Source organism: Miscanthus floridulus, chromosome 8 (genome assembly GCF_019320115.1).
Source record: "Miscanthus floridulus cultivar M001 chromosome 8, ASM1932011v1, whole genome shotgun sequence".
Taxonomy (NCBI): domain Eukaryota; kingdom Viridiplantae; phylum Streptophyta; class Magnoliopsida; order Poales; family Poaceae; genus Miscanthus; species Miscanthus floridulus.
In genome coordinates, this window is record NC_089587.1 from 207,421,324 (window position 1) to 207,492,458 (window position 71,135).

Consider the following 71,135-nt stretch of genomic DNA (forward strand, 5'->3'; position numbering starts at 1 on the left):
TTTTTTACTTTCAATTAACACATCCTACGATACATGTACATCTCTGGATATATCTCTACATATGTCTGCGTGAATACTGCTGGCAGGAATCCGGCTACATCTTTTGACGTTGTCATCTCGCACCGTCGACAAGCATCACCGGCTCATCGCCATCCATGGCAGCCTTCGTCGTCAACTCCTCCACAATCCGCAGTTGACTTCTGCGGTTCAGCATGGAGGCCCCATCCACGGACTTCGAATGGACATGACGCGGTCATGCACCAAGTAGCCCAGATCCACTTGGTTCAATCATATGCAAGGCAAACCGGAAAGGCGTCATCATCACGTGTTGCCTTACGGCTTACCGTGAAGCTCACGGTGAATTATTGGAACTACAGGATCATGCAAGCTAATTAAATATTGAGGCATGTATACATGTATACATGCACGGTGCATCTATCAAGCATGCTAGCTAATCTTCAATGATCAAGAAAACGATTGCATGTATTCATGCACATACATCTACAGAGCCATGACGCACACACGTACAACATACGTGTGCATCATGCCCAGTCTCCGCATCCGAGCCAAATACTACAGCAAGTATTGGAGCCGCGTATGTGACGACAAAGCTCTCCGACGTCGACATGATCGCCGCGATGATCTTCTGAGGCACGGATGTGGCGTCGGTCCTCCATCGAACGAACTACTAAGCGTGCCATCCGATCCATCAAGCAAACCATCCGAGCTGTCTGGCAAGTCTCGATGAGCCTTCAAGTGAGCTAACCGAGCCGTCTAGCGAGCCACGTCGACCACAGACCACGTCGACCACATCCTGAGCTCTGACCACCAGACCACGTCGACCACGTCCCGAGCTCCGACCACCAGACCACGTCGACCATGTCCTGAGCGGCTCCGCCAAGCTCCGACCACCTCGACCATGTCCCGAGCGGCTCCACCGAGCTCCGACCACCAGACCACGTCCCGAGTGGCTCCGCCGAGCTCCGACCACCAGACCACCAGACCACGTCCCGAGCGGCTCCACCGAGCTCTAACCACCAGACCACGTCACAATGATGATCGCCACGAAGAACGGCGCTATGACAACCGCGACCACCGTCACAACAGGCCGAAAAGCTCGAGGACTAGACAACTTCATCACCACCGACCAGATTTCTATCCAAAGATAAGTACACTTATAATATTTATATTCAATATAATTTTCATTACGACGTTTCTCCACAACGTCCTTGTCATAATTATTCTTCAAATAATGTTTGTCCATGTATACAATCTTAAATATAACATACAGCTATACTTAATGCAAATCCTCGACCAGTCATGTTGACGCTTGATGTTTCCAGAAAAGGCCCTGTCTCCGGCTCCTCCCTACACATGCACGAGCGTCTACCCTCTGTGTTATGGGTGGTCAGTAGCGGCTCCTTAGCGACGCTTTGTTCTTCCTACACATGCACGGGCTCCATGCCCCGCGTTATGGTTAATAGGCTAGCTAGGGCTGGAGGCTCAGCTACATACTAACTGGTCGGACGATTTATATTAAGTACAAACACAAACTTCACATTAACACTGATGTTTACAAAGCACCAACTGCTTTATCACATCATGCTCATTTGCAAATGACTGCTGAGCGTCATACGCTATTTCTTCACCGCTGATTTTTCTCCATAATTTATTATTTTATACATCATGTACTACCATTCTACATATTTATATTGCAGGAATTTCGAGCTATGCTCGGGGACTTCGTCGCTCGTTTCTCGACCTACGCTCGAGGGCTGCCTCGATCACTCTCCGACCATGGCTCGAGGACTTCGTCGCTCGCTCCTCGACCTACGCTCGGGGACTGCCTCGATCACTCTCCGACTATGGCTCGGGGACTTCGTCGCTCGCTCCTCAACCTACGCTCAGGGACTGCCTCGATCACTCTCCGACCACGGCTCAGGGACTCCGTCGCTCGCTCCTCGACCTATGCTCGGGGACTGCCTCGACCACTCTTCGACCACAGCTTGGGGACTCCGTCGCTCGCTCCTCGACCTATGCTCGGGGACTGCCTCGACCACTCTCCGACCATGGCTCGGGGACTTTGCGTCTCAACTACATGCGACTGGCGACTCGCATACAGTTGGGATATTTTTTCTCACTTAGACCTTGCTACAAGGCTCATACCTCGCCTTCCAGCAAGCTCGGGGACTACATTGGTACGATGCACCTGCCGGTGCATCTCGTATCGCCTGTACGACGATTGGATTCTCAACTTAACTGGGAATTCTTTTTAGACCCTGGCACCACGTGCCTACGTCACCTACTACCAGGCTCAGGGACTAAGTGGGCACACTTCACCTTACGGTGAATGTGCTTGTTTTTCAACCACTACGCCTCTGATGATCAAAGACGCTACGCTTCAAGACACACTTACATTTCTTTTCAGAAATACAAGTGGGCACACTTCCTAGGACGGAAATCTTTTTCTTTCTTCTTAAGAGCACCATACATTCTTCGGACAACCTACTTCTCTGGCGACAACGGTGGTCGGAGATGTCAAGAACTCAAGCCTCACTATTCAGAGAAGGTTAAAATGGCGTGTCGTAGCAGAATACATGGCGCTCAGGGACTAGCTGTGGGGGTATGGCCCCCGGTATCCTCAAGACAAGACATGGGCCACACCATCAGAGGTGGCCCGACCCATAAGATCGAGGCGTGCACAGCAAGAACACAAGTTGTACTAGATATTGTAATAGTACCAAATATGATATTTTACTTGTAACCTTGTCCCTCTAGAGTATATAAGGAGGGGCAAGGGTCCCCTAGTAGATAGATCAGACAGATCTCATCTCAATATAATACACCAAAGACACAGGACGTAGGGTATTACGTCGATCAGACGGCCTGAACCTGTCTAAATCATTGTCTTTGCGCCTTGTGTCACCATCTGGTTCCTGATTACACGCACCATCTACCGATAATCTACCACCACGGGCACCCCCCTCGGTGGACTGCCGACCATATTTCGTCGACAGTCGTGCTGGTGATTGGCATTCTGCTTCCAAGTTTTAGCTAGCCCCCAAGACGATATTGCCATTGCCGTTGTTGCCATGTGCTGAGAAGCCAGCCGCTAAACCAGGCATTGCCGCTTTTGCTCCGGCTACTACTTCTTCCTCCAACACCGATCCCAAGCTCTAGGTGGTCAAAGCTTATCATCACACACTGGGCCTTTGTTACAAGTGTGGCGCCAAGTGGAGTAAGGATCACACATGCCCGCCTGAGGTGCTGCTGGCAGTGGAGGCCTTGTGGGATTCCTTTGATGCTTCAGAAGATTGTCACTCTGAACATGCTGAAGAGCCTCCTGTAGAATAGTTGTGTTGTGTTGCAATATCAAAGGCAGCTGTTCTAGATTCAAGTGCATCTTGTACTATCAGGTTTTCTAGGATAGTGGCTGGCATCCCTGTTTTGATACTTGTTGATTCGGGCAGCTCAACTTCTTTTGTCAGTGAGTCTTTGGCTTCCAAGCTATCAATAGCTCAGCTAATTCCATAGTAGACTAAGGTTCAAATTGCTGGTGGTGGATTGCTTCAGAGTTCAGGGGTTCTAAGTCAAGTGCCATGGACAATTGATCAGTGCAATTTTTCATCTGATTTCAGGATTCTTCCACTGTCGGCTTTTGATGTTATTTTGGGAATGGATTGGTTATCTACCTTTAGTCCCATGCAAGTCCACTAGCTCCAAAAGTGGTTGCTTATTCCTTATCATGGTAACTCCGTGTTACTACAAGGAATCGATGAAGAGCCTTCATCCTCGCTACTGCTACAACTCTACCAACTGTCAAATTTGTCTAGTGAGGCATCTTCTCAGCAGTTGTTTCTAGAAGAAATACAAGCCCTAATTGATGCATTCTCTGATTTGTTTACCCCACTAGTGGAGTTGCCACCATCTCGTGCCTCCAATCATTCTATCCCTCTGCTGCCCGGGGCTAGTCCGGTATTCATTCAGCCATACCGTTATCTACATGGACTAAAGGACAAGATCGAGAGCCAAGTCAATGACATGATGTCCCAAGGGCTTATCCAGCCAAGCACTAGTGCATTTTCATCCTTGGTGCTCCTCATCAAGAAGAAAGATGGATCATACCGGTTTTGTGTTGATTTTTGCCATCTTAATGCTCTCACGGCTAAATCCAAATTCCCTATTCTAGTCTTCGATGAGCTTATGGACGAGCTAGCCTAGGCCAGTTGGTTTACAAATTTGGACCTTCGGGCCGGGTTTCATCAGATCTTGCTCAAAGCCAGTGAAGAGCACAAGACTGCTTTTCAAACCCATTGAAAGTGCATCTAGCCCTTTAGTGTGTTTTGGATGGTTGAATGACAACGTGATTAAAGGTCTAACCTATTTGCTAAGTGTGGACATGTAATAGGTTATCTCACAGGTACTTAATGAAAGCCAAAATGATGCGTTGTTATATAAAATAATCTAGTTCAAGCACAAGACAACAATGCAAATGGAATTCATGCAAAGTCTTATTTATTGTGGGATTTCCATGTTCTATATGAAATCAAGCTCGTAAGAATTAATTAATGAGACATGAGGGATTGCATATGGAATGGTCTCATATTTGAAGCTTGCTAAATTGAAATGAAAAAGATAACAATACAAATGAATGGTTGATTCAACACAAGATGTGACATGATGGCTTGAGATGGTGAAGATAGCAAGGAAAGGCTTCGAGGTACTAAGCAAGGGTGAAGGACAAGCGATGGCTTGGTGGCCGAAGAACCTATCTAGGGTGAAGAAGGAAGTACTTGCATTTAGTTGAGGTACTAATCAAGCTACGATGGTCATATTGATGTGGAGGATAAAATCTATATTGGACAAAGTGTTTGAAGTGACTTGATGCATTTGAAGTTGTTCATATTTGATGAATGGAATTAAGTCATGTGCTCAAGATGGCTATGCTCAAGTGATAAGATCAATATCAACATGTTGGCACCTTTACTTGATGAAGATTGAAAGAGACGGCATTAATTCAAAAGAGGTCAACTCAAGCGGTATAAATTCGTTTTTCCTTTAATATTGAATTTAATAGGTATGCCGTACTATTAAGAGGGATACATCATGTTGATAGATAATGTTTCATAAGTGCTCAAGCCAACCCATGTGAGTTTTGAGTATTTGAGAGACAAAAGAGCTAACTAATTTCTTGTTGGTCTGACAATACCGGACATGTTCGGTATTTGCCCAGCAATGGTAAAATTATTGTTCTCGGGTTGGTTCATCGGGAGTTTCGACATAAGTCGAGAGTTCCGATGGTCGGGAGTTTCAGCAATGGTTAGGAGTTCTAGCAATGGTCGGGAGTTCCGATGTCTCGTGCTTTAACTGACTTGGAGAGTTCACTGTGGTGGTCATACCAGACATGTCTGGTATGGATGACCTGAGGCCAATGGCTAGTTTTCAAATGCCTTAAGAGTCGGGAGTTCCAACACCTCACATACTTTAACTCAGTTACATGGTTTTCAAATATACTGAGGGTCGGGAGTTCCGACGTGTGTCGGGAGTTCCGACGGTCGGGAGTTCCGGCATTCATCGGGAGTTCCGATGCCTCACATTGTCACTGTAACTTAGTTACCGTTGGGACAGTATAAGTCATACCGGACGTGTCTGGTATGGCAATGGCTATAAAACGGCTAGTTTTTCCAAGGGGGCTATAAATGCCCCAAGCCTCCACCTTTGGAGGCTGCGGATTCTGCTGATCCTCTAGCACGTTTTTGAGCTTTGTCAACTCTCTCAACCCTCTCTTAGTGAGTGTTTGATCAAATTTGTCAAATCAAATTATGGGTTGAGTGAAATTCAAAAGAGAGCAATCCAACCACTTGAGCACTTGTGCATATTGTCAATCTCATGATTCGTATTTGTTACTCTTGGACTCTTTGGTCCTAGATGGTTAGGCATCGCTGGAGAGCACCCGAGAGATTGTGGTGTGCCTCGAAAAGTTTGCGATGGTCGATTCCATCGCCTCGGAATCAACTAATGGAAGGAGGAAAAGGAGTTGGAAAAGACTCCGTCTAGTGGTACCCTCTAGGGCTAACCTTCACTGGGTTGCCCGCAGCCCTCTCAACGGAGGGTAGGACTCAAATGAGTCTGAACTTCGGTAAAACAAATATCGTGTCTCAATTCGCATTTCATTTGATATTTGTGTTGCTCCAGTTTTTGTGCAGGTTCTCTGTGTATATTGTCATCTCTAGTAGGTGCCTGTAGTTTGGTTTAAAGATAGAAATTGAAAGAGCAAGTTCAGGGCTGATCTATAGAAATCGTGTATACCGGACACATCCGGTATTAGAGCTCTGTGCTGAATACTATTTGATCTCTATCCTATCTTTGTGTTGTAGGGTTGTAGCTTCTAGATATATTATTTATACCTTGTTTACTCTATGGCTAACTTGTGAGGGGTGGTATTACTATTAATTTAGAGTTTCTATTTTGGAAACTCTATTTTCTAATTGTTTCCGCATTTAAAAGTATTAATTTTCAAAAACACCTATTCACCCCCCCTCTAGGCGGCATTCTAGGTCCTTTCACCCATCTGTGTTAGTACGAATTTAGGGTGATGGCGTTTGGCTTGACCGTTGCTCCAGGCACATTTTAGGGTGCCATGAATGCAACTTTGGCTCCAGGGCTCTGCCGCTTTGTGATTGTCTTTTTCGACGATATCTTGATATACAATCGCACTTATGAAGAGCATGTGCAACATGTCGCTGCGGTATTCCAATGGCTTGCAGCCGACCAATGGAAAATCAAACTCTCCAAGTGTAAGTTTGCTCAACGTTTAGTTTCATACTTGGGCCATGTGATTAGCAGTGCTGGTTTGGCGACAAACCTAGCCAAAGTCCAGGCGGTTTAGGACTGGCCAACACCAACCATAGTACGTGCTCTTCATGGATTTCTAGGGCTTGTCGGGTACTACTAGAAATTTGTGTGCCATTTCGGTGTCATTGCTAAGCCCCTCAATGAATTGCTGAAGAATGATACTATGTTTGTCTAGACTTCTCTTCATGATTCAGCCTTCAACTCGCTAAAGGCCGCTCTATCGTCAGCTCTAGTTCCGGCTCTCCCAAATTTCTCCATTCCATTTGAGGTTGAGACTGATGCCTTCGGCTATGGAATTGGTGATGTGTTGCAACAACATGGACACCCCTTAGCCTATATCAGTAAAGCTTTGGGGCCTCACATTCAGGGACTCTCCGTCTACGAGGAGTACTTAGCAATTCTTATGGAGGTGGATAGTTGGCGCCATTATCTGATGCAATCGGAGTTTGTGATCCACATGGACAAGAAAAGCCTTATGCATCTCAATGAGCAGTGGCTCCACACTCCTTGGCAGCAAAAAGTATTCACACATTTGCTGGGCCTCCGCTATCGCATCATCTACCACTGCAGTGAAGACAATACTATCGCTGATGCTTTGTCCTGCCGACCACCAATTGAAACTCTGTTAGCGGTGTCATCTCTCGTACATGATTGAAAATCTTCCTTGCCAGACTGGTACCAGCAAGATACTGAGGCCTCTGGTCTGTTAACCCAACTCTCTTTGGATCCCATAGCTAAGCCTCCATTCAGCTTGCGCCAGGGGATTATCATGTACAAGGACATGGTATGGTTGGGTTCGTACACTGATCTTCAGACCTGAGTGCTTTTAGCTCTTCATGACAGTGCAGTCGGAGGGCATTCTAGTGCTCCTGCCACACTGGCCAAAATCCATCAACTATTCTTTTGGCCAGGTATGCGTGCTGCAGTTCTAAAATATGTGCAGTCTTGCTCTATTTGTGCTCAGGCCAAACTAGATCACAGCAGTTATCCCGGTCTCCTCCAACCATGATCAGTGCCAAAATCTTCTTGGGAAGTAATCTCCATGGATTTCATCGAAGGGTTGCCTCTCTCGGGATCTGCCAATATTATAATGGTGGTTGTGGACAAATTTACTAGGTTTGCACACTTTGTGGCTTTGTGCCACCCGATTTCTACTGCCTCTGTTGCTCGTGCATTTCTGGATCATATTTACAAGCTGCATGGTTTGTCGTTGGCTATCATTTCTGATCAAGATTGGCTTTTCACTAGCAAGTTCTGGCAGTTGCTTTTCAAGTTGGCAGGGATTGACCTCCGCATGAGCTCTGCCTACCATCCACAGATGGACGGGCAGACAGAGCGTGTTAATCAATGTGTGGAGACGTATCTTCGATGCTTCGTTCATGCCTGCCCTTGCCAAAAAGCAAATTCCACTACTGCAGACTCGGCAAGGGACGGAGGGTAGGCTACTATTGACTTTAACTAAAGGAATAGCTCTGGTACTTAGGAGCGATTAGGTTGTCCCTTCACTCAGAAGATAGGGTTGTTTCTTGCTTTGGTTGAATCAACCCTTCACTCGGGGGAGCAGACATGGGGTTCTTAGAAAAGCACTAGCCCTGACTGATGATGTCATGTAGCAGCAACTAATTCTAAAATAGGAATTGGCTTGGCTGGTGGTATGATACAAAGTACGAGCTGGTTGAATAGCAATAACCGTTGGACTAAGAAGCACTGGTTTGAGGAAATGGGAAGAAGAGATAGAAGGGATCCATAGTTTGATGGGGTTTGACCTAAACTTGGATTCTTAAAAGAACTATAGAGAGAGCAACCTTGGTTGAATAGTATTATCCTTTTGCACTCACATAGGGAAGACTACTTTATTGATCTAGTGTGATCGACTTGCTTAGGGAAGGTTGAGAACTTTTCTTTTCCTTTCAAAAAGGAATCAATGGCGAACGTACACTATCCAATGGAAGTCCCGAGCGATATGACTATTCCTATTCCTTTCCTTTCATCCTTAACCAAATGCTGGAACAAAAGTAAGGTCTTCCCACGAAGTGAAACGAAAGCAAAGGTGCCTTAAAAGAGGAGTGGGGGTTGTATTATTTTTTATTTCCACAGGATCCTTCTGGCAAGGGTATGAAATTGATTGTTTAGATGCATGCTTCCCAATTTGGTAGATTAGGTCAAGCTTATGAAGGGAGGTCTAAGAGGAGGATCTTTCCCCATTGCTAATTCGATAGGTCTTTCTTTCCCTACTTGCTAGCCAACCAGGGGTTGTTACCTAACATGTGGTAAGCACTATACTCCATTACTTTCTCAAATGCTCCACTCAGCACTACCTCCTTCCGTACTGCTCCCTCTTGCACATGAATAGCTGCTTCTCCGAGACCTCGCCACCATGGAGCACCATACTCTTCCTGTTGCGAAGTTACTATTGATCCATTCCTTTCCTATACCATCCCTTATGATCGATACCTAGAAAGTGGTTTCCTTGGGTAAGAACAGAGATGAAGTACATCCCTTACCATAGTCTATATCCACTAATGTTGTTGTTGTTTTATAGAGGAAGACTCTCAGGGAAGACAGGCTTTCTATACCATTCCCAAGTAGGAAACACCTTCTCAAGTAGTCAAGTAGGTTGTAGGATTTCAATCTTTGGTATCCTTATATGCTTCAATGGGCGTGGCCATTTCTATTTACTGGCTAGCCTCATTCAAGGAGCCAGTCCTTTAGTTAAACTCAATTGACATCCGGAACAGAGAGGAAAAGAGGAAGCAAACATAGCTAGCTCACGAAAGAAAGCCTTGCAACTACGCGCTATATATTTGATTTGCAACTGCCATAATAAGGGCACATCCGCTTTCTCTATATGTGGATTAAAAAAGTACATACCATATTTTTCCCTTGCTTTGCTATTTGAATGCTTAGCTCAGTGCAAGAGAAGGGAAGAGGTTTGATTGCTAATAAAATGAGTGGAAGAGCTGCTCGAGAAGAAGTTGTAGCTGTGGTTGAGCTAGTGCTTCATACCTTACTGGTCAAGGAAGGAAAGGCAAGGAGGATCAGTACGTGAGAGAAAGTGATTTAAGAATGTGAATTTGATTTTATAAGTAATCAATGCAATTGCTTAGTGAAAAACTAAACAAAACAGATTCAAGTTAGCCCAACCCAAGGGGTAATCCAGCTACAAATGAAAGAGTAAAGTGCATTATCTTCATTCCACTTCCAATTAGATGTGTTATGCATAGTGACATTTTTGTTTCCTGTTAGGAAGAAATGGAAACAAAAATGGACAATTATTTCAATTTCTCAAGTCTTCCATGAGCTCTCTCTCTCTCTCTCTTTCGTAAACCGCCTCTTAAGGTTGAAGATATCAAAAATCATACTAAATATAGTAGACAGAACCAACCATTAGCCCTGTCTCTTGTTGTGATTCCATTCCCGGCACCAAGCCAAGTTAGCTTGAAAGCAAGTAAAGAATTAGCTCAAGTAAATAGAAACAGAAAGAATCAAAAGAAAAAGAGCAACGCAGCTGGAATGAACCTAGTCTAATAGTATACCTTCTTCAATCTCACGACCTAGGTAGTGAATGAGTCTCCATCTCTGCCTACATGTGAGAGTGGGAGTGGGAGGTCTAGGTTTAGCTCAGAGGAAAGGAGTGAAAGTGTTGTCCCAAGGGGACAAGATAACATCGTTTCTGAGCAGCTTCTACCTTTTTATTTTGAATGAATCGTTGCTAAGCATAAACAAACCAAGCAACAACCCTAGGAATCATAATCCTAGGGAACAAGCAAGCAAGAAAGAAAGTAAGTTCAGTGTCTTCTTTAGGAGTTCGCACCGCGTAGTAGGCTTGGCTTCTATCTATCTCGGGGAAGGAGCCAACCCTATTCATGGCAAGGAGTGAACCCGCCAGCCCCATAGCAAAAGCAGGGGGTATCTGACCCAAAAAGTTCTATTTCAGGGGGGCAATGCCCACAACTAAGTAGATAAGACCTGGATGTAAATTGGCAATTTTTTTACCTATATCAGTCAAAGCGCTATTTGAGCCTACTATATGAATCTATCTTGTACACCTTTTGTAGCTTTTTCTATCTAATGGAATATGATGTGAAAAAAGCTGCCACATCCTCACTTAGTCAAGCATGTAGATTGGAAGACAGTCTAGAATCGATTTGGATTTATGGTTTACGCACAAATATCAGATAGGCTAAACATTTTTCAGGGCTTACCGGGAAGCCGGTCAGGCATAGTACTTTTTAAGTACATGTCATTCCAAGTGTAAGGAAAATGGACCCTAGGCCCATTTATTTTGGATTTTGGTGTTTAATGACCAACACAACCAAATTGGACTAATGAATTTGTAAGTGATTGTTTTGTAGTTCAATAGGATGCAAGATGTGACTTAGACAAATGCGACGTGATGATCTGATGATCAACACCTCAAGCAAGACCTTAGGAGCACAAGAGAAGACCTAAGATATCAAGCAAAGTCTAAGCATGAAGAAAGGAACCAAGCCGCACGTAAGATCATGAAGAAACGAGCTCACAGAAGCGACCAGACGCTGGATCGGACATTGGAAGAAAGTGACCGGATGCTCCGATTAGTGGCTCAGCAACAACAGGCGTCAGCAGCAGCGATCGGACGCTAAACAAGTGAATCGACCGGACGCACCAATGGCATTGTTCATCAGTCCGACAACACACTCAGCAAGTGATCGGACGCTGGCGACAAACCGACCGGACATAGGACAACAACGTTCGATCGAGTATAGAGAGGTTCTAGAGCAGCGAACTTGCGATCAGACATGTCCGGTGGCAAGTGACCGGACACTGGTAGCATCCGATCAGTTGTTCACGGCTCCAACAGTTGGGACGACCAGACGCGTCCGATCAGGACGACTCCAGCATCCGGTCAGTAGCAGAAAAGTGAGTTTTCATCCCCAATGGCTACTTTCTCAGTGGGGCTAATAAATACAACCCCAACCATCCATTTGATATAAGTGGTACTAAGGAAACATACCAAGAGTGTTGATACACCATTTTAGTGATCTTCACTTGCATAGTGCTTAGTGTTTTATTAGGTGATTAGCGTAGGTGCTTGGTGAAGTGCTTAGGTTGATTAGATCACCGCTTATGCGTTTGCTCTAGGTTTAGGCCTAGTGTTTAGTGAGGTTTGCATACCTCTTACTACTTGGTGCTTATGCGCACTATTGTTGTATATCGGAGGGGCTTGTAGTCTTGCGAGATCACACCAACCGTGTTTGTGGTGTGGCCGCCACCGTGTACCGGAGGGAACAAGGCCCGTGGCGTTTTGGCCGAAAGCTTGATAGTGAAGACGGCGGGGAGCATCCGGGAGAGGCTTGCTAAAAGGCACGTCGGAGACCCACTTGCACATGGGGAAGGCCCAAGGCTATCCACGGAGTTACCCGATCGAAAGCTTGGCCGCACCAAGATGGGTGGCGCGGCAGGCCCTGCCACGTCAACCTTCAACCATTCCGGTCGTCGCCACGTCAGCCCCCTGCCACGCCACCATGCATGGTGCGGCACAGGCTTTTGGTCACGCCATGGCAATAGGCACGGCCAAAAGTGTTAGTTTTGAAAAAAAAACATACAGTATTAGATTTAAAATTAGTTTTCAAAAAGTGTTAAAATTAAAAAAAATCTAGGGTGATAGAGTTCACAGATCTATGTGGCATCACTGGTTGTGGCACTTGACCCTTTAGTACCACGGCTATTGTGTGCCATCAAGGCATTTGTTGCCAGCTGCAGTCCTACAAATATTGGCACTCCATTTGTAGGTAAATTCTTAAATAATTTCTACTCACCTATGACTGGTGGATAATTGGCATGATTCTTTTTTACTCCCTCCGTTCCAAATTATAAGTCGCTTTTGTTTTTTTGGTACATCTATTTTGCTATGCATCTAAATAAATAATATGTCTAGATACATAGCAAAATGGATAAACCAAAAAAGTGAAAGCGACTTATAATTTGGAACGGATGGAGTACTTCTGATATATGCCCACTGATTTATTGGTTTTGATCTTGTTGCTAAAAAATACATGGAAGTTCAATGATGCTTGATTTGGCTATTGCCATGACGATTAATTTTATCGATTTCAGAGTATATGTACGGTATATTTCACTTAGTGAGTCACCTTTTTATAGCATTGATTTCTCATTGATGTCAGCCTGAAATTCCTATGGTCATAGCATATATTTACATGTTTACTGGAAAATGTCCCCTTCTTTTGCATACAATGATGAATGAAAAGTCACAAAATAACTAAATAAGAGTAATCATGATACATGAACTGCAGACATTATGCTGATAATTGTTTCAACTTTTATACACTCAAAAGCTTTCCTGTTCGGTAGTGATTAATTGCAGCCAGTCTGGCTGCAGCTACAAGCCAATTGTACTACCATCTACATGTTTTGCTTGTGGAAATGTAGGGGGGGTGTTAAGTAATGGGTTATTTGGATCAGCACCATTACAATTCTCAGAACTTTGAGATGTACCATTAAAATTCACCTATTCTGAAACTTGCTATTACAATTCTTCTTCTACCTGATACTTGCCATTTTCTATGTCTTTCGGGTGTCTGGGCCCACTATCAGGCCGTATACGTGTACACATCTTCCATATGGACCAAAACACCCCCGACTGCTTCTCTCCCTCCACTCACTGACGTGTGGGCCCCACACGTCAGACTCTCCTTCACACACCGGCCACTCCTCCCTCAGCTTGACCGACGCCTCTCTCACTCCTCTCTCTCACACACACCAGCCACTCCTCCCTCTCCCTCTAGCCACATCAGCGCTCCTCCTTGTTCCCACACCATGGCGGTGCCCTTCCTCCCTCAAACCATGGTGGCACCCCTCCTCCCTTTCACTCCCACCAAGGTGGTGCGGCTTGACCATGGTAGTGAGCGTGGCTCGTCTCACCCAGCGGCGCATGTGGGGGCATGGATCCAGCCGCCACCTCCTCCCTAGAGGCGGATCTGGCCCCCTCCTCCTCCCCGGCGGTGGAACCGGCTGCCACCTCCTCGGTGGTGGATCTGGCCCCCTCCTCCTCCCCGATAGTGGAACCGGCTGCCACCTCCTCCATGGTGGTGGATCCGGCCCGCTCCACCTCCTCGACGGTGGAACCGGCCCTAACCTCCTCCCCAGCGATGGATCCGGCCCACTCCTCCTCCCCAGTGGTGGATCCAGCCCCCACCTCATCCCCGACGATGGATCTGGCCCCCACCTCATCCCCAGTGGTGGATCTAGCCCCCACCTCATCCACGGCGGTGGATCCGGATGCCACCTCCTCCACGGTGGTGGATCTGGCCCGCTCCACCTCCCCGATGGTGGAATCGGCCCCAACCTCCTCCCTAGCGGTGGATCTGGCCTGCTCCTCCTCCCTGGTGGTGGATCCGGCCCCCACCTCGTCCTCGGCGGTGGATTCGGTCCCCACCTCATCCCTGGTGGTGGATCCGACCCCCACCTCATCCACAGCGGTGGATCCAGACGCCACCTCCTCCATGGTGGTGGATCCAGCCCGCTCCACCTCCTCGACGGTGGAACCGGCCCCAACCTCCTCCCTAGCGGTGGATCCGGCCCCCACCTCGTCCCCAGCGGTGGATCTGGCCCCCACCTCGTCCACGACGGCGGATCCGGCCCCCACCTCTTTCCCGGCAGTGGATCCGGCGCCCTCCTCCCCGACAGCGAGCGGATCTAGTTGAGGAGGCGAGCGGCATGGATCCTGCGGCGGCAGATCTCAGCGGACAAGATCCGACGGCGTGGATGGGCTTGCTGTTGGTTGAAGGAGAATCTGACGTGTGGGGCCCACACGTCAGTGAGTGGGGGGAGAGAAGCAGCCGGGGTGTTTTGGTCCATACGAAAGATATATACATGTATACGGCCTGACAGTGGGCCCAGACACCCAGAAGACATAGAAAATGGCAAGTATCAGGTACAAGAAGAATTGTAATGACAAGTTTTAGAATAGGTAAATTTTAATCGTACATCTCAAAGTTCCGAGAATTGTAATGGTACCAATCCAAATAACCCTTAAGTTATTGGAGCCTGTTGTTTCTTTTGCATTTAGCATATAGCTAAATAATAAAAGCCACTTGTTTTGCACTTGCATTTAGTGCTTCTACTTGGACGAGAGGCGTGGGCTGATTTTCGTGCTGGTGATGGTGGTTATGCTGCTTGTTACATACTGTTGTAGCAAAGGTATGGTTTAATGAAATTTCCACTTCTGATTTTTTCGATTTGGCCATATTGCTCAATGGAAAGAACTCTTCTATTGTTCCTGAAACTGCTCACCAGTCAGTAAAATAAAAAAATCAGGCAGCAGATTGCATAGGAACTTCTGGATATCCATACCCATATGGTCTCTAGCAGGGCTCCTGTCGCTGCATCAACACAGGAAGGAATTCAGTGCCACTCACAAGAAATTTTGCAAGCTTAGGGCCATATGTTTCGCCTCAAGGTAGGCAGGAGGTCGACGCCGCTAACTGATTTTAGATGCCTTAATTATTTTTTTGAGCAAGAATGAGGGAGTGTTGTATAAGGAATCTGAGCGTCCTTATGCACTATATAGTGTTTTGTATCCATACTATGCAAACATTCTATGAAAACAAAATGTATTATATATGAATCACTAAGATCTGAATATTCTGTTTGTCCTGATATTTGCATTTAAATAAATAAATTTTATTCAAGTTTCTTGCTTTGAAAGAATATATTTTTGCATATGTTTATATTTTTTATTATGGTATATGCGCCATCCATTGTAGGCGGATGAGCATTATAGGGACCATGTGAACTTGTGTTGTGAAGAAATCATTTCTCTCGTTCCAATAATAATGATGTTAACCAGTCGGAAACAAATATAGCATTAACATTTTTAATTCATTGTAAGTCCATAGAAGATATAAAATATATGGCCTGTAACTATAGCATATTGTTTTTTTTCTTTTCTCACACAACTATCATGAGTACTTTCAGTGTAGCATGGCTGACAAGATAGATATTGTTGAAGGGAAGTCTCAAGCCGACGGTATAACACCCGCTGTAACAACTTACGGGTACGATCCTAGCTAGGATAATGTTAGGATAATGCTTTTAGATTAATTTGGTCTAGCTATGACACTTTGTTTTCTTGGATTAAATAACACTTTAACGTTGGTATTTAATTTTTACAGTATTATCTTATCTTGTGATCCGTGTGTTTTTAGTACAAATTATTAGCTATCCCGTAGCAATGCACGGATACGCTACCTAGTGAATAAAAACTAGCAGGTTGCAATATTTGGGCTCTGTGCCTATACTGACTCAACGACTTCCGTCTGCTGCAATTGTGTTCATGTCGCGAAGTTGATTTCGAACTACCCCTCCTGATATATCTATCTATGTTTATATCTATATCTATATACACCAAAAAATACATAGAGGTATCGTCGTACTGCCCCGCTCTGCTAAGCTCGTTCCTAGATTTTTTTTACTCACTCCTCCAAATCAGAAGCGGATATCAAATCAAATCAAATTAAATCGTTCTAAATCTGAATTGGAAAAAAATACAAGTCCTCCAAATCAGAATTGAATATCAAATCAAATAAATCATTCTAAATCCGAATCAGAAAAAATAAAATATCAAACCAAATCAAATGAAATCAGGAAAGAAATACAAGTCAAATGCGTAGGGTATCGTCGTACCGTCCCGCCCTGCTTAGCTCGCCTCCGGATTTTTTTGCCTCGCTTGTCAAAATCAGACTCGGATATCAAATCAAATTAAATCGTTCCAAATCCAAATCAGAAAAAAGAAAATATCAAACCAAATAAAATGAAATCGAAAAAAATACAAGTCAACGTTGGTGTTTGGCACGCGGTGCTGAGGAGGTTGAGGTCTCTGCTCGATGTGAACAACGGCCTGTTGCTGCAGCTGAACTCGAACTCGACCTCGCGTCGCCTGCGTGAGGGCTCGTGGGGCAAAAAAAAATACACCCCTGTAAGACTAAGGGAACTTGTGCAGTACCGGATGCGGATCTGAGTTAGGCAGCAACGAAGAGAGGGGCGTGAGCGGACGTCGCTGTTGACGGTCATTAACACCTGTTTTGACCATCAATATTCCATCCAAAAGCATGATAAAGTGAGGTAAAACATTATCACATGTGTTGCATTTTGTTTAAAAATTCATCTAGTTTCACTTGTGCTTGTAGAATTATTTGTATGCTGAAAATTATAGCAAAAATGACCTAAAATGTGACAAATATGAACATAGGGAGCAAGTGGACGTGGAAGGGGGCCTTGGGCCCACTTGGCCACGCCGGTCGGCCCCACAAGGGTGTCGCCCGAGGTGCCAAGTGGCCTGACCACGTCACCGATTCGTGGGAGAGGTCCTCCAAGCCTTCTCCAACATCGATCTCAAGTCGTGGGAGAGGTCCTCCAAGCCTTCTCCAGCGTCGATCTCAAGTCGGTTTGCATCAAGGGTCAGGATTGAGTGGTCTTGGATCCATGGGTCCACTGTCATGGACTTGGAGCCCTCCAACCAACCTTGGAATCACCTTACCTACCAAATCTTCGCACGTGCCATTAAGACAACCGCATTTGGGAGCCAACCAAGGCCCTACGATCGAAAGGCGGCGCAATCCTACGCCGGCCGGCGCCCCTACCCCACCGCCCGGCGCCCAAGTTTGCTCCACCGACCTTCTACACCCTCTATAAGTACCCCCACTGCCTCTCCACACTATAAAAGGGGCAGTGGTACTCGGTGGAGAAGGGCACCATCTCATTCTATCACTCCAAGTGAGAGTAGTAGTTAGACGAAGCTCTGTAGCTTTACTACTTAGAAGTAAAAGATAGGGAGATAGTGAGGAGAAGCTTGGGGAGGAGCCAGAGCTGTCGGCATCCTCTCCACTTGTGCTTCGGCGGATGAAGCTCTTCTTCGAGTGAAATCTGGTATCTTCTCTGTGGTAACTCTGCTCTTTTGTATTACTTAAGTATTATTTATATTATTATGTTTACTGGTTTCACCGCTTGGTTAGGGTGCTCTGATCTGTTAGCTAGGATTAGAGTAGTGAGTTTATGATTAAGCGTGGTGCTTAGGCTATAACTTTCCTACATTTGTGGCTAGGCCTCAAGATAGATTGTGGTAGGTGGCAGGTGGTGACAGCCATGTCCATCCTCTGTATTCCACTACGATAGGTTTAGTTATTAAATCGTAGGGCTCATGATAGACCTTGTCTAGTTATCTCTCCTAGGTTGCTAGACGGGCTGTGCCCCGAAGTAAACAACCGTGATATAGTCTTCTTAAGTCTTGCCTTAATTCATAGAAACCACAGATATCCTTTCTACCTATTATTTTTACCCTTGGATACTCTTAGTTCTTAACTAGTCCACTTCGCGTTTCCCGTGAAAATTTGATACCTTGGAATACTCCTAGGTGAAAGCTACATTGACATTCGTGTGCTTACGGATTTATCTGTTTGCCATATCTAGTGTCAACAGTCGCTGCCTCGTGCGGCTCGCAAGGAGAGAGTGCAGCGCGGGGAGGGGTGGAATCGGTGGATTGAGAAGAAAGTTAGGGTTAGGGGCAGTGGCGAAGCTAGAGGGAAATGGAGGGGGGTGCAAGAATAAAAAAGCCGCTGCTGGTTTGGGAAGTTGGGCCATGGGGGTGTAGCTTGTTGGCCCAAGGGGGGTGCATAAAGGGCCAAGATGTGGGGGTAAGCACTGATTTATTTTTTTTGGGGGGGGTCATCTGCACCCACTGGGCCTTACTAGGCTTCGCCCCTGGTTAGGGGCCAGCCACCGGGCCTTAGCAGGCCAGGGTGGTCGGGAGAGAGCAGCTCTTAGCAGGCCCGGGAGAGAGTGCAGGCTCTTTTTTGTTTTTTTAGGGGAAGAGAGTGCGGCACTTAGCAGGCCAAGGTGGTCACCGGGCCTCTCACCAAATTGCGGGCCATGCCAGGGCAGCCGCGTGCCTGGGGCGCGTCCCAGGCATGGTCCTGTATACCGGGCCATGCCAGCCTGGGCCCGCTCGCTACCGGGCCGGGCCGTGCTCGTGTTGGGCCAAAAAATACGGGCTTCGTGTCGGGCCGTCGTGCCAATGGCTGCATGCCCATATATAGCAGTACTTAGCTGACAATTGCGCCTTGTCGCTATCAATGTGAAGCGTAACTATTTTGTATGGTTGGAGGAATGTGGAGACAGCTTTGCATTTTCTATATAACAAGATTTATAGATTTCTTAATATGTTTATCTGCGCCATAACTCACGTTTGTCGATGTAGTTGTACATAAAAAAAACCATGATCCTCGTGTAACGCACGACATATATCTAGTGAAACATATTTTTGTTTTTTTAAGGGATAGTGAAATATATACGTGCCTTGTCGCGGTCGCGAAAAGGCTAAAGTCCAATTTACACCCTCCAACTTTCGTCAAAGTCCGAATTTCAACCTCGAACTTCAAAATCGGATAACTTTGGCCCTCCAACTCTTGAAAAAGTTCAACTTTCAACCTTCTGGGCGGTTTTGGCGATGAACAGTAACTTTTGATATTTTTAGAGGCGCCGAAATTTTATATTATTTTTTAAGCATCTTAACGTCCTCAAATGAAAAAACTCAAAACTATAAAGTTGTAGATCTTATTGAGAGCTACAACTTTGGTATAAAAAGTATTTTCATTTAACTCCATACAAATAATATATTAGTGCTCTAATGCGGCAAGCGCTATTATGGTACTGAAATTTTATATTATTTTTTCGAGCATCTAACTGTCCTCAAATGAAAAAAATTAAAACTATAAAGTTGTAGATCTCATCGAGATCTACAATTTACATATAAAAATTATCTTCATCCGATATCGTATTGAGACTCAAATTTTAAAAAATAGAAAACCCTTCAATACGATATCGGATGAAGATAATTTTTATATGTAAATTGTAGATCTCGATGAGATCTACAACTTTATAGTTTTAATTTTTTTTTCATTTGAGGACAGTTAGATGCTCGAAAAAATAATATAAAATTTCAGCATCATAATAGCGCTTGCCGTATTAGAGCACTAATATATTATTTGTATGGAGTTAAATGAAAATACTTTTTATACCAAAGTTGTAGCTCTCAATGAGATCTACAACTTTATAGTTTTGAGTTTTTTCATTTGAGGACGTTAAGATGCTTAAAAAATAATATAAAATTTCAACGCCTCAAAAAATATCAAAAGTTACTGTTCATCGCCGAAACCGCCGAGAAGGTTGAAAGTTGAGCTTTTTCAAGAGTTGGAGGGCCAAAGTTATCCGGTTTTGAAGTTCGAGGTTGAAATTCGGACTTTGGCGAAAGTTGGAGGGTGTAAATTGGACTTTACCCTCGCGAAAAAGAAGTTGATTTCAAACTGAAAAAGTTTTCGGCCCATTAAAAATGCGGCCCAAGAGCTAAAAAAAAACTTTCGGCTCAGGCCCAGAAAACCCAGTGCTTAGCGTCTACTAGCTACACGTAAACGTCACATGAAAACGTAGATTCTATATAACGCTTTCGTTCTTTCGTGGGCGGGGGGAAAAGCCCAGCCGCGAAACTCTGGTCGCGAACTCTCTGGCATCTTCGTCCCGGCCTCGAGCCACCCACGTTCCCTACACGTTCCACGGTCTCGAAGCCCAGCACCACGTGACCACGAGCAGCCCTTCTCCGGCGGCGTCGCGGTGAGCCCAACATGGCCATGCTCCTCCTCCGCCTCCTCCGGCTGCTGCACACTGAATCGGCGGCTTCGACCTCCTCGTCCTCCACACCTCCCCCGCCTCTCCAGAAGCCTCACGCCACCGCCGTGGGGCCAGGATCACGCCGCCTGCGGTTCCCCAATGCCACGCCCGTCGAGTCGGTGCGGGGGGCTTCGAAATCGTCCTCCGCTGCCGCCTATCTCGCTATCGGCGCGGCCGCCGCGCTCGCTTCGCTGCCGGTGGCCTACGCAGACAGCAATGAGCAGGTTTTGTTCATTGGCTTCTCTATTGCTCTTTTTTTTTGGTGCAATTCTGGGAGTGAGATTTGCATGATTTGAGCTTGCTTTGTGTTTGCAGGGCGCGTTCGACACAGCAGGGAGTGTTGTTCCCGCGGATGGGGAGGATTTGGCCCGAAAGGAGAGGAAGAGGATATTGGAGCTTGTCCATAGCCGAGGGATGCAGCGCGGGTCATAGCCGCAGTTTGATGTTGCAGTGAAGGGCCAAAAGGTTGTTCTTTCCCCCCAAAATTTCTGGCAATATATATGTTTATTAGCATTTGAAAAATCGTCCCAATTTTTTGCTCCTATTTTCGTGAAATTAAGTATACTGTACACATTTTATGGTAGAAAGAAGAATTGTAGGAGGATTGGGCATGATTATGTGGCAAATGTAGAAACATGTGTGCTTATTTGAGTTAAGTGTGAGTATCAGTACTTGAGTAAGTACACTGCACATTTTATGGTAGAAAGAAGAATTGTAGGAGGATTGGGCATGATTATGTGGCAAATTTAGAAGCATGTGCACTTATTTGAGTTAAGTGTGAGTATCAGTACATGAATACTGTGAGGTAGGAAGCTTTCGAAATTATGCATGGTTACTATTAGAGCACAGCAGGGCTGGGCTGTTCTCTAGAAATGACATGCAATCTGACTATCAGTACCATAGCAAGTTAGAAGCATAGCTTATCTTTTCTGCTATCATTATCATTTATCAGTAGCAGCCATGTTTAATCATCACTCGATGATAACGACTATATTTCTCTGATTTGGTTTGTTTTTTGACCAGGTGGTTGTTAAATTCAACATGCCATCTACTTGCAATGTGTCACACCTTATCGTTGATCTTGTAACGCATATCGGACTTGAGGCAGAACAACTTGGTGGTGGCTCGGAGGTTCTAGTGCGTGCTTGGGACAGGTTAGGAAAGAAAGTATATTTCATGAGAAATGTATTATGCAATTACCTTTTGCCATTCATGGCAAGCACAAATCACAAACAGAATAATTTCAGCTTTAATCTCCATGCATCGTCCTGTGGATTTATATGCTCTATGTATACTGGTTTTCAGCTTCTGATAAACCACATATCTAGGCCTTCTGTTTATTCTTACATTAAAGAATGAATCAAATCTCCCCAAGTAGGATTCGAACCTACGACCAGTCAGTTAACAGCCGACCACTCTACCACTGAGCTACTGAGGAACAAGGGGAGATTCGACCTCCTAGAGTTCAATTCCCGCTCTCAACCCGTGAATAATATGAGTCCGAAGCTTCTTTCATAACTCCCGGAATTTCTTTGTAGTGGCTCCATTCCATGCCTCATTTCATAGGGAAGCCCAAAGTGGCTCTATTTCATTCTATTTCACTTCCTAGCACTTCCTATCATTTAATATCCATCCCTTTGGAGAACCCCATTAGCTGATTTTCCTGCGATCTCATGAAGCCACGTCACCATATAGGGCCCGCTTCTTCCCACCTTGGTCGATGCATCAATGACTACTTTGCCTCTTCTCCTTCCCAGTGCGGTAAACGCGGGCACCTATTCTTCTCTAGCATATGAACGGACGAACTGCTCCAACTCACGATTAAATAAACAACCACTCACAGCCTCCTCAGTTGGTGTGGAAATGATTGCTTCATAAAACCGCCATGAGAAACTGAGTGGTCAGTTAGATTTATATAAGCTAGCAAGGTTCCTACGGCTCCATTCACCCTTTCGTTCATCTGGCTCGTGGACCAGGTGCTGGCCTTCTCGATTGTGAGAGCCATGCCAGCCATCTCCCTTGGCGCCAGCTTTGTCGTGGTGGAGGGGCGGGGACCATCAGCACGTCGCAGCGGCGTGCCACCAGTAGCAGCAGTGGGAAGAGGTGAGGGCAAGGAGAAGCCTTGCTCGCGTTCAAGAGACGGCAGTGGCAGGGCAAGCGACGGGGGAAGAGTGGGGGTCAGAGGCCCGCATGGCACGAGCCAGCCTTGCGCTCCGCCCACATCCAGCGTCGCGCCCCTTCCGCGCACCGCGCGCTCCGCCGACATCTACGCCACGCTTCACACTGCTGTCCTGCATCGCTTGGTGGCGCTCACAGTTCTTCGGCCGGCACCAACGCAATAGATGATAATTCTTTTTTAAACTGCGAGATGGCGATTATTTCACATGAGGAAGGATAGACAGCGAGCAGTCTAAGGCATGGACGCATGGTAGTTCAATACTTCAATCATTTCTTCTATTTTCTTTTTTTTCATTCTTTTTAATTTTCAACTTTAATAGTATGTCAAAGTTGCGCCATGATCCAATAAAACACTACAAAGTTCCCGCAGCAACACGCGGGGTATCATCTAGTTGACATAAGAGATGTCATTTATAGTGCACATTGTTAATTGGGTGACTGAAGAGGGTTCTATTAAATGATGTGATTCATTTTTGTTGATGAATTCTCCCGTCCATACAAATCCCTAATCCCTGCATTTTTCTCTTTCCTACCCCCTTGATAATGTTTGCTCATGATAGTAGAATAGAAAATCATTGCAGTTCTGAAAAGTGCATTATAAGCTTCTTTAATAGAATATTTTACCCGCAAATGGCCTTTTTCGATTTCAGTCCGTTGCATAGATAAGGGTTTCCCAAGTCTTATAGATGTATATGGTATACCAATATATTTTATTTACTCAAGTGCTTCTTTTCCAGTCCAGCTGCACGTCAAATCACACTGAACCCTCCCAAGAAGACTAGCACCGGGGATCACAATGAAGATGGTCTCTGTGTTCTGATATTTGAGCCACTTATCGGATCAGATTATTCTGTTAGTTATTTTCGACCCTTCATTGACGACTTCTGAAAGAAGTTTGTTCTGTTATTTCTCTTTATATCATGATTCTTTTTTCAGGAAATTGAATTCATCAAGCGTGGGAGTTTTAGTTTGAAAGAACTTGAGGCTTTGATCAGTGCTTTAAAAATTGCCGGTGAAAAAAATGTTAAGGGGTCATCAGGGAAAAACACACCAAGAAAAGGAAATGGTCAGAGATCTAAGCATGTACCCTCTTTGGAGAAAATTGTATCTGATTTAGAGGTTATGGGTGTTAGAGTCTATGGATTTGATGAAACATCAAGTGTTCCAATGGATGGCACTGTAATCTGGGAGAACCTTGCAGGATATGAACCTCAGAAAAGGCATGTGCCACCAGTTTGCTATTCCTTTCCTCTTTTTTACCAGCTTCTTAATGTACCATGAATTAGGATAACTGACAAATTTCCAGTGACCAAAAGCAGCTGTGGTTTGCAGGAAAAAAAATCTAAAACATATTTTTTGAGAACAGTAAAGTTCAAATATTATCCAATTAAATATGTATATACATCTGTGTCTAATCAAAAGGAGCATTTTATTGAGAGATATTTGTTTTTTGCTGACTTTTAGAGATGAAGCCCCAAATTCATTGTTGTTTATTTTGGCTTCCTGTCAGGGATTCCTATTAGTCTTATTACTTACTAGACAAATGATTTTTGTGTACTCCATTCTGAAATTGTTGTCTTTAAGCTTGAAAAGTGTTTCTTCTCCTAATATAGGGAAATAGAGGATACCATACTCTTAGCTTTACAGAGTCCTGAAGTGTATGATGACATTGCTCATGGTACGCGCTGCAAATTTGAGACAAATAGACCTCGAGCTGTTCTTTTTTAGGGCCCACCTGGTGAGTTGCCTGAATCTCACCTTGATTAATGCCTAAAAGTAGGTTCTTGCGGTTATCTTGTATACTGTGCTGAGAGCTGCAGTAGAAGATAGCTTCATTGAGTTTATTTCACAATAAAGAAAGCTTACAAGGTTTGTTAATAACCCACTGAATATTTATACGAAGAAACCACGAGAGCACCTTGCAAGCAAGACCTGAGAGTGGAAAACCCACATGTTCCTTTTTATACACCACTAATATTTATATGAAGAAACCACAAGAGCACCTTGCAAGCAAGACCTGATGCTGGAAAACCCACATGTTCCTTTTTATGCACCACTAGCCTGATTGCTTGCACTCTCAGGTTGCTGTGTTCACACACTTACCATCTATCACTCATTATTTTAGGGACAGGCAAGACATCTTCAGCTCGAGTTATTGCCAAACAAGCAGTGAGTATTATATTTTTTGTATTGTCCCAAAGTAATGTTTGGATGAGCATTTCTTGAATATGATGAATATTTTATTCAGTTAGCCTTTGATTTCTTCTCTGCAAATTTATAGCTGATGCCAATTATCTTTTTAGTAGAATTAATTTGTTATTTGCTCATTTCTTATATTAGGGAGTTCCACTACTATATGTGCCACTTGAGGTTGTTATGTCAAAATATTATGGTGAAAGCGAGCGTCTATTGGGATCTGTTTTTTCACTTGCAAATGATCTTCCTGAAGGAGGTATTATATTCCTAGATGAGGTATATTTCGTAATCTTTGTAGCATACACGCTCAAGCCATTGCAAAATGTATTGAACATCGTGTGTGTATGTGTGCGTGCGCGTGCTGTTATAGGTGGATTCTTTTGCTATTGCTCGAGACAGCGAAATGCATGAAGCTACACAAAGAATCTTGTCAGTAATTCTGCGACAGGTAGGGTCCTTGTTTATTTTCCTTGTAGGGGAAAATAACCTTTGCTTATTACTACCTCCTGATTTGCACATTTTGTGTAGTCATTGGTCAAGAAGAAATCAAAAATAAAATTAGTTCTCTTGGTGAAGAATAATCCAATAAAGTCACAGCACTTGTTAGTTGCCTTCCCTCCGCAAGTCATTTTGTCCATTTTAGGGGGCACCTTTTCCATCTATGGCACATCAGCAGCCATTAAAGTGTCTCTGTATCACGTTCCACTGGACAGAAATATCACTGTTCTTTGCTAATGTGTTGCATACGGCTATACTCATTCACCGGTGAATGTGGAGACCGGAATATTTCATATTCCTTATTCTAAAAAAAGTGCTGCGTGTTAAAGTTGATACCCCGCAGTTTCCTAACATACAACTGAACATGGTCTGCATTGATGGTTACTGCTGTCGGCATATGTGCACTTGGTCTCTTAACACAATGCTTATTGTTGTTAGTTCCATAAAGAACATCTTTCTAAGATACTAAATAGTATGTATGTTTTGTAGATCGATGGATTTGAGCAGGATAGACGGGTGGTAGTCATTGCTGCAACAAATAGAAAGGAGGACCTTGATCCTGCTCTCATCAGGTGCAGTTTTCTATTGGTGTGCCCTTTCTTTCCTTGCAAGCAGTCCCAAATAGTTTTGGCATGGCCAGCTGATTATTGTTCTCTTTCAAAAGCTCTGTTGTTGTTTCTTTTTTTTCCTGTTTGCATATTTCCTAAGAGGCATAGATCTCAACGTTTAAGCTGCTAGCGAACCAATAGTTCAACATTGAACTAAGCCGCATAACCTTGTGGCATTTCTAAAATTTGAGTTCTGACCAACTCGCTCATATTTCCCGTACATATTATTCTTGTAAAAGGTACCTCTAACTTATTTTTTTTTCTGGTGCACCATTGCAGCCGTTTTGATTCAATCATCTGCTTTGGCTTACCGGATCAGCAAACTCGTGTGGAAATAGCTGCACAGTATGCCAAGCACTTGACTAGATCAGAATTAGTTCAATTTTCATTGGCCACTCAAGAGTAAGTACTACAATTTGAACACAGGATTTAACATGTTTATGTTGCATTTGCAAGCCTGTACCATAAAATTGAATGGAGGTCTTGATGGTTGATTACAGTTTTACAGATTCGTATCTACCCATATTCTTGGTTAGCTGGTGAGGATGCATATATACTGTGTGGCACCATATCTGGTGCAACCTGTGATTAGAATTAGAGATGTCCAGAAAACCAGTACTAGTTTGCAGCTACTTCTGGCTTGTGCTCAGCCAGTATGGAATTCCAAGCCTAATCTCTTGAATTCAACCTTCACATCTGGTAGTTAGTCAATTTCTAAATTAACAGTACATCTGGTTATGAAGTTTTCCCAGTCTTGTTTAACTGGTGAAATTATGTGTTACTAAGAAAGATCTAATTAAGCGACAGTCAAAAGAAAATGGGGATTTGTTGACAACTTGGATGTCAAAATTCAGATGTTTGTATAATTTTCGATAGATCAGTGCAATAGTTATGTCTTGTTTCATTATTATTTTTTACCTTTTATGTTCTTAGCCATTTAACGTTTTACATGGGAACTATATTATGGACGACTACTCAAAATAATGTTATGGAGTAGAGAATATCTTATGCATATGATTTGATGTTCTGACCATCCTGTAATTCCGAGTAACAGTAGTATCAACTTGATTTATGGGAAATTGGGAATCGATGCACTTTTCTGAATTCAGTCGGCTACGCAAACTGTTCAATAATCATTTGAGACAACTGGTCCGTATGCAGTATGCAGTCGTTGAGTTCTGACTAGTTCTTAACATTGATTGCAGGATGTCAGGAAGAGATATCAGGGATGTGTGCCAACAAGCTGAAAGACACTGGGCGTCAAAGGTTTGGAAATTGGTCTGCAAAAGTTCCTTTTTTTATGCTTTCTATGATTAGCGTTTCACCTTGCCATTTTGTATTTTTTTATTATAGTTAATAAGGGGGCAGGTCACAAAAGATGAGAAGGGAGAGCCGAGTCTTCCTCCAATTGACGAATACCTTTCCTGTGCTGAACAGAGACGGAAGTCCTTGCCTGATAGAACGAGACGGACATCCAGGTCCCCTGCCCTTAAGTTAGCATGAGTCTACTTACCAGTTTATCTTACATGCTCATATACTACCGAATGTAGTTCAAATGGGAATGTGTGTAGGCTTTGCTAAACAGTTTTTTTTTATGCGACCTATGCTTAATACTTAGGAAATGTGGCATCTATGATCTATCCAGTTTTTGACGGCAGCACACCTGAAATTTTGGAGAGGAAAGCTTAAGTGACAGATAAATGGCTTTCTTGTATTGTTTTTCTAAACTAATGTACAGAGATTATCAACGCACAAGTGAATATCATGTTTAAGTGCCAATGCCATCTCTTAACATGAACATTTGGTACATTTTGACAGACAATAATTTTGACAGACAGTGTGCTTTTTCTGGTCATTTTTTGCAGTCATTGCTCATATATCTTTATTTATAGTTTTATACATATTAGATTGGACATAAAGGTGATAGGTGTGGACTTGTCTCGAAAGTCATTCCTGGTGATCATCTTAGGTACCGTTTAGTTCCCTCCTAAAATGCCAAATTTTTTAAGATTCCCTGTTACATCAATCTTTGAACGCATGCATGAAATATTAAATATAAATAAAAAATAAAACTAATTACATAGTTTAGACGAAATCCACGAGACGAATCTTTTAAGCCTAATTAGACTATGATTGGACACTAATTGTCAAATAACAACGAAACTGCTACAGTGTCGTTTTTGCCAAAAATTTCGGCATCTAAACAGGCCCTTAATTTGGACTTGTGAGTTGCAAAAGGTCTACTGAAAAAAATAGGGAAACTCCAGCGTGTTCTTTTTATGATAAATTTATCATTATTTCTTGTGGCATCAAATTTCTTTATTGAGTACTAGTGGTGGTTATAGTTTCAAATGTTGGCAATTCTGGATCTAATAATGATTATGAAAACAAGCTCTTTGTTATAGAATAGGATAATGAAAAACTAGTCCCGGTTTCATGCTCTTACGAAGAGGCATCATCAGTCTACGACTACTCCAAACGACTAGCACATGCTACAAAACTATCCACCCATCGTGAAGGTAAAAACTACACACTAAAAAGAGTTCCGTGAGCTCTGACCAAACCTCTCAAATCATTGCGAGTTTTAGGGCCCATCCGTTTCTTGTGTGTGTAAAAGAAGACAAACAAAATCTATTCCATGGATTTGATGATCCCGTGCCATGAGTCAAGCCACACCGATGGAGCGTCCCCCACTGTCCCACACTAATCATCAGAAAGCAATTGCCTACCGGTCAGCTACTTAACACCATTAGGTGACCGACCGACATGCAACCGGAATGATCTTGCATTCCTCGTTTCACCCGACTCAACCGTGTAATATCCTCCTATGATCCTGATCATCCTATCTTGCAATTGCAAGTGTTATTACTGCTTCCCCGGCAGCTGGTACTCGGTAGCAATATGTTTGGAAAATCACAAGGCGACACCGGCTGCCCGGCCGGAACAGACGAAGACGACGGCACCCTTCTGCTACGCGCAATAAGCAGCGACGGCGACAGCTCTGTCCGCACGAGCTAGCCTCCGACGCAGGTCCCCCCAGCCCGACGCATGATCGGCGGCACTAGCATGACAAATGCTAATGATACTTGCGTCCACCGGCCCTCAACGCCGATTTGGCCAAAGACCGCAGTGCGGTCCCTGCCACGCGCGCCGAGAGTGCAGCGCGACCGAAAGAAACGGCCCATCCGCCCGGGGAGTCGGGAGAAACCCGCGGCTGAGGCGCGTGAGCCCCGCGCGTCCAGGCCGGCCGGCAAGCAGGGCAGGGAGGAGGGACTGGTGCACGTCCGCGACGGGGTGCGTAGGGCACGCTCGTGGGGTTGACCCGTCCTTCTTTGGAGTAGCGGGCACGTCCCGATCGCCGCGCGGACACCGTCCACGCACGCACGCACGCTTCTTCCAAAGCTACTACACGCCTGCAGCCATCCGAGGTGGTGCCCCAGTGCCCAACGCCCGCGGCGCACGACTCTGCCCCGTGCCACCGTGCGGGGGCAGACGGTCCAGAACTCCAGATGCGCGGCGATCTTTCTCCGCCGTCGTGCTCCTGGCTGCGGTCAGTGCGTCCAACAGAGCAGCGTGGCGTCTGGCGTGGGTGTGCGTCCGTGCCCGGGCGGGCTATGAATTCCGCGCCATTCATCGCTCGCGACCAAGGGTCACGAGCCGTGGCAGCGAAGCCTTCAATCCGCCGTGCTTTTGTCACGGGGTGGTGAAAGAGGCCGAGCGCACGTACAGAATGCATTCAAGTGCTTCCTCTCCTGGTTCCTGAACGTATTCAACTCGAATTTACGACCCGTCTGACGTGTGTAGTAAACGGGGTAACATGTCTGGCTCTACTTGGATGCCCACGTAGGTTTGCCTGCCAGCAAAGGGTTCATCTTGAATGGTTATTTTTTCCTATTAGAATATTTCGGTATTCTCGGTACAAATCAGGAAGTGATGTGTAAATGCTGAAATGCACAACAATACAAGTCTAATACTAGAAGTAATTACGGTTTGAGGTGTACTTCATTATGGCCCGTTCGCTTCGCTGAAAAAACAAGCCGAAATAATGTTCTGGCTAATTTGTTGTGAGAGAAAAATACTGATCCGATTGAAAAAGCAAGCTGAAAAAGACAGGATTACAATATAAGAGAACAGGACCATATGAGATCTGCATAAAATTAGTTAAGCTGTCTTTCATGCACTCCATCCTAGCTACTAGTAATAAGGAGTAAAAAAGGTACCACTCCATTGAGTTGAGAGCAAGCAAAGGTGGGACGCTTAATCAGCACTAGGATACGCAATTAATTAGCTTGTCCTACGCTACGCAGGCCAAGTAAAGTGCCCGGAGGGCTCAAGAAACAAAGACTTTTGTGTGCCTTTTCTGGTAGGGAACGCCAGCTACCTCTCATATTTCGCCTTTTGTTTGTTTAGTTTGTGAATTTTGGGAATTTGGCTATTGTAGCACTTTTATTTTTATTTAGCGATTAATGTTTAATCATGGACTAATTAGGCTCAAAATGTTTGTCTCGTAATTTTCAACCAAACTGTGCAATTAGTTTTTTTCATCTACATTATTTAATGCTCCATATACGTATCGCAAGATTCGATATGATGTCTACTATAGCACTTTTTGAAATTTTTTTTGAAAACTACACAAGCACTTAGCAAAAAGGATTTCAACGCTAGCCCTGGTTGCGGCAAGCCTCCGATCTCTGTCCGTACGCATGAATTAGGTGAGCAGCACGCATCAGCCTACCTACTGCGCCCAAGGACTTCCCCTCGATCTGTAATCTCTCATGAGCTCACCTAAGATCGAAGGTGAGGCCTTTTTAGTTGGGTGAAATTTGAAAAAATAGCTACAGTAATATTTTCATTTTTATTTAGGTGTTCAATCATGGACTAATTAGGCTTAAAACGTTCGTCTCGCGATTTCCAACCAAACTGTGCAATTAGTTTTTTTTTCATCTATATTTAATGTTTCATACACGTATTATAAGATTCAATGTGATAGCTACTGTAGCACTTTTTTGGAAAACTTTTTTGAACTAAACCAGGCCTGAGATCAACATCAGTACACGGTAGCACGTACGACGTGTCCTAACAGCCACTAATGCTTCTCGTTGCATGCATTGTCGAAAAATGTACCTAGCTTGCGTTTACACACTGCAGTCTCTGTTTTTTTTCCTGAATAGTTCTTGTGCACCTACACATCACAGTTATTATCTTTATTTATCAACGCTAGTTACGCTGGATACATGGTGAACAGTTAGTCAGTGATCGCTAGACGCCTCGACTGCACAGCACACGGTGTGCTTTCAGCCTCCACGCACACGTCAGTCCAGCAGCTTCGGTTCGGAGAAGGCTGTCACGAGTACGATGTATCCCCAGGCACGCATCGTCTTGTAGGGTAGCACGTATAGGATCGCTGAACCTTGAATACTACGGGCCGGTGATGAAGCAGATAAAGGCCTTATTTAGTTCACCCCAAATTCTTAAAAAGTGCTACAGTACTTGTCACATCGAATGTTTGTGGCCCGTGCATGGAGCATTAAATGTAGACGAAAAAAAAACTAATTGCATAATTTGGTGGGAAATTGCGATACGAACGTTTTGAGTCTAATTAGTCCATAATTGAACACTAATGGCCAAATAAAAACAAAAGTGCTACAGTAACCCTAAATTCCAACTTCCTGAAACTAAACAAGGCCAAAAGCAAAACATGGCAGTAGGATGATGGATGTCGTCCAATGTCTCAGCTCAGGCGGTAACACCTGGACCGACAGAGCATTGCTTGGCTCCTAAGCGTGTCGACTAGCGAAGGGTTGTTAGAGCCCTACTGTTGCACAGCACAGCTGCACATCTCTATAATTCACAATCATCGACGACTCGGTTTCATCCTTTTTCCTATGCCGACAAAACCATGACTAACACGGCTGCTTTTGACTAATTTACAAAGCTATGAAAAAATCTAATAAGGACAGGTGCCACAGGATCACGGACGCCGGTGAATGGATGTTTCCAAAGCTCCACCAGTGGTCCAGCGTGCATTATGGATACTACCAGTAGCAGTATTGGCGTCCACGAGAACGGGGACAAAATGAATTGATTTCCCGGACCAACAACCTGCGCCTCGTAGCCGATCGAGCATCTGCGGAAACTCGATGAAATCTCTTGAGATGTGCTAGTTTTTCTTGAAGTTTACAGCAAAAAACAAAAGGCCATCGATCACAGTGCCCCAACAAACCTCGGTGTGTAGCATATTGGTGGGGGTGCTGTGGCTGTGGCACGGGTGATGATCGCTAGGGATTTTTCTTTTCCTTTCCGGGGTCCAAGAAAGGCGGGTGGGCACATGGCTGGCGTGACGGACGGGAAGCAGGCACCCATGAACCCATGATAGTGCCGCCCGCGCATGTGGTGATACTAGGGAGGGGCCGGTAGACATAATCTATAACCCCCAACTACCCAATGGCCAACGCTGCCTTTTTCTCCCTCCGTCCTTCGGCTCCCCTCGCCTGCGACATGGCATTGGCATGGCATTCCGCTTCCGATGCCAGGGGACACAACGGCCATCAAGGGCCAACATGCCACCGGCCTGCCTCTGCCTCGGGGCTGCACTGCGATGACAGAGAGACTCTGCGTGCGAGTGCGAGGACTGTGGGACAGTGACTCAGCAGCACTCTCTCGCCACCAAACAAGCTAGCGTCCGCGGTCAGAACCCATCACTGACTCCGATCGGCAGACCTCTCTCGCTGCCATGTCCCCCTCCCCCTGCCATGCGTCATGCGTGAATTCAGGCACTGACCACTGAGCCATTTGGCAGTTGGCACTTGACACCTACTCCTACGTTTCCTTCTGTTTCGTTTCACGTTTTTTTTAGGGCTTGTTTAGATGAAAAAATTTTTGCAAAATGGATACTGTAGCGTTTTCGTTGTTATTTGATAAATAGTGTCCAATCATAGTCTAATTAGGCTTAAAAGATTCGTCTCGTGGATTTCGTCTAAACTGTGTAATTAGTTTTATTTTTTATTTATATTTAATGCTTCATGCATGCGTCCAAAGATTCGATGTGACAGGGAATGTGAAAAATTTTGCAAAATTTTTTGCAAACTAAACTGGACCTAGATTATATATATGAAGCTCGTTTTGAATGAACACGGAAATGACAACAATGTACTACAGTACATATAGTTAGTGATTTGTTGGTGACTGAATTTGTTTTGACAGAAAAATATGTCGCGAAGATATTCAATCATCAGCTTGCCGCATCCGCATGCAACGGAATCGAACAAAGCTGTAGGTAGTGAGCATTTAAGCCAAGGAATTGTGGTCCTCGTACGTGTCGTTGATGCCGGGATGATACATAAAGTGGCAAGCATTCGTTTCTTTCAGTACCCTCACGTGATGTGCCATGCACTTTACAGTACTTAACCTCTTTATTATCATGCGGGAGACCCAAATTCAAAATGGGTAGCGAGAAATTCAAAATCAGCCTCCAATAGACTACTTATATGGGAGACCTATTTTGGGTTGCCTGATAGACACAACCCAAATATGAGTATCCTCTCTCCTGGAAACCCATTTACAGAAAGGATTCTCTTTTGGGTCTTGTTGTTGGAGAAGATGTTGAATAGGTATTGAACTTTTTGCCTGTAGCGCTATCCAAAGGACAAATGTGTCTTGTATTTTAGGTGTTGTTATTGGAGATAGCCTAACAACCGTGCCATCTTGGAACCGATCGTAGCCTCTTTAGGCCAATGCATTGAGATTTAAGAATCATGATAGCTTGGATGGTTATTAGAGGTGGTTGTACCTGAGAAATCATATATATGTATATATATGTGTGTGTGTAATACAAGTTGTGTTGTCGCACTCTTCTCTACCATAACACATAGCTTATTTTCTTCTCCCGTGGAGCAATTTTAATTATTTTCGATGGAACCTTTCTTTCCTTCTCCGTGATTTAGTGTCTGCATCTATACTGTGTTTTTTGAAAAGAAAAATAAAGATCTTGGTACCAATTTATTTTTTTTCTCAGGCTATATATTTATAATAAGGTGTTCCGATTGCTAGTCCAGTTAATAATTGGCAGAAGTAGTTGACTAAATAATTCAGGACCGATACGTTAATTGACCATGTGCTTAAAACACCCTATGACTGTTGACAACAGCAACATCACGCTTATATAATCCGTCAATGGAAGAGATTTCTGGTGTAGTCCACTAGCTACTAGCTGTGGACATCTCAAATTTTGATGCAATGCATGTTACCCTGAGAAACGCTTCATTCATATCGATCTCCTGGCCACACTCGAAGATGTCTCTTTGGAGGCCAACATCCAAGTGGCATCCACTTGAGCATCTGCCTAGATTCACCTATCAAACACAGGCCGGGCACCGTGGTGGGTGTGGGTGTAGATCCCTTGCCATTCAATACGATCGACTGATCCTGACACTTGCCAGTTGCTACCAAGGCCTCGTTTAGATTGCAAGTTTTTTCACTTTCTCTCCATCGTATTAAATCTTTGGACACATGCATGGAGTATTAAATGTAGATAAAAAAATAACTAATTATACAGTTTGATTTCAAATTACGAGACGAATCTTTTGAGCCTAGTTAGGCCATGATTGGACAATAATTATCAAATACAAACGAAAGTACTACCGTGCCAAATATTAATTCCTAACCTCAGTCTAAACAAGGCACAAGCCAAATGGTATCGGGCAATGATCATCTTCCGTGGCAATCCTTTTCTAAGAACACGAACACCGTAGGTACCGCCCACTTGAAGTTCATTCTGAACATTTCTTTTGAGAAAAAAAAATTCTTATGTGCACGCATATCTTTCCATCATACTACCTTTTAATTCAGCTGAAATTGACTGATGCACGAAATGTCAATGCGAGGTCGTGCTGAACAGTGCCCGAGTGATACTGACTGGGAGAAGGGAATGCAATGCATGCGCAGCTCGGCGGGGCCACGGGCGCATGGAACATCCCCCGTCCAAGCAAAAGAGGCGGTCTCGGTCACATGCGCTGCGAGGTGCGCGCGGCGGGGTCACACGTCGCATGGCAGCGGCTGCGGGCTGCGGCAACGGCACATGCACCAGCGCAATCTCTCCTAGTCTCCTTGTCCTGGACTCGCCGCACGTCTCATCCGTCCATCCAGATGCAGGGAACGCAGGCAATCGCCGAGGGGTCGCACAGTTGTGTGACGCCCATGGATGCGGACCTGATGCCGATTTGGACGCGCAATATTGTTTGGATTCCGGATCAGGGTCATTCTTCTGCCGTGATAAAAGAGCGGCTACACATGTATAGAGAACGACACATTACCGTGGATCGGTGTTTGAGACCCTATGCTTGTACAGGGTTGTAACCGTGTAATGTCTGCAGTTATGAGTGGATCAACTTACTATTTTCGGGACATAGGATATATTCCACCTGCCGACGACAATCTGCCACGTGGGTTTTTTTTTTTTTTTTTTGCATGGGAACGGAGCAACAACGCACGGGAATACCTCCTGCACCCCGCGACCATCTCCTCCGTGCAGTGGATTGGGGTTGCGACACACTTTTCAATGTTAGTGACAAGCCCTGAAGCCCCAGCAAACAAGTGAAGGATCTGTTGCACACAATTAAGATCACCATGACTCGGGGCCACCAAGATGACGACGACGTCCGCGTAGAGGGAAGCACGGTGCAAGATTGCCTGGCCTGGGAGAGGCGACAGCGCACCACGACGATCCGCTTCACGGATGAGCAAATTCAGAACCTCCATGACGATCACGAAGAGCATCGGGGAGATGGGGTCCCCTTGTCTGAGACCACGTGCATGAGTGATTCTTCTCCCCGGCTTGCTGTTAAGTAATACCTTGGTGCTCGCAGTCGACAGGAGGATCGAAATCCAATTTGTCCACCGGCGAGGGAAGCCGATGTGCTGCAGCACTTCTAGCAGGAAGGGCGCCCAGGCGACGGAATCGAACGCCTTTGCAATGTCCACCTTTAGCAAAACCGCGACAAATTTCTTGGTGTGGAGCCATCGACATGCAAGTTGCACCGCCCTGAAATTATCATGAATCGAGCGCTCCTTAATGAAGAAGCTCTGGTTGAGCGACACAAACTCCTTGAGTCTCGGTGCAAGACGCCTGGCGAGGCATTTTGCGAACAGCTTACTGAAGCTGTGCATGAGACTTATCGGTCTATAGTCTTCCAACGTTGTTGGCTCTTCTTTTTTGCGCAAAAGAATCATCAGCGCATCGTTTAGAAGGTGGAAACTCCTGCCATGACATCTTGCTTTATAATCCCCCAAGCCACCTTGTAGAACAGTTCAATAAAGCCATCCGGCCCCGGGGCTCGATCAGAAGGGAGATCCTTGATGGTCGCCCAGATCTCATCCTCCGAGAAGCATGCATCAATTCCATTGAGATCAAGTCGTGGCAGCAGTTCATCAAGGTGCAGTGAGTGCGTGCGTTGGAACGGGATGCCCAAGATCCCCTTGTAGTAGTTGTATATGAGGTCCTCCTTTGCCTCCTCCGCGAACCACGTTCCATCGTGCTGCACAGCAAGAATGTAGCTCTTCCGGTTTCTGTGACAAGCCTGGAGGTGGAAAAATTTGGTGTTGCGTGTTCCTCGTACAAAACGCGGCACCTCGCCGTCGTTGGGTTGAGATGTACTAAAACATCTATCTCCCCTTAATGAAGCACGTGTTATGTACGATTTCGAAAAAAAAAAATGGTGTTGGCATCACCCTCCTCCAGATACCGAATGCGCGAGCGGTGGCGAGCAATTGTCCGGGCTAAGGAGGCAAGCCCCAGACTACGACATTTTAGCTCACCACGCAGCGACAGCTCGTCGTCGGTGAGCATCCTTGTCTCCTGGGCCGCATCAAGTTGGGCAATGAGCTCCCTGGCCATCAGCAGCTGCAGACGCACACTCCCCACGTTGCGCGTACTCCAGCTCTGCAGCGCCTTGGCCGTCCGTCTGAGAATCTGTCAGTCACGCCCTGTTGACGTGTTCCACAGGCTGTACCTCTCCCTCGTCTCCCTGTGATCGAAGTCGAAGTATACATTGCCATAATGCCATGTGAAATAATGGAGGCCTAATTCCGAACAAAGTGCATGGCAATGATCCAGCTCGATCAGTCTCCTGCTCATGTGGTGCCGGGTGCCCCATGGAACTATGGGGGCCCTTGGCAGATTTTTGGTATAGTTTCGTACAAAAGTTCTGGAGAAAAAAAGATCCTCCTCTGTTCAGGCGAAGGTCAAATACTCAAACGAGTCGCGGTTCACTAGATATATGCCATTCACATATCAGTATATCACAGTCCAGAACTTGAGGTGCAGTGCCTGTAGCTGCATTCTCTCTGCGAAATTTTGCTACGTTTGTGAGGTAGTAGAACTTTGAAAGCCTGGAGGATATGTTTTTCAGCTTCAGGAACATACGATACGGCGACAACCCTTCTCTTTCCCCACCGCCTCCCCCCATGTTCGTCTTCTTTTTTCAGCCGGAACAGTGTTTTTCTCTCACAACAATTCAGTCAGAATAGTGTTTTTCAGCCAGTTTCAACCAAAATTCTGCCAGTTGAACGGGCCATATTCAGCTCATTTTTACAACTTTAAAGCGAGCGTCTAAAGACAATTTCGTATAGCTTTAGTTGCCAATACACTCACTGGCATAGGTGCACAAAGCCGTGCTGTTTCCTCTATTTCCCCCCACCTCGCTTTGACGCAGGCCAGCGCCGGCCGGCTTTGTGCAAAGGCAAAGCTGGCACGCAGAAGCGTGCCATCACGTGCCTGTCGCCCGGTTCGTCGATCCGTGGCCAGGCCGGCCGCTCCACCCGCCAAGCGTGTTTCTCCTCGCGCGCCCAACGCCCCAACCGCACCCAACCCCGGGGACCCCAGCACGGCATGACGCCAGGCGGCAGGCCCCGTCCTTGCCTGTTGCCCGGCCTGCCGCCGTGCCGCGCGCTGCGCTGGTGCGTGCGCTCACCAGTCACCAGCACCCGATTGCCCGCCGCACGGCAGCCTTTTTTTCACCGCGCCCGCGAAGCTAGCTCCGTCCGGTCTCTCCGGGCGGTTGGTTTGGTCGCGTCATTGCGTTGCGTGCCTGGCAATCGGCTAACATGAAATTACTACTGTTCATCGTGGCATTTATGTACAGCAGTGGTGGGTTGGTGAAAAAATGTACTGCACGCAGCACCAGCACTGAAGTCCGTAACGCTAACGGCCCAGCTGTCCCGCCTTTTGTGTGGCTGTTGCAGCCGGTACTTGTGTCCACCTTCACAGCTTATGCAGTGTACCTAGCGCCTCTCTCTGTTCCCATTCATTTAGGCCGGGTTTAGTTCCTAAAAATTTAGGGCCCTTGCGTTTGTACCTTTGTTTTGTATCAAAATTGTGATTTTGCCCCTATTTTTTTGACTTTGTGAATTTACCTTTACTGTGTCATTCATGAAGCACCAGTTTGCCCCTGCTCCGTCATCCACCCCTAACGGTGTTAAACTTTGTACAAAAGGACATAAATGCCCATGCGATTTTGCCCCTGTTTGTTATGCTAATTGTGATTTTACCCTGATTTGGAATTAGACTTTTTTATTGTATGTCTAATTATAATTATTTGAACTCAGATTTAATATTGATAAATATTCAAAATTTTGGCAGCACCTTTGCTATATTTTGCTAGCATCATGACAACAATATGAAGCACATATAAAACACATAAGAAAAATCATGGAGAACCACAGCATTTCAAAGTCTACCATACAACATATCAATATGTCCACAAAAGTTGTGAAAAAAAACGTGTCCACAAAAGCTACAGGTCTACACCATGTCACATGTCCACAAAAGCAACTACACCGTGTTATATACTATTGTTAAACTCTCACCGGTCTTTTGTCAAGGATAGGCATCAATGGATAGTTCTCCTTCACGCCTCGTTCAATCAGAGAATCACTATCAGCAGCTCTCTTGAGATTAGAAGCAAACAGATTCAATCTATCCTGAATATTCTTGTTAGGGTGCTTGATTGAGGTCTAGTCCAACGACTCCCAAATTGTGTACGAAATTGTGCGTCTTCATTCGCCTCCTTCTGTAGAAGTTCTTCAGTCTGAACAAGTAGTTCCTGATTGACCCTGCTCAAATCCCTAAGCTGCTGCAACTCAGATTCTAAGCCAGCAGGGCCACCACTTATCTGCACAGCCTCTACGTCTTCCTTCAGATCCAAGGGCAAGGTTATATTTCCTTCCAATGAAAGAATAGAATCTGGTAAGTCCATTTCCTTCAGCCTGACTCTAGTGATCTCACTAGCTTGCTGTAATTTCTCTGCCTGGGTCCGGATAATATTATCTACCATCTCTGTGTACTTAGAGAGTGCTTTCATGCTGTCATGAGGCACAAGTGATGAAAAAAGCCTTTCCTTGATGGCATCTAAAACTTCAGCCAAAGAGGTAGGCTTTACAAGGGACGCTGCAGGGAGGGCTCCCAAGGAACCAGCAGCTGGAACCCGCATCAGGTAAACACGATCATTCTCCTTCATAGCCCTTTCCAAGTTGGTTTCATGTTACTTTCTAGCTTCTTGACAGAATCCAGAAGCTGGGCAGCAACTCCCTTCGCAGTCTTCTTAGCATCTGCCAAGGCACTCAGACCAATCTTTAAACGTGCAATTTCCTCAGCAATTTCTTCTTTCTGATGAAGATCTAATGAATACCTATAGCAAGCATCGGCGTAGAATTGAGCAGCTTTCAGCTGGACATGGGACACCCATGTCTTATCAAAGTGCTGACTTAGAGGAGGTGCACTGAGAGCTGCATATGCTTCTTCATAGAATATGCCCACCTGAAAAGATATGTGAACATGTAATGACGAAGAATTAGTTAGATAGCACATTGACACCAAAGTTTTGCAGAAGAAAGAACTGTACGGCATCATGAATAAGAATGTGCTGTATTAATGGTAGCTAAAATGAACCGTGCAACTCATATACAATTAAGTCATCATATATAACTAAATCAAATCAATTGTAGGAACTAATCTCACAACTGGATACACACACGAACTTGCTTGCTAATTCCTAAACAACTTAAGAAACATTCAGAGCTTTCATTCATTCCATATCAATCCAAACTAAGCTCCCATATCGCAAAACCTGAACAACAGGAAGTAATCATGCACCTGCCGCGCCACCTTGGAGCACAGCGCGGGTGGCTTCCCTCCACCAATGACCTTCTCAAAGAAGCACTCCTACGCCTGCGCGAGCATGAGTTTCTCCAGCATGCCGGCGCACTCGGGCGTGATGTCCACGGTGGTGGCCCCCGCAGCGACAGCCTTGGCCGCGACCCCGCTCTCCCTGAGCCACGCGAATGCCCCCGCTGCACTCTGGAAGGCGCCGCACGCGGTCTTGATCCCGACGTCGGTGGAGCGGTCCGCGGCAAGCGCGATCTGGGAGTAGACGGCGCCGAGGTTGAAGAGCACGGCGGCCTTCTCGAGGTGGACGGAGGCGAGGGCTCACTTCTTGTTCCCCTTGAAGGCATCGTGCCAGGTGAAGGTAAGGGAGTGGACGTGGGCGCGGTCGGCGGAGATGGGGAAGCGGGGCTCCACGAGCGCCAGGGCCTGCGCGTAGGCGAGGAGCGCGTCGCGGCGCTGCTCCAGGGAGGACGGGTCCGGGAGGGAGGGCTGCTCGACAGCGGCGCGGAGGTCGCGCACCACGGTAAGGTCGTCGTCGGCCGCGGCGACCTCGCGCTCCGAGTAGACGGAGGCGATGTAGAGGTGCGGCGGGCGTCCAGGCACAGGAGCCGCCCGCTCCGCCCGCCCCTGCACCCCGGCCCGCTCCACGCCCACGTCGCCCCGATGCCGCACCTGCTCCGCCCGCCCTGATGCCGACGCTGCTTCGAGCCGCCGCACCCACGCCGCACGCTCCGCCGCCTAGAACCGCGCCGCCCGCTCCGTCCCTCTCCGATGCGGTCGGTGTCCTGTGGAGTCGAGAAACAGCCAGAAAGGATAAGGGGCAGTCTGGGCATTTAGACTTTTCTTTTCAGGTTTCGAATTTTTTTAATCCATCTATTCGATGGCCATCCGACGGACGTCCAAAGCAGGGGCAGACGGACACTTTAGTTCAAAATAACAAGGGCAAAAACACAAAGTTAAAATAGTATGGGCAAAATCACAATTGGAGTACTGAACAAGGGCAAGAACACAATTCTCCCTAAAAATTTTCACCCTAAACTATCACATCGAATCTTGCGGCACATGCATGAAGTATTAAATATAGACGAAAAAAACTAATTGCACAGTTTGGTTGAAAATCGCGAGACGAATGTTTTAAGACTAATTAGTTCATGATTAGCCATAAGTGCTACAGTAACTACCATGTGCTGCTGATGGCTTAATTAGGCTTAATAAATTCGTCTCGCAGTTTTCAGACGAGCTATGTAATTAATTTTTTTAATTAGTATCTGAAAACCCCTTCCAATATAAAAAATATCTGATGTGACATCTAAAAATTTTCATTTCGCGAACTAAACACGGCCTTGATCTCTGCGTTAACTTGTCAAAAGCCAAAACAACTCTGATAAAGGGTCTCTGCGTTAACTTGTCAAAAGCCAAAACGACTCTGATAAAGGGACAGAGATGGAGTATGCCGGGTCCACACCGCACATGAGTCAGACCAGGACAGCGGCAGGGGGGCAGTAGAATAAATTACCTGAGACGGATTTTACAGAAAAAAAAAAGAGTGTTGCTAGACAGTGCTACAGTAGTAGTATAAGGCTTTTAGGTATACTCCTAAAAATGTAATTCTCGTTTTTTGATAAATCAAACGATTTGAACTTTGACTAAATTTGTATAAAAAATACTAACATTCATGATATAAAATAAGTACCATTTAATTAGTTATAGAGTATATTTTTATAATAAATTTATTTAGAGATATAAATATTAATATTATTTATTAGAAACTCGGTCAAATTTAAAATATTTTGACCGACACGATTCTCATAATTATATTTTTTTACGGAAGGAGAAGATTCAAGTACGGACAATGGAGCGGTAGAGATCGTTTGTAGGTACGCAGTACTACTATTGGCTAGGGGACCAGACCACGGTGGCCCCTAAATTCCCCCTAAATTTGTCAGACCATAAAACCTTCTGATTCTACTGGTCTATTTTGTCGCACACTCTGCTTGTTGTTTGCTTCCGTTTTCGTACCCTACATTTGAAGGAAGACAGAAATACCACTTTTCCTGCGAAAAAGACAGAAAATGACACTACGGCACCACTAATCAAAGCCTGTTTTGAACAAAGGAATGCAGTTCTTGTAGTTTTTCTACATTCTTCTTTCAACCCAAACGCGCCCTCATAGGTTCTGGTAGTACATTTTTCCTTGGGGTGCAATTTTTGTGTAGGTAGTCGCATGGGTAAATAAAAAATCCGAAATTTGGTGATTGCATCTAAACCGCATATGTTGCGATGTCAAGATCAATCATACTAAGCTGCTTGGCATTTTCTGATCCTCTTTTGTTTTCCTAACATAATTGGACTGTTGCATCATAATGCCTTTGGTTTGGTCCAGGAACCATATCATTAGTTGGAGTCTGCTAGTTCTATTAATATGCTTTATTCCAATCACCTGCATTACAACTAACATAATCCATTCTATGTTCATGTGCCAGATAGGCAGATACTAATAAAATACCAGTAGCAGATCCTTTTCTCCCAGCTTCTCTGATGAAGAAACGGAGGTAGACCCTCTCTTCAGAGTGATGGGCCACATATGGCGCTGGGCAGGGCAGACCAGATGTATCATGATCGTGTCAACTCCAGAACCACGCACGACGTAGTGAGATGTTCTTTCACGAGAATTATTAGGGTTGCAAATCAGTCGAATAAGGCGTTAGTGTTTCTTGTCTTTATGGATGGTCTGATTGATAGGTATCTACAGAGACTGCAGGTGTCACTAGCTAGCATGCACAATTGCTCACCTGAGTTCGTTTCTTTTGCTTTTAGGGAAATTAAAAAACATCGGCCAGATTAGAGAATGCTATGTTACTACACAAACATCGAGTGGGACTTAATTTTTTTCTTCGACGTACGATAAGTGCTAAACGCAAACTTAAACATCTCTTTCAGCTCTCGCCAAGATCATCATCATATAATCGCAATATACCTACTAACGTTATGAAAGAGACAAGAAAAAAAGTGAAAGTTGAGATCATGTTTAGAATGTGAGATTTTTTTTTGTTGTTCCTATGTTTTTTCTGTGAAATTGAACAGATTTCTATATAAATCCTATAAAATTCATGGGTTCCAAACATACCTTAAACAAGCATATATTGACACAAATTACCAAAGTTCTAGAGAAGTCGACAAAGCCACCATTCAAAACTAGCTAAGTCTATCTTCGTTGGAACAACGCTACGAATGAAATGACGCTAGAGTGATTCAATACCTAGGAACGAGAATTATAGTTTTTTTTGTTTTCCATACCATCCAAAGGCTATGTATCTAGACACACTTGTCTAGCTACTTAGATTCTCTTCGTCTCTAAAAGAATATAATTTTAGGGTTTAGATAAGTCAGACTTTTTTAAGTTTGACTAGATTTATAAAAAAATATCAACATTTATGTCTTTAATTAGATTTATCATAAAAATATATCTCATATTAATGATATCTATGTGGTATTATAAATGTTAGTAATTTATTTTAGGTTTAGTTAAATTTAGAAATTATTTAACTCTTTGATAAATGAGAATTATATTCTTTCTAGAAAGGAGGGAGAATTTTGAGCGTATAAGTTACATAGCTAGAAATGGATTTATTTCGGGAGGGAGGAAGTATTTACGTATGAGCTGGTAGTTTGCTGAGGTTGATACCTGGCTACAAAGCTGCTGTTCAGCTCTTCCATGTCAGTCACATAAAGAAAAGGGAAAGTAAAAAAAAAAGGCAAGAAAAAAAACGCATAAATAAACGCGCGCAGCAGTCTTCCTAGCCCCGAGAACCGGACCCGGGTCCGGCACTGGCACCTAACGTGACTGTCTCCATCAAAGAGCGCACATGGGTCAGGCGTTGGTTAACCGAAATAGATCGGTTTGGTTTTTTTTGGTTCTTCACCTAATTTAGTTAGTTGAGAAGAAGGAACCGATCGGTTACTTTGAAAATACAGAACCGATGATTTTCAGTTTCGGGTTATTTGGTTTGGTTTCGGTTCTAACCGATGAAACCGAATTTTCCAGGAACCAAGAAAGAACCCATTCAATTATAAATTTCGGCAGCATTTTGCCTGATTTTCATGCAATCAAAAGGGACAATTTAAACAACAATGCAGCACAAAACAACAATACGACACATATATGTTATTGTTCTCTCAAATATTCAAGTATAGAGCAATATTCAAGCCTGCATTCTAGGGGTCTTTACATAGTTCGATCATTTCAGGTCAATATGGTTAACGAGTGCTGGAACTGAATTAACCGTAATAATTTCGGTTCCTAGGAACCTGGAACCAAACCTGGGATCGAATATTTCTTTTTCGGTTACTTCTGTTTTGGTTCCAATTAGTTCGGTTTGGTTCTCGGCTCTCGGTTTTTTGTGCTTAGATTGACATATGGGGTATCAAATCTAAAATAGCTAGAAAGACATCTAAAATTAGTCTTCAACCAAGTACCGGTTATTTTTTATTTTGGGTTATCTGAGAGGCACAATCTAAATTAGGGTATTCTCTCAACTGAACATCTATTTTTTTAGAAAGAATTCTCTTTAAGTCGTGTTGTTGGAGAAGATATCGAATACAGTAGATTAACCTTTTGCTTTTGCTTGTAGCTTTATCAAAGGACGATTGTGTATTGTATTCTGGGGTTGTCGTTGAGATTGCCTAGAGTTCACCAGCAGCCTGGGCAGCTACACTCCACACCGCGGTGCTGCCTCCCAGCTCCCTCCCGGCCTCCCGGCCCGGGCGGAAGACAATAACTAGCGGAGCAACAACACGGCGGCACCGCTCGTGGCTCTCGCGCCAGCCATGGGCACCACAGCGCGGCGCGAGCCGCTGAAGCAGCGCGTGAACCGTTGCCTCCTCAAGCTTTCCGACCGCGACACAGAGGCCATGGCGGCCGCCGAGCTCGAGGCCATCGCGCGCGCGCTCGAGCCGGACGAGCTCCCGGCCTTCGTCTCGGTCGTCTCGGACGCGCGCCCCACCGACAAGACCCCGCTCCGCCGCCACGCGCTGCGCGCCCTGGCGCTTGTCGCGGCGTCCCACCCTCGCGACGCCGTGGCCCCGCTCGTCCCGCGCATCCTCGCCGCCGCGCTCCGCCGCGTCCGAGACCAGGACTCCTCCGTCCGCGCCGCGCTCGTCGACACCGCGCGCGCCGCGGCGGCGGCCTCGGCCTCGGCCTCCGCCGCGCTCCGGCCCCTCACAGACGCGCTCCTCCACGAGCAGGACCAGTGCGCGCAGCTGGCGGCCGCGCTCGCCACGGCCGCCGCCGTCGAGGCGTCCGCCGCCACCGCCGACCTCGCTTCCTACCTCCACAAGCTCCAACCGCGCCTCCTCAAGTTACTTCGCAGCAATGCCTTCAAGGCCAAGCCCGCGCTCATCACCCTCATCGGCGCTTCCGTGGCCATGGCCGGCGATGCCGAAGTCACCGCCTCCATCCCGTGCCTCCGCGATGCAATCGCTAGCGATGACTGGGCAGCGAGGAAGGCCGCGGCGGAGGCGCTAGCTGCATTGGCCCTAGAGCACACGGATCTTCTCACGACCTACAAATCCTCTTGCGTTACCTTCTTCGAGGCCAGAAGGTTTGACAAGGTCGGTCATCAATTTGGTTCGGATCTTACGGTTGTCGTTTTTTTGGATCTGACTGTGGGGCTGAGTATCAAAATGCTTCAATGCAGGTCAAGATTGTGCGAGAGTCGATGAACCGGATGATTGAGGCGTGGAAGGAGATCCCGGGTGCTGAAGAGGACGAGTGCTCCTCCGCTCCGCCACCAGCGTCCCAGTCACAACGAAGATCTTCTCTTACAGGTGAGGAGGGGCATTCCCTTTGTAGTTTTAGCTGTACTTGGCTACTTGCTACTAGTTCCGCATGTACAGATCTGGTAAATTTATTGATGTATACCTTGCAAGAGGTAAAGAGCCACATAAGAGTCTCTTGTTGTTTATACTTAATAAAATATTGATGAATAGTTGGGTAAAATGCTACACCTATTTCTTTTTTGTATATAATTTATCTTGTAACTAATCAGGGAGTGCAAGTGATGGGCGATATCCGGCTGCTTCGCTGGGCTCAAACTCAGTTCCATCAGCAACAAGGAGGAGCAGATTACCTGTGAGCAGATCATCTCCGCCTGATGTGTCACCCAGTGTCACCAAAACAAATAGTCCTTCATCCATCAGGAACAAGAAGCTGTTACCGCCTTCATATCACAAAGTTCGCCAAGCAAATAATTGTGACTACAAGGTTGAGATTGCTGTTACCCCGGATGCTACCCCAATCAAAGTGGTGACGGAGGAGAAGCTGCTGAAAGGAGGCAATGTGAGAGACAGACTGGAGGTTAGGAGGACACTCTTCCAAGGCAGCGAGGATAGGTCGGCCAAGCTGGCTGGACACAAAGCAGGGTCACGAGTTGTTCCGTACGAGGGCGGTGGTAATTTGGAAGAAATTTCAGAAATTGAAGGTGGATCGGAAAGGTATGCAGTTCACAAGGATGAGAGCTTGTCAGAAATAAGGACGCAGCTCCTTCAGATTTTAAATCAGCAAAGCAGTTTACTGGATCTTCTCCAGGTAATTTTCCTTTATTCTGTTGGTTCTTATATTTTACAGTTCTCTTGCGAGACTTATATGGCTTGGAGCCATTACACGTTTCTTCCAGAAATAAAATAATTACTAACTTCTCCCCTGATTACTAAGTTATACCCGAGAAAACATTCTGTAACTGTAAGTTAGTCCATGCTGGAAGTGGGTATTTTGGTTTTTGGATACTTGGTTGCAAGAAGAGGGTAATATTAGCTCCTGTTTCAGAATACTGGAAAGGGACTGCTACTTAAAAATTGATGTTTCCATACAACATTAACTTTTCAGTATCAGTGACACGTTGGGTCAGATTTGAACATGATTATTGCAAGTCAAGACATTGTCATATACATATAGTAGCACATGTCATGTTGCTGATGTTCCCTACATAACATTGCATTGCTAAACTTAATAAACTTAACCATGCACAAATATTTTAGTAGTGACATGAAGGCTTATCATCTTGCTGATTTAGCTGCACCTGCCATGTGCAATTAACGTTCCGTATCGATGTATCTTCACATGTAAAAAAATGTCTAACATGAAACAAAATGTTTTATGTCATAAGGCATATAGGTATTAGTCATCGTGAAATTTACTGGAAGTGAGTCTGAAATTTATTATCCCTTTTGTTTATCAGAAATTTATGGGGAAGTCTGAGAATGGTATGAATTCTTTGGAGACAAGGGTGCATGGGCTGGAGATGGCTTTGGATGAGATCTCTCGTGATTTGGCCTTCTCTTCAGGAAGGATGTCAAACAGGGAGCCTGATGTAAAGACATGCTGCATTCTGAGCCCAAAATTCTGGAGAAGGCACAATGGTGGTAGGTCTTCCTCAAGGTTTTCTGCCTCAGACCCAGCAAACAGCTCAGACGAGAGCAGAACTTCTTACAAATGGGAGAGACAGAAGTTTGGGCTTCAGGGTGGGTTTGTCACAAACCCATTAGCCGAGCCAAACATTTCATCTGTAGGGAAAACAATGGTTACTCAAGAAGGCAGGAAGAAGGATACAACTTTACAGAAGTCAAGGTAATTCTTTGTTAATGAAAATTCTGGTAATCTTTTTCTGTATACATATAGTTCAGTTGCAGAAGATACGGTTGTTAGGACAATCAGATATTCCCAAATAATAGATTACTGAACTTAGAAGCTGACAATAACAATGCAACATAAAGGTAGTACTTTTCATACATAATACATTGGTATGATTTTAAAGCTATGACGTCCATCTTAATTCTTAATTCTTAATATGCAATGCATCTTTGAGTATCTTTCTCTTATAAGACAGGTGGGGCTTCCCTCTCATTTCCCACCAACCTACATTTACATTTGCAATATATATTTCCATAACATAATTCTTTTCCTCTCAACTACTTGGTACCTAATATCTTCATACCTAATTTACTCAGGATGGGTTAGGCCTGATCAAGACATTCTGTTCCAAGTGTGAGCTGGTCGAGTTTGCTTATTATCATGGAGGCGGCTGTAGTTCTCTTCTCCACTGCAGCCTTTTTTTTTCTAAGGAATGGGCGTTGTCATTTTTGGAAGCTTTTCCTCCATCAGAGCGCATGGTGTGCGCGTGAACTATGGCTCTATGGGAGTCACTCTAAAGCTAACCGTTTGAGTACTATGCTATGCTGCTCCCGGGAGCTGTATTCACATCTTGAGGTGGATCGCCAGGGAGGCTTCTTTATCAGACAGCCTCGCTTGACACCGACGCAATCACGCAAGGCCCCCCTGGAGTCCTGGACTACGCTGGGTTTGGCATGAGAACGACCACTGTGTTTGTCATTTCGTAACTAGAGAAACAACTAGCTTTCTGATAGAACGTAATCACAATGTATCACAATCCTACGGAACTATGGATGCGTCTTGTAAATAGGCCGGATAAAATCGCTTCTATGTTCGCGAGCTTCTTTTCTTTAGCATGATTCCAAAGTGTGCCTTTTTTCTTTGAGTATTAAGAAGAAAAATAAGAGGGTGGAAGAAACTCTGACGAAAGACACTCGCAACAGAATTCCAAACACAAAATCGCCTATTAGAGGACAAGAAAAAAAAAACCAAAACCAAGACAAGAACACGAAAACGCCTATTACAGAACAAGAAAAACACCAGAACCAAGACCAAATGTGTGTTCGCTTCTGCTTAAGGGCTCGTTCGGTTATCCGATTCCTGCCCAGGAATCGTTTCTGCTCATCCACGCTTATATAAATTAGACTAGTTCCTGACCGGAATCATTCCAGTGCACTATTTCCCAATAACCGAACGGTGCCTAAAGGAGCCGTGGCTGCAATAGTTCTATCTACAGTAACCACTACCCAGCAATTCACATCATCCTATTTCCAACTCTGACCCAAGTCGATGTACAAGCATCTAAACACCCTTTCCACGGGCAGGAAGACCTCTACGTTAGAGCGGAGGGAGTGACTGGTAGACAAATGTTAATTTCGCAGTTCGGACATGACTTGGCCCGTCGATACAGTCCAATAAGGGATGGAGGTGTAGAAAGCGGCCGCATGGACATGCCATAGTACTGATGGGCCGGTCCATTCCAGATCTGGAGTTGCGCAAAAGAGCGAACGACGCACGCTCCTTGCTGAACAGCTGAAGAACTGAAGAAGTGCAGATAAATGTCATGCCCTGAATGAGGCGGGTTCAGAACTTCAGGATTCAAATTGCTGCCCCTTTGCCTATCCTGTCGAGGTGACGCCGACGCCCGACGGCATGGTAACCAGCAGCAGGCGGAAACGCCTGCAACGACACTAGAACTGCGATTCAGTCATTCGGAGAGGAGGACGCGATCCAGTGAATCACAGGCACGCGATTTGGCCCGGGCGCGCGACGGCGCGGATCGCTGAAGCCAAACAGCCAACCGTCACGAGCTCACGTGGCACACCTGTTCCCTCCGCGCCTCAACGCCACCTCCTCCACGTGCCGTTCCCCTAAACGAGATCCCATCGAGACGCGCGCGCCCGCCGCGATGAGCCGAAGAAAATCCCGAATTTTAAAAAAAAATTTTGTCCTTTTAAAAAAAAAATCACAAATATGCCTCAGAGAAAAGATTTTAAAATCTGAACCCTTAACTACGTCTCGGCATTAGCGACCCTGGCATCGAGTTCTTGGGCTCGAAACCAACGTGGCGGTGACATGACAGAAAACTCGGCACCAGTCACCCTCGACGCTAGTCACACTGGCGCCAAGCTTGGCCGTAGATCTCGACGTCAAGCTCGGCGTCAGGGTGACTGACGCCGAGCTTGTGTTTTAACCTCGGCCCCAACCTTCTTGTTCGAGCCTTCATCCTCTTCTCCCCCCCCCCCCCCCCTCGGGTTTTTTCTCTACTCACTTCGTCCTACCTCACGAATCGACATATTGAACCTTAGAAACTTTGATTTGATCCGTAGATCTTCGAGAGCAAGGTATCATTGCTCTCCTTCTAGTTTTTTTTCCGCATCGATTCGGTATATATTAGTTGAATTTTTCAACCTAAGAATCGTCATTAATTAGGGTTTCATGCAATTTTTAATATTTATATTAAACCTAGGTAACCGCAGCGTATGTTGTTATGTTTTATGGGTTCATTGTTTTGCATAACATTGGAAACCTTAGGTTTAGGGTTTAATGTTAATTGCTTTCGGTTCTTAGAACGAAATTGGTTGTATTGTAGTTAAGGTTTTCATTGGCATTAATTTGTGATGTTTTTATTTTTGTTTGTTAAATTACATTCGTTTTGTTAGATGCAAGAAATGTATTGAGAGGAGTTTTGACAAAAATGGGGTCGTCCTCGAGAATTATACCCCGACGCGTCTAGCAAAGATGCCCCCGTCCCTCCTGACCCCCCCTGTCCCTAACTGTGACTGTGGTTTCCCAGGCCACGTGTTTTAATCGAAACATCCGAACACAGCTACGCGTTGCTTCTACACATGCAGTCGTTTTAATGTAAGAAATTGTTTTCACTATCTTTTTTTTCTTTATTTATGTAAGTATACTACTAATATTTTGTTGGAATCTCGTTGTGTAGGACTATGAGAGATGCTTTTCTTTCAGTGGATCAACGGTGCAGACAAGTTTGACCCTAGGTACCTCCTTTTCGATGATTTGTTTAGAGGGAGACATTCACGTGAGCACTTCAAAGCGGTGGGTTCCACCCCTATCCCCCGCCAATGACAGCTAAGGAAAAGCACCTAGCCGCAGTTAGACGACTCAAGGATGCGGCGCGGGGCGCAGCGAGGGAGAGGGCGCGGGCGGTGGCGGCGGTTCTTTGCTCGGGCGAGGGAAAAGCGAGAGAGAGAGGGAGAGGGAGAGGAAGAGAGAAATGATTGGGGCCCATACGTAAGGCAGGCTTGGCGCCAGTCACCCTGGCGCCGAGCTCGGCGCCAAGATCTACGGCGCCGAGCTCGACGCCAGGATCTACGACGTTGAGTTTGGCGCCAGGGTGACTGGCGCCGAGCTTCCTGCCATGTCACCTCCACGTCTGCTTCGAGCCTAAGAGCTTGGCGATAGGGACGTTGATGCCGAGACGTGTTAGCTCGGCATCAGCATCGATGGCGCTGAGCTAAGGATCTAGATTTTAAAATCTTTTCTCTAGGGACATATTTATGAAAAAAAATCAGACAAATGGCTAAAAATTAAAAATTCGGAAACAAAAAAAAAAAAACTTCGGAATCCTACTGTCGCTTCCGCGCACAGGCACCCCCGGCCCGGCCCGGGCCGGTCACCCGCTCCTCCCCTCGGCTCACCCGCGCGCGTGAGCCGCTTAAATTTCAATTCAAACTGGCCAGGGCAACAGAGCCCCCACGCACGCACGGGCACGGCTCACCCTTCCCCACCTTGCGCCTGCGAGCCACGCCGAGCCGACCTCAGGCGAAACGGCCGCAGCCGCACGGGAGCGGACAGAGAAAATTTTGAAACGCGAGCGAGGCCGCCACCACCGCGCCAAATCAAGCCCTCCAGATTCCATTCGACGGCCGGCGCCGCGCCTCCTCCCTCCTCCCTCCTACAAGTCAGATCCGTGATCCGTCCACCTATAATACTCCCAGGAATTCCCTCCTCTCCCGAGCCCCGCACCGCCCCACGCGAACTCAAACCCTGCGAATTCCTCGCGGGCATCGGCAACGGGCAACGGCGATGGCGGCGTCCCCCTCTTCCGTCGCCGAGGTAGCGGTGGCCGCTGCTGCTGCGGCGGCGATGGCGTCAGCTTTGCCGCAGCAGCAGCAGCAGCAGCAGCAGGCGCGGCCACGGCCGCGGCCGATGCACGCGGGGGGCGGCGGCGGTGGCGCCAATGGCCGCCACCACGCGTACAGCCGCAAGGACAAGTCGCTCGGCCTCCTCTGCTCCAAGTGAGCCTCTTGCAGCCTCGACGCGTCAGGAGATTTCTAGCTCCTGAGTTCTCTTTGCTGTTCTGACCCAAATTCTCCGTGCTGCTTTTAGCTTCGTGGTTCTCTACAACCGCGACGACGTGGAGTTCATCGGGCTGGACGAAGCGGCCAAATGCCTCGGCGTGGAGAGGCGCCGGATCTACGACATTGTCAACGTGCTCGAGAGCGTTGGGGTTAGTTCTTTCTTTCTTCTTCTGCCTTTCCGGGACACAATTCTTGATTTCTTGTGCGGTCTGTTCGGGATATGAAGTATGATTCTAGTTCTGATTCAATTCCCCTTGTGAGAAGATTCTTGTGAGGAAAGCCAAGAATCGCTACACCTGGATAGGTTTCGGCGGAGTACCAATGGCCTTGCGAGAACTCAAGGTCTGCGTCTAGTCCCCTGCGTGACATTTCGATCAAGAACTGTAGATCTCATCCATCTAACCCGTCATTTCTCTCGTCTTCTCAGGAAAGGGCGTTAAGAGAGAAGTCTGGCTTGGCTCCTCTGCAAAACGAGCAGCAATCTGCTGGCATTGTACGACTTCTTATCTTTCCCTTCCATTTGAACCGATGTATCTGATTCTGGTCCACAACAATTTGTACTGCCTTCGTCCTAAAAAAAGATGCAGTTCTAGGTCTGCCTCTAGTCAAACTATCCAAAATTTGACCAAAGATAGGTATACTATGACACAAGATAGGTATACTATGAAACACGTTCTATGATTGAATCTAACGACACTTATTTGTTGTCATAAATATTGATGTTTTTTGTATACATTTGGTCAAATTTAAAATGGTTTGACTTGGTAATATACTAGAGTTGCGTTCTTTTTTGGACATGGGGATTAGTTCCTACTGAAGTGTTTCTTCTCCTTTGTTCTTTTGCGAAGATTTCTGATGACGAAGATGATGATACATTGGGCAATCCTGGTGCTGATATCGAGAACGAGAAACTGAGTCAGACTGTGGACAATCCTTCTGACAAACCTGGTGCACCCCGTTGCCGCCTTCGATCTGGTACATTGCTATTTGCTTCATTTTGATTTAGCATGTGTGTGCTGTTCCATTTTGTCTGTCAGGCTCAGAATTTTGGTTGTTACATTTTCAGATCATAGGAAAGAAAAGTCACTTGGGTTGCTTACACAGAATTTCGTGAAGCTCTTCCTCACCATGGAGGTGAGAAATTCTTGAACTCTGTATTTCTGCCTGAAGATTCATGCATGACCAGTCCATTGATATGAAATCTATACCTGGAGCAGGTTGACACGATCTCACTTGATGAAGCTGCAAAGCTGCTCCTTGGAGAAGGCCACGAGGAGACCAATATGAGAAGTCAGTACTTTCATTTTGTCTTTCTCTAAACGTGCAGCAGTAGCACTATCAGGACTAATAAAACTTAATTTAATCTTGATATTTAATTGGTAATGCAGCTAAAGTTCGGAGGTTATATGACATTGCCAATGTCTTGTCTTCACTGAATCTTATTGAGAAGGTAGGCTTTTGATGCTTGCTGACGATTAAGTTGCAATCTGGTAGTAGCATGTTTCTTAACATACATTCTTGAACTGTGGATTCCAGATACAGCAAGGGGACTCGAGAAAGCCTGCGTTTCGTTGGTTGGGTAGGGCCACAACGCCGAACACTGAAAATGGTGTCACAGTTGCTGTACCCCCACCAGGGAAGACCACATCGAACAAAAGAGCATTTGGAACTGAACTCACTAACATTGACATACATAGAAGTAATCTAGATTCAAAAATTCAGAAGAAAGCAAAACTGGCACAGAGTGGTGGTGATGTCTTGACAAATTGCAAATTAGCTGCGCGGAGTCAGCTTGGGCAGGTTGAACAAAATGGCTTTGTTTATGGTCCTTTCCACCCTGCTGGTGCAAGGAAACATGAACTTGATGGCGGCAATAAACCTGGGCAAAGGGAGAGGGCTCAGGACTGGGAGAGCCTTTCTGCTTCATTTCGACCACAGTACCAGAACCAAGGTGGGTTCAATACTTTAATCCTGTTTTGTTTCTTAGGACAATGCTAGAATTTTTCTTGTATAGTGTGTCTCTCTAGCTGTAGTTTTATATAATAGGCTTAAGCTAATAGTGGCATCTGATGGTCTTCAGATGGAATCTCTCTGCCCATCCTGTTTCTTCATGTTAGCTTTGGCAGCCCCTGTTGCAACCAGTCAGCTAGAAAGTCTGAAAATGAAATATGACCTCAGGAACACTGCAACACATCTCTAGTGTAACATCATGATCTTCTATTTGTTAGAAGCTAATATGAGATTTGTTGATTTTTATAAGCTATTATGCAGGACGCTAGCCAATGCCCAATAGTTCATTATGATCATTTGACATTTATTATCACGTCTATGCAACCTCTTTTATTGGGAGTTTGAAGTAGGACTGGAATAATTGCTAGATATAGAATTTGCTCAGCTATATGTTGCACTAAAGCATTCCCTCTTTTCTGATTGCAGCACTCGGTGATCTTTTTGCCCATTATGTCGAAGCGTGGAAGACATGGTATTCTGAATTTGCTCAAGGCAGCAACATCATGCAACAACACTTTGGCCATTCTGTTAACCATTTTTTGTAGGCAAAATATAGGGTCAAGCATTGCAGTTCTTAGTGCACGCTTGTGTATTTTACCTGTACAATCTGTTAAAAGGGGAGGAAACAAAGACATGATTGGGCCTAGGGTTCATTGTATTTACTCAATGCAGGATGTCTTTAGGCTATTTCAGGTGGAAAACTAGAGTGGAACTATTTAGAGAGATACCCTAGGGGTGTGAGCTGTTTCCCAATCTCTCTAATAGAAACATCATTATCATCTCACCTGTGGGCTTTTTATTGTTAATTGTTGTTTATGTGCTTACCTATGTGGGTTCTAAAACTTTCTGTCTGTCACCGGCCACGCTGATGAAACTTCTCATAATGATGAAGTATATCTTGCACATATCTATCACGAAAAAAAAAAACAATTGTATTCAAATTACAATTCAGATACAATCACACAAATGTTATTCATTCTTTCCTTTTTGCTGTGATCATACTTCTTGCTAGAATTCAGACGCTACAAAACAGAGAAAGTCTCCGGCCTGGCCTGTATGGCTGTATTCAGATTATGCAAAGACAGCCCAATCGTCTTGCCTTAATTGTATCCAGATGATGTAAGGACAGCCCATACAACCAAGATATTGGGATCACAGTTTCTGGGGCCTGAAACACTTGTTTATATTGTACACCTGAAAGCAATTGATGGTGACCAGTTCATACAAAAAAGAAAAACTCTGTTATTTTGAGTAAATGGATCTGACCAAAATAGTACTCCAACGCTCTATCACTATCATGCGCTAAGATGCTTTGACCCACCGAGCGCTATACAACGCTTGAAAAGGATGGTTGATTGAGACAGTGTTCCAAGGGATTGGCTCCTCGCCATTGCTTGGGTTGTTTTGAATAAAGATGTTTAGTTGGCTACTTGTCTTTTGGTTTGTCTACCTAATAATAATTTTGACCAAATATTCCCCCAACGTCATCGACAGCCGACAGGAACACTATATCCACCAACCATTCATGATTTTTGCTTGGATTATGGAGAGCATCTCAACTACAAAGCTGTTGTCATGGCTACAACTTGATACCAAATTGATTTGGTTTGGCCCTTAGTAAATTATAAATCTTTGTGCAAATAAGAAAGTTCTAATCTACTTGCAGATGCGATTCTGCATGTAATTTTCCATACACTACTAATGTTCCATGAGTGAAAAAAGAAGAGAAAAAAAACGGTACATTGTCTTGCTTCAAACATAATTATGCCAACTAGGCAATGTTTTTATAATCGAGAAAACTTGTGGAGATCAGATACCACAGGAAATTGATATTGAAAGGTCGATCAGATGCACTTGTTCTCCAAATAAAATCCTATTGTCAATTGTCGTGTGTCATTTGTTTAACCATATTGCAAATCTATTAGGGGCGCATTACTATAATATATATGTACTTATTATATATACTACCTCTGTCCCTAAAAAAATACAATTCTAGCACAGTATTACATTTTACTATGTTAAGTTCGACAAATTATAGATAAAAAATATCATGTTTATGATACCAAATAAATATTATCAAATTAATTACAAAATATATTTTTATAATAAATTAATTTAAAGTCATAAATATAAATATTATTCACTAAAAAATTAGTTAAACGTAATCTGCTTTTCGTGACACGTACACATTGTTGCGTTCTTCGCGGTCTGCCCGCCGAAGCCCGGCGGCGGCAGGCCAAACACCAAACCAAACCCACCTCCTTCTTAAGGCCTTGTTTAGATTAAGTTTTTTCACTTTCTCTCCATCATATTAAATCTTTAGGCACATGTATAGAATATTAAATGTATATAAAAAAATAATTAATTATATAGTTTAATTATAAATTACGAAACAAATCTTTTGAACTTAGTTAAACTATAATTAAACAATAATTATTAAATATAAACGAAAGTAGTGCCCGATACTAATCCCTAACCTCAGCCTAAACAACGCCTAAGAATGCAACAACTACGCGAATAAATCTCGCGTCTATCTTCTTCCTTCCTTCCTTCCTTCCCTCCCTCCCCACGCCCACGGCCCCACATCCACCCCCAAACCCTAGCGGATCGTCGCCATGGCCGCGGCCGCCCTCCTTCGCCGCATCCCCGCCGCGCGGGCCCCGGCCATGGTCTTCATGGCGGCGCGCTCGATCTCCGATTCCACGGCGGCGCTCACCATCGAGACATCTGTCCCTTTCACCTCCCACCTCGTCGACCCGCCATCGCGCGATGTCACCACCACCCCCGCCGAGCTCATCACCTTCTTCCGCGACATGTCCCTCATGCGCCGCATGGAGATCGCCGCCGACTCCCTCTACAAGGCTAAGCTCATCCGCGGGTTCTGCCACCTCTACGACGGCCAGGAGGCTGTCGCCGTCGGCATGGAGGCCGCCATCACCCGCTCCGATTCCATCATCACCGCCTACCGCGACCACTGTACCTACCTCGCCCGCGGAGGGGACCTCGTCTCCGCCTTCTCCGAGCTGATGGGCCGCGAGGCCGGCTGCTCCCGCGGGAAGGGCGGATCCATGCATTTCTATAAGAAGGATGCCAATTTCTACGGCGGGCACGGCATCGTCGGCGCGCAGGTGCCCCTCGGATGCGGCCTCGCCTTCGCTCAAAAGTACAAGAAGGAGGACACGGCCACGTTCGCGCTCTATGGTGACGGTGCGGCTAACCAGGGACAGCTCTTTGAGGCTCTCAACATTTCGGCCCTCTGGAAGCTGCCTGCCATATTGGTCTGCGAGAACAACCATTGTGAGTTCGTGCGTCAATTCCGGGAATCAGGGTTAGATCGTGATATTTCTGATTGTTCATCGTGAGAAATATGACATGATCTGGGTTTTGATTTCTGTTGTATAGATGGGATGGGAACAGCGGAGTGGAGGGCAGCGAAGAGCCCCTCCTACTACAAGCGTGGCGACTATGTGCCTGGATTGAAGGTAATTATTCTTTGGGTTTGCTTGTATTGTGTCTGAATTCACGATAGCTGGCTGGTATGATAAATTTGGTTTCTTTTTGTGGTATGTTTGATTGTTTATTATGTTTGTGATATGTTTGATTGTTTAGGGTGGTTTTATATGGGGCCTTGGACTCTAGGTTCTCTGTGTTGCACCCTTTAGTTGCTGAATAGGGCTTGTTCATTGATCAAAGTATAGGCATACAGTTGAGTGGAAAAAGCACCTTGTATTGATTTGCAGTTATATAAGAATGATGTATGCATTTGCAAACCATCCTGTTCCCCCGTATTGAGTTAACTCCAGCTTTGACTGTTAAGGGAATAGCTTAAGCTTGGATTTCATGTTGGCATTACTTTTAGTGTTTGCTACAAATATAACTAAATTGTATTTCGTGCAGGTTGATGGAATGGATGTTCTTGCTGTGAAGCAAGCGTGCAAATTTGCAAAAGATCATGCTGTTGCAAATGGCCCAATTGTGAGTACTATGCATCTTTGCTGACTTCTGTTATTTGGATGCACCCCATGTTGGAGAACTACTATTAGGGGTTTGGGGTTGGCTTGGCTGTTCTGATGTTTCTAGATTTAGTAGTTAAATTCGCATGAAGAACTGGAAGCATAGACCAAAATTTAACATAGTAGCACTACACTCACCATTTTATGCTGGGGAAACATAATAATATATAATTCTAATGTATGGATCTTCCATTGTCAAAAACTTACACAATTTGTTACCATTATTTCAGCTAATTAAGTCTTCAATAGTGGTACTAATTGTTGAACTACCTACATGGCTGCATATATTATTTGTCTGCGAGATCCAACATTGGCCCTGTTTGGGACCGTGGTCTGTGGCCGCGCGGTGCGGGTAGCCGAACTGTGGCTTCATGGCCACAGTAACAGGAATCTGCAGTGCAGTTCAATCTTGCGGTCGTAGTCTCTTGTGTGGTCGGAAGAATCACGGACACCGCGAACGTTTTGGCGGGATACTTCACTTCTTTCGGCCACCGCCGCGAGAAACGCGGTCCCAAACAGTGCCATTGTAGGATTAGATTAGCATATCTTTTTTTTTTTAAAAAAAAGAGGTGGTGCAATTAAAATGACAATCTGTGTAGGCTGTCTGCTAAAGAGTGGTACGTTTTCTGATCAAAGCAGCTGTACAATTGACCTATGTCAGCTACTGTTATTGATCCTTGTTCACTTGTGAAAATGAGAAAATGAAAATAACTATACAATGATGCTAGCTATGCGGTCGATGCGTGATTGAATCATATACTAGTGCTTTGTGTTTGTTGCCCTAGACATCCGTATAGTCCACAACCCGTCGTGGCACATCCTAGGTGTTTTGTCCAGCCTAGCGTGCCGGGCACTGGTCTGCCTTGCTACTAGAGGAACTCCCTGTTATGCTAACTTAGTAACTTAAAATGTGCTGCTGCTGCTGCTATTTTGTTACCAAAGGTACATTAGGTGGTTGAACATAAGTGCATATGCTCAAGTGTTATTCCTGATAACTTGCTCGCTTTATTTTTGGTTCATAATTATTTTATTTCATGTGCTTAATGGTTATTAAAACCCTCACGTTCTATGTATCTAGGTCCTTGAAATGGATACCTACAGGTACCATGGCCACTCTATGTCAGATCCAGGAAGCACTTACCGCACCAGGGATGAGATTTCAGGTGTCAGACAGGTAAGGTTGTTTTAATCTTTCAGTTTGAAATTTAAATCATGCTACGAGTGTTTCAATTAATTGTGTTACAATATCATCAGGAGCGGGACCCGATTGAAAGGGTTAGAAAATTGCTTTTTACTCACGACCTGGCAACTGCTGCTGAGCTCAAGGTACAGGTTTCTTTTGGAAATATGTAAAGAGTATATAAATGTATAGTTGAAGCATAAAGAATGTTTATAAGGGCAATTGTTATCAAAATATTATTTATTTCAGTTCATATTCTAGTGTTTAATACGCTTATTATCTTCTCAGGATATGGAGAAAGAAATCAGGAAACAAGTAGATGACGCCATTGCTAAAGCAAAGGTCTCATTGCATTTAGATATGCTTTTTTTAGTTCTTTTGCTTCAAATTAGTTATGCTTACCACTTCATATGCTCCTGTTGATCTGCAGGAAAGTTCTATGCCTGATACTTCTGAGCTCTTCACAAATGTTTATAAGAAGGGCTTCGGCGTGGAGGTAAGTTGTCAAAAAAAGAATTATCTTAGCTGAAGTGCGTAACACCTTACTTGCATTTGCAACATCAAATTTTTGTCCCAAGCAAGTTGGAGCAGGCTATGACACCCAACTTTCATTTCTCGGCCTGAAATTAGTTGCATTCTCTTAATTTTGTGAAGTGACATTAGTTTTGTTTCTGATATCTTGGCACTAGTAGATAGGATTATTTATAAGGAGTTGAACTTCTCCAGCCTGTAGACTGTAGTACATATGTTCAGCTATTCAGATGGTAGTTTCCATGACTTACAGTACCTTCTTTTTTTCCTTAGAGTATGTCTCTTTTGGAACTACATCTGGGTCACAAACACTTCTGTTCCTGACATTGGCATAGCCTTGAATCATAACTTTAGTCATTAATTTTGATTGCAGTGTTACTATGAAAGTGCTTAATATTTCCATTATAAATCTTTGAAAGCTGTCAATAGCCGAAATTTTAAAAATTTGGTAAAGGTATGCCTAAGTTTGGTAGTTTCTATGGCCAGAAAGTGTACCGTAGTCCCATTTTAATGGTAGTTTTTATTTCCTTTTTTTACAAGAATCTCGCGTAAAAGTGCAGGAACGGGTGGTTTTGCTTCATTTGTTATTGCCATCATCTAATATACTGCTACTCCAAATTGTGCATTTTGATCATATGGGCATGGGTGCTAGTTCTGACCAGACTCGCTGATTGTGCAGTCATTTGGGCCAGACAGGAAGGAGTTGAGAGCTTCCCTTCCGTAGGTTGGCAGCATGATGGGGGCAGTCCTCGTAATATGATATGCACCCTGTTCGCTTAAATCGTTTATGTGGCTTATAAGCCGGTTAATGCTGTTTTGTTGTGAGAAAAACACTATATCATGGCTGATAAGTATGCTTTTATACGATCAAGCGAACATGGTGATGATAGCCAGGAGAAATAAACATTGATGAAGGCCTCAGACATTGCTGGAAATTTTTTGTTGGCAAATGAACCTGTATAGAGATGCGTTGTCAGGAGGATCAGCTTCTTTGTTTCTTTTTTTTTTCTTTTCATTCCTACAATTCAGTTTTAACTGCTGCTGGCTGGCTTCTTTTTGAAGCTAATATCGTCTGCAATTGATTCGGTCCAAGAAAACCGAAGTTGGAGATTATAAATTTGTTCACGCCTATCGTCTAGACCTGCCCAGGCTTTACGGTGATTGCTTTAGACCAAGGCTAATAATACTGCTGGCTGTAAGGTTTCTTGCAGTCCTCTTTCAGTCCATTTATACAGTAGTTAGCTCTTTATAGTTAATATATGGTTCATTTGTCTCTTTCACAGATTTTTTTGGTTTTTGTGCCCAAGCCGGCTGTAAGCTTACAGCCTGCTTCTTCTATCTCTCCTCCCCTCTCTCCTTCACCTCAGCATTTAATCGGCTTACAGTCTGCTATTATACTTGCTCTTATCAGTTTCTCCCAGCATACAGTGCGTCATTACACTTCTACTGGTAGATTAATTTTTTCTACCAAACGTGGTGCATGGATCGGATAATGTAACTCAGATTATCGTACATGCAATAGTCAAAATCTAAATCTCTCCTGACGATTGCAATTAAGCATTTTAGATGGAACCAATCTCATGATTTTTCTGCTAGTCGCACTGTGGCATTTATTTATGGAGGATGCGCCAGTTTAGTTTTTTTTTCCGCAACATGAGGCACTTCAGCTGCGGGAGTCATAGCTTCCACGCTTTGGAGGCCCAACAGTTGAGAGTGGGCTTTTCTGAAAGAAACTAGAAAACTCGGCGCGGCAAAGCCGCGCACTGCCTGATTTCGCCAGCCTAGGTTTTTTTTCCTTTTTTTTTTGTCATTTGATCAAGCAACTGGTGGCCGTTATGGAGGTGCTATCCTGCCACTGCAACCTCTCACATCTCAATGACAAACAGTGTAACTATGGTGAGATGGAATGGAATCAAATAAATTGCTTTGGTACAGAATTAACATACTTCACCTGCAATTAGCAGAATGCCAGAGTTTACAACTACTTTGAGATTTAAAAGCCAGTAGTAAAGACAGTACATCTAACACTGAAATCAAGATCATCTATGCTCTCAATTTTGAATTATCTAAGGATTTTCAATTATCTATAATAACAATGTTGGTCAGAAAATATAGGCAGCTGAAGAAGATAAGTAAGAACAGTCATAGTATCTGTCAAGCTAGAAGTGTACATGAAAACTATGTTATGTATAAAATTAATCAGACAAAAACGTACAAGTAGCATTAAAGAAAGTACTATAATTAATTTAGAAGTTATGACAATTTCTAACATGTTTAAGACTTTAAGTACCAGAATGTTTTATTTTTAATTTTCTTAAAATAAACAAGTCAAGATGTAGCAATCTGAAATGTCAGGTCTTGTTCAAAGATGGGAAGCTCTTGAATGCCACAGATTATTAACATGAACAAGTACTGTGTAGCTCTTCAAAAGATAATCCTATTCTTGAAGGTCTGACACAAAACAAAGATGCATTCATTATAACTGAAAACTCCATGTTGCACCTTACTTCCGAATGCAAAAAAAAAAAAAAAAAAAAAAACCGCTCTATTCACAGGTTCATTATCTATGAAACACCGGAACTCCAGCTACATTTACTAGACACATACATCATGTGGTTACATATGCGGGGACCTCACTTATATACATCTTACTGCTAACTGCAATTGTGCAGTTTCAAATGCCATAGTCAGAAGGGCAAAAGGCGACTCTAATCAGGCTAGCTTAAAGGTACTACTTATATCCTGCACGGCACCACGGTGATTCGCAAGGAGCGGTCGGTCTGAGGGCAAAATCCGGAACATAACAACGAAATGCTCAGACAAAGGTAACTGCATAATCATTATCATTGAAATACATCCATCAGGATAAATAGATACAGTTAGGCATGCAGTTACGCTTATAATGTATTTTGTAACGTATAGCGTATTTTGTTTCAATAAATTAGGCAAAGGAAACCAGACATAGTGTGGTAGTCCTACCAGTGACCCTTATTTGTGCGACATGGTATGTGCATTGTAATGAATCATTTTCTATTTGTATCTTATTACATTGAGCTTTCTATCATGCCTCAAATAAAGAAAAAGACTGTCTCTGTATGTTAATTCTCTAATTCAATAAACACTACAAATTTACTAGCACATATGTCAAGAATTGCACAATAAACCCAATAACCTGTACAAAATTCAAATCCATATACTTCTGTCATGGTGATGGTGCCACCGAAAATTGCTGGTACTGCCCACATGAAAATTAATCGGATCCACATACACCAGGATATTTGCAGCAAATTTGCACTTTAGTCACCATCAGACTTGCCACTGGACAGCTAATGAAACTTCTTGCATGCAGTGAACAAAGGAAAAAAAGTAATAATATAATCAAAGAACTAACCCGTTCGTCTTGGGGCTGGCTTTGTTCACGGTTTCCACAGCGAAGGGAGTCCGGGTGGCGCGGCGAGGCTGGGGGCAGATGACCTCCGCCCGGGGCGGCGGCGGCGCATCCATCTGCCAGAACCTGGACCTCCTCTCGGGCATTGCCTCGGCCCTCGAGATCGGCTGCCTCAAATAGCAGTGCTCCATGCCTGACGCTCACAGCCTCCTGAAACCCAGATGAGGAGAAATTGAGTCCGCTAGATTGGAAGGAAGCGATTGCAATGGAGCGAGCCAGCGATGAGAAACCAATTCGCGTACATACAGAAATCAAAACCGCGGAGGAAATCCAAACAGGACTGGTACCGCGGCCTCGACGGGGGCGCGGGCGCCGAACGGCGACGCCGCTTCGGCGGTGGCGGCAGTGGCACTCGGCAGCGCGGCCTGGGTGGGGGTTGCGACGGGGGCGAGGGCGGGAGTGGTGGCCGTGGCGGAAGCGCGGCGCGGGCATGTGGGAAGAGGGGCGTCGGGACTCCCGTTAAGGCGGCGCTCGGCAGCGCGGCCTGAGTGGAGGCTAGGACGGGGGCAGCACTCGGCGGGGACGGGAGCTACGGCGGCGCGGCATGGGGCTACGGGAGGAGGAGCGCCAGAATTCGGGAATGGGGGGGCACGGCACGGGAGGACGGATCGAAGTGAGGCCCGAGCGGAAGGCAGGCCGGCCAGGATTGCGGGTTGATTTCGGTAAAGTTCGAGGGCTCTTTTACAAAAAAAAAACCTGAGAGAAGGCTTGGACTACGGGTTGATTCGACTAAAGTTCGAGGGTTTTTTTTTGTAAAAAGACCACGCCTCGCACGCTCTGGGCCGTCCGCGCGCCCGATCCGATGGCCGGGAAAAGCTGGCGACGTGGCCACGCTCGCCGGCCCGCTTTTGGACCCAGGATTCATATAGAAAGATTGTGTAGGCCTGAGTTGGGGCTTCTGTCCGCTTCTAAGCCTAGGCCGAACGCCCGAACGCGACTCGATGGCTGTGGCCTTGGGCTCTTGCCTATGGGCTGTGGCGGCAGCCTCGCATGAGGCATGACGGTCGTGGTCCTGGACGTAAAAAGCTGGGCTGTGTGCCAACGTACTTTGGACACGATACATGACATTCTCCTCGCCAAATTTGTTGCTAGTTTGTAAGCCCTGCGTTCTTCAGATAAATCAATTTTTCAGACTTGTGTTAAGTCAAATTATTTATATTTGATCAAAATTATAAAAAAGAGCACACATATTTATGACATTAAATAAACATACTATGAAAATTTAGTTTATGATGTATCTTATGATGCTAATTTTGTATAAATCTTGATGTTCTTTTCTACAAATTTTGTTAAACCTAATAAACTTTAACACAAATAACTATAGAATTGATTTATCTATAAACGGAGAGGTACCAGTAGATGTAGGTAAGAGGCTCTATAGATAACCAAATAACTCTGAAAATCATACTTGATAGGAAGACCTAGAGACAAGCACGCAGATACGAAACTGCCCCAAGTCCCCCTCCTGCTGCCTCGCGCAGGTAGAAAGTACTCCCACCGTCCACATATGAATACAATTCTCATTTTTCGATAACTCAAATAATTTGAAATTTAACTAAATTTATATAAAAAAATGCAAACATTTATCATACAAAGTAAGTACTATTAGATTAATTATAAAATATATTTTATAATAAATTTATTTAAAGACATAAATGTTAATAATATTTGCTATAAACTTGGTCAAACTTGAGCTTCTTTGATCCGCACAGATCTCATAATTGTATTTTTTTTTGTAGACGGAGGTAGTACAAAGTAGCAGTTGGGCTGCCGTCAGAACCCGCACGTCGAGTTTGAAGCGAGTCGCGAACGCGATCTGATCGTCGTGGCCGCCGCCGCGCACCGCGTCGCGGGACCGCTTCAAACTCGAAAAGCAAAGCACACGCTGCCCCGCTCGCTGCCTTTGCTCGCGACCTGCGTGCCGCCGGTGGGGATCAGATGAGACGGGCACTCAGACTACCGGTCCAAACCAAACCGTAGGGGGCCAGCGGCCAGGCGGACAGCTGACGAGACGCGAAGGCGGAGGCCTCGGGCGCGGTCTCAGAAAAAGCGGAGGGAAAGCGCGCGGTGTGGGTAGGTACGCCGGTACGTGTCGGTCGCTGTACGCGACTTGGCTGCTTCGGTGCTTGACCGTGTAGGTTTAGGCCGCGGGAGAGACGTCAGAGACGAGACTTTTTACCGTTCCCGCCCCATGACCGCCGCCCGAGTCCCGGCGCACCGCCGTGCTTCCGGCGGCGGCCCGCGTGGCGCGCCTGGGCGACACGTGTGACGAGCCAGCCGGTCTCGCGTGTCCGGCACCGATTGGTTCGCGCGTCGCATGAACTGGACGACGGCCCGGTAGTCGTAGGCTTGTAGCCCGTCAGAAAACTGCCGTGACCCTCGCCAGGCGATGACGCCATGCGGATGTCACTGCTACTCTGCTAGACAGCACGTCGCGACTCGTGGCCCCTACCCGGCTGCCACTACGAAGCACGCTGACGAACGCCGAACGCTGTCGGTGGGTGCAAAGGAGCACCGCTCTCCGCTCCGGTGCTCGGTGCTAGTAGCATAATTCTGAAGGCCCCTCTGCCCAAGGCAACTAGCCACCCAGACCCAGCGAATCTGATACGTAACCGAATCCAAATGCTTTGGTTGATTAGCAGGAGGCAAAAGAAAAAGGGCTAAACAATTCCTTCCCTCCCTGATGTCAAAAAAAAAAAAAAAAAATCCTTCCCTCCCTCTCCGGCGACGAACTCTTGGCGCTCACAAGTATGCACAGTATAATATTCTTCGTCCACAAAAATTCGTGGACGCTCGAATCGAGCGCACGCAAGCACGAGGACTTGCAGCGCACCCGATACATTGGAAGCAGTCAATAGCTTGCACGACTGCCACGAGACCAGCAAAACACGGCACACGCTCTCCTGTTCCTGGATGGCCCCGGCACGAACCCCACCCCCAACCCTTCGTTTTCCTGGTCCAAAATTCGAAACAGCGCAAGGGGACACGCGACGGGAAGAAACGAAGAACGTTCCTGTTCCTGGGCACGCTCCACACCTACGCGGCAACGTTCTACTGATCGCCCCGCCGCCTGTCATGACACGCCGTCTTCTTAAACCAGGGCATCTGTCACATGAATGGTAGAGCTGCTTCGGTTTGATTTGATCTGGCTTCGTTTGTTTCCTCCGTTTTGTTGTTCTTTCCGTGTGAACGTCGGTGTCGCGACGCGTTGGAGACTTGGGGTAGTGTTTAGTTACCAAAATTTTGCAAGATTCTTCGTCACATCGAATATTTGGACGCATACATAAAGCATTAAATATAAATAAAAAATAAAACTAATTACACAGTTTAGACGAAATTCACGAGATAAATCTTTTAAGCCTAATTAGATTATGATTGGACACTAATTGCCAAATAACAATGAAAGTGTTACAGTATCATTTCCCAAAAAAATTCGCCAACTAAACACTACGAGCCCTTCCTTCCTACAGACGCGGTCGCTGTCCGTTTGTCTCTGCAAGTTAAAACGACCCAACCCGTCCTTGTTTAATTCGCGAAAAGTTAGAAATTTGGTTACTGTAGTACTTTCGTTTTTATTTGGCAATTAGTGTTCAATCATGGACTAATTAGGCTCAAAATGTTCGTCTCGTAATTTCCAACCAAACTGTGCAATTAGTTTTTTTTATCTATATTTAATGCTCCATACACATATCACAAAATTCGATATGATAGATACTGTAACACTTTTTGAAAAAACTTTTCGCGAACTAAACAAGGCTAACCCAAAGTTTTTCCCAAGATTCACCTGTTCTCTCGCGATCGAGACCGCCCATCCCCATCCTCCGGTCGGTCAAGGAGCCCGTCCAGTTTCGCGTAGCTACTCTCGAGTCCGGCTCGGTGTTGTTGTGGGAGTATTCTCTTCCCTGCTACTAGTTGACAGGCATATGCTGTTTCGGCTACATTTCTCTTGCTTTCGCGTTAAGGCTTGGGGTTTTACTACCCGCCGCAGCTGGAGTTTTCCTTTTCTTTTTCCTTCCTTTTCGCATGGCTCGTAATATTCTTCATAGTCATATTCAGTCGTTTCAGTACCAGTTGCTTGGATGCTGATGACGAAGCAGACATCCAGCGGCCGAGCTGTCCGGCTTCCGGACTTTCCGTGCATCGCTTTTCCAGTGGCAAATTGCAACTGAAAGACGCGACTGGTGAGACAGAGACGCGGATCGATCCATTCATTTGCACGGACGGGAAATGGGCGTCATTTGCAGGTTTGATCGAGTAAACTGAAACTTAGGGCGCGTTTAGTTCGCGAAAACTTTTAGCTTTAGCTACTGTAGCAATTTTGTTTATATTTGTCAATTAGTGTCTAATTATGGACTAATTAGGTTCGAAAATTTCATCTCATGATTTCTCACCTAATTGTGTAATTAGTTTTTTTTCGTCTATATTTAGTACTCCATGTGCCGCAAGATTCAATGTGACACTTTGAGGTGAAATTTTTTAAAAACTAAACAGAGAGAGTAGTCATATAGTAGATGCGCTGAGCCGGTGGGTACGGTGCCCGTTCTTTCTGATCTCCGTGACGGGGACGATCCCAATAGCATATAAATATAATGTATACTTGCATACGATATATACACCACGATGGTCTAGTATGATCATATATTTTGTCGGGATATATATATTTTAAATCTAAATATTAGGTAGTGTGCACGTGCGTTGCTACAGGACAACTAAATCTTTTGTACTAAAAATATATGGATCGCACAATAAGATAACAATACTGTTAAATTAAAAACCGACGTCAAAGTGACATTTAATTCAAAAAGCAAAGTTCGTGAAATTAACACAGTCACAGAGAGCGTGACGTCGCAGGCTCACAAACTCTACTGTATAGACTTTTTCGTGATACTGCTAAGATAATATTTTATATCGGCAGAAAAAATTCTACGATATCCATTTCTTTCATGCGCCAATAAATCCATGAATAAGTTCCACTGCATCTCCATATAATCATATACACACAGGTTCGAGTGTATATGTAAATAGGTTTGTGCTCGTGCGTTGCTATGGGACAACTAAACTTTTGTACTAAAAACACACAGATCGCACGATAAGATAACAATGACCCCGTTCGCGTGTCCTTAAACCCGACTTGATCCGCTTATTTTTTCATCCAGAACAGTGTTTTTCTCTCATAAATTTCTCTAGCATTCCTCCGAACCATTCAGATTCCTCCAGAATTTAGACAAGCGAACAGACAAAATACTGTAAAAGTATATGACTAACGTTAAAGTGACATTTAATCCAAAAAGCTAAGTTTGTAAAATTTACATAGTTATAGAGAGCATGGCGTCGCAGGCTCACAACCTCTACTGTGTAGATCTTTCCGTGATGCGGCTAAGATCATTTTTTATACTGGCAGAAAGAGATTTCCGATATCCATTTCTTTCGTGCGCCAACAAATCCACGAATAAGTTCCACCACATCTCCATACCATCCTGTACACGGCGCTGACAAGCGAATTAGCTACAACTTATATAATTAGTTTTATAATTAGCCCATGTTTAGTCCTACTAATTGATATCTAAAAATTCAATGTGACAGGGATTAAAGTTTAGTCCTGGGATCCAAACATCCCATAACTCTCGACTCCTGCTGGCTGTTTACTTGCACCACCATGCCTATGTGTCTGTATGTATATACTCTAATGCCAGAACGTCTAAGATGGTCTTTAAAGTTGCCATTTGTGTATGCTGTATGATTGGGATGCTTTGCACTGATCCATGAGGGTGTCCACGAGAGTCAAAAATTTTTATGCCATTATGATATTTAAGCTTAGCAATCAGACTGAGACGAACTTGATTGTTAAAATATTTTCAACACTGCTTTCATATACTCCCTCTGTCCCAAAATAGAGTTCATTCTCGCTTCCCGAGAAGACAACTTTTTTTTAACTTCGACCAATTATAATACATGTATTTTTTGTATGCATGTGGCCTCAGGAGTCGACCAATTGATTGTTAAATGTTGCACGTATTTTTTATAAACCTAGTTAAAGTTGAGAAAGTTTGATCTGCACACATCCCATAATGACTTATATTTTGGGGCAGAGGAACTATATGCTAATGGAAGTAATCAACTGTAAGTCGTGATGAACACAATAATACTTTCATATTATATGTTAATTGGAGCACGAAGAAACGCAGATGAATGTACCTATATACGAATGGTGAGAATATTCATTTAGAAAATTGCAGAAGGTTCACCAGTCTCACCATGTATAACCTGCACATCTTTTATTTGGCACCACTGATGTTCTCAAGGAACAGACACTTTTTAATTTCAGGTCTGCATGCTGAAAACACTAAAATTAAGGGCCAACCTCATTGAGTCGTCTTGCTTGATCTTTGCTAATTGTTTTCTTTCATGCATGATTATTGTTTCCTTCCATGCATGTGGTATCAGGTGGTTGAATTGTTTCCTTCAAAGCAGGCGGGGATCGTAGGGATGACAGTTTCTTTTTCTATCACGCGAGGTATCGCATGGCCGGAAGGGAGGAGTCTTGCTTGATCTTTGCCAATTATTTCCTTCCATGCATGATTATTGTTTCCTTCTATGCATATGGCCTCAGGTGATCGATTTGTTTTCTTTAAAGCAGGTGGGGATCGCAGGGATGGCAATTTCTTTTTCTATCGTACGGGGTATCGCATGGCCGGAAGGGAGGAGCGACCCAAAAAAAAAGTCGCACAAAAAAATAATCTTACTTTTAGTCCTTTTAATTGTAGGATATATATATATATATATATATATATATATATATATATATATATATATATATATATATATATATATATATATATATATATGGTGAGTTTTCTATACTCCCGGGAGTAACTACTCCCTTCTCCTAGCGGGTACATAAAAAACCCAATAGGGAAGACGGCTCCATACATGGCACATTTGAATGCCACCAACGAGAAAATATCGGTACAGCAGATTGAAGTACGTGTACTCCCTTTAAAATATAGTATTTAAGTATTTATACATACAGATTAACGGGTCTGTTTTTTAAACCCGCTAACGTTCCACGGGTGTATATGTGTGTTTCAGTGTGTAATTAAGAGCAGGGAGTAACTACTCCTAGGGAGTAGGAAAAATTTTCCATATATAGGGTGAGTTTTCTATACTCTCGGGAGCAATTACTCCCTCCTCCTAGCGGGTACATCAGAAACCCAATAGGGAAGACGGCTCCATGCATGGTACATTTGAATGCCACCAACGAGAAAATATCGGTACAGCAGATTGGAGTACATGTACTCCCTTTAAAATATAGTATTTATACATAGTACTTTTTTAAAATGGGGTACCTGTACATAATTTTTAGGATAGAGTATTTATACATACTTTTTGGAATTGAGTATCTGTACATACTTTTTTAGAAGAATGGAGTATGTGTACATACTTTTTGGATTAGAGTATTTATACATACTTGCAAACATACGCAAAGATTTAGATGCTACAAGTGCATACTAAACCACATGATCGGAGTATGTGCATACATTCCTTCCATGCATGTGGCCTCAGGTGATCGATTTGTTTGCTTCAAAGCAGGCGGGGATCGCAAGGATGGCCGTTTATTTTTCTATCGCACGGGGTATCTCATGGCCAAAAGGGAGGAACGACCCCAAAAAAAAGTCGCACCAAAAAATAGTCTTACTTTTAGTCTTTTTAGTTGTAGGATATATATATACTCCCGGGAGTAACT

The 71,135-nt window shown here is 44.7% G+C and overlaps 4 protein-coding genes, 1 non-coding gene and 2 pseudogenes across 5 annotated transcripts; 5 read left to right on the forward strand and 2 right to left on the reverse strand.

Annotated features, from left to right (window-relative positions):
* Positions 1-13,753: 13,753 nt before the first annotated feature.
* On the forward strand, positions 13,754-14,557 carry LOC136470549 (dirigent protein 10-like). The gene has a single exon (XM_066468357.1). The coding sequence runs from the start codon at positions 13,754-13,756 to the stop codon at positions 14,555-14,557; it is 804 nt and encodes a 267-aa protein (XP_066324454.1).
* Positions 14,558-20,407: 5,850 nt separating this feature from the next.
* Positions 20,408-27,872, forward strand: LOC136474733 (uncharacterized; annotated as a pseudogene).
* TRNAN-GUU (transfer RNA asparagine (anticodon GUU)) lies at positions 21,944-22,015 on the reverse strand. The gene has a single exon. It is a non-coding gene; the product is annotated as a tRNA-Asn (tRNA).
* Positions 27,873-38,818: 10,946 nt separating the features above from the next.
* LOC136470550 (vacuolar-sorting protein BRO1-like) lies at positions 38,819-43,932 on the reverse strand (annotated as a pseudogene).
* A 960-nt stretch (positions 43,933-44,892) lies between these two features.
* LOC136474734 (TORTIFOLIA1-like protein 3) lies at positions 44,893-48,749 on the forward strand. Its single transcript, XM_066472291.1, has 5 exons — positions 44,893-45,825; positions 45,912-46,041; positions 46,263-46,801; positions 47,451-47,839; positions 48,220-48,749. Exons 1-5 carry the CDS (start codon positions 45,043-45,045, stop codon positions 48,227-48,229), a joined length of 1,851 nt encoding a protein of 616 aa, XP_066328388.1. The 5' UTR covers positions 44,893-45,042; the 3' UTR covers positions 48,230-48,749.
* Positions 48,750-51,879: 3,130 nt separating this feature from the next.
* On the forward strand, positions 51,880-54,995 carry LOC136474735 (E2F transcription factor-like E2FE). Its single transcript, XM_066472293.1, has 10 exons — positions 51,880-52,146; positions 52,238-52,358; positions 52,474-52,551; positions 52,637-52,702; positions 53,058-53,184; positions 53,276-53,343; positions 53,427-53,499; positions 53,598-53,659; positions 53,746-54,160; positions 54,646-54,995. The coding sequence occupies exons 1-10, from the start codon at positions 51,935-51,937 to the stop codon at positions 54,762-54,764; spliced, it is 1,341 nt and encodes a 446-aa protein (XP_066328390.1). The 5' UTR covers positions 51,880-51,934; the 3' UTR covers positions 54,765-54,995.
* A 1,771-nt stretch (positions 54,996-56,766) lies between these two features.
* On the forward strand, positions 56,767-61,060 carry LOC136474736 (pyruvate dehydrogenase E1 component subunit alpha-1, mitochondrial). Its single transcript, XM_066472294.1, has 8 exons — positions 56,767-57,516; positions 57,622-57,701; positions 58,117-58,194; positions 59,311-59,406; positions 59,487-59,558; positions 59,701-59,754; positions 59,843-59,908; positions 60,623-61,060. The coding sequence occupies exons 1-8, from the start codon at positions 56,835-56,837 to the stop codon at positions 60,665-60,667; spliced, it is 1,173 nt and encodes a 390-aa protein (XP_066328391.1). The 5' UTR covers positions 56,767-56,834; the 3' UTR covers positions 60,668-61,060.
* The last annotated feature ends 10,075 nt before the right edge of the window (positions 61,061-71,135 follow it).

What these genes read in the sequence shown, in the direction of transcription:
- LOC136470549 (XM_066468357.1), top strand. Translation starts at nt 13,754, where the DNA reads ATGGTAGTGAGCGTGGCTCGTCTCACCCAGCGGCGCATGTGGGGGCAT.
- LOC136474734 (XM_066472291.1), top strand. Translation starts at nt 45,043, where the DNA reads ATGGGCACCACAGCGCGGCGCGAGCCGCTGAAGCAGCGCGTGAACCGT. An exon ending in AGGCCAGAAGGTTTGACAAG is followed by an intron (nt 45,826 to 45,911) that starts GTCGGTCATCAA and finishes GCTTCAATGCAG; the next exon opens with GTCAAGATTGTGCGAGAGTC. An exon ending in ACGAAGATCTTCTCTTACAG is followed by an intron (nt 46,042 to 46,262) that starts GTGAGGAGGGGC and finishes GTAACTAATCAG; the next exon opens with GGAGTGCAAGTGATGGGCGA.
- LOC136474735 (XM_066472293.1), top strand. Translation starts at nt 51,935, where the DNA reads ATGGCGGCGTCCCCCTCTTCCGTCGCCGAGGTAGCGGTGGCCGCTGCT. An exon ending in CCGTTGCCGCCTTCGATCTG is followed by an intron (nt 53,185 to 53,275) that starts GTACATTGCTAT and finishes TTACATTTTCAG; the next exon opens with ATCATAGGAAAGAAAAGTCA. An exon ending in ACCACAGTACCAGAACCAAG is followed by an intron (nt 54,161 to 54,645) that starts GTGGGTTCAATA and finishes TTCTGATTGCAG; the next exon opens with CACTCGGTGATCTTTTTGCC.
- LOC136474736 (XM_066472294.1), top strand. Translation starts at nt 56,835, where the DNA reads ATGGCCGCGGCCGCCCTCCTTCGCCGCATCCCCGCCGCGCGGGCCCCG. An exon ending in AGATTTCAGGTGTCAGACAG is followed by an intron (nt 59,407 to 59,486) that starts GTAAGGTTGTTT and finishes CAATATCATCAG; the next exon opens with GAGCGGGACCCGATTGAAAG. An exon ending in CAACTGCTGCTGAGCTCAAG is followed by an intron (nt 59,559 to 59,700) that starts GTACAGGTTTCT and finishes TTATCTTCTCAG; the next exon opens with GATATGGAGAAAGAAATCAG.